The 65,826-nt window shown below is 47.1% G+C and overlaps 21 protein-coding genes across 21 annotated transcripts; 13 read left to right on the plus strand and 8 right to left on the minus strand.

The window, feature by feature from the left end:
* Positions 1-57: 57 nt before the first annotated feature.
* F5891DRAFT_1199542 (uncharacterized protein) lies at positions 58-4,109 on the plus strand (the record flags this gene model as incomplete). The annotated part of the gene is made up of 11 exons (XM_041368771.1): positions 58-163; positions 217-385; positions 424-438; positions 497-831; positions 881-1,008; positions 1,057-1,975; positions 2,029-2,165; positions 2,220-2,843; positions 2,894-3,310; positions 3,360-3,603; positions 3,655-4,109. The coding sequence occupies 11 exons, from the start codon at positions 58-60 to the stop codon at positions 4,107-4,109; spliced, it is 3,549 nt and encodes a 1,182-aa protein (XP_041216964.1).
* Positions 4,110-4,312: 203 nt separating this feature from the next.
* Positions 4,313-5,490, minus strand: F5891DRAFT_1132075 (uncharacterized protein; the record flags this gene model as incomplete). Its single annotated transcript, XM_041364723.1, has 6 exons — positions 4,313-4,354; positions 4,391-4,504; positions 4,559-4,648; positions 4,698-4,935; positions 4,980-5,106; positions 5,160-5,490. 6 exons carry the CDS (start codon positions 5,488-5,490, stop codon positions 4,313-4,315), a joined length of 942 nt encoding a protein of 313 aa, XP_041216965.1.
* Positions 5,491-7,434: 1,944 nt separating this feature from the next.
* Positions 7,435-9,031, plus strand: F5891DRAFT_1199545 (uncharacterized protein; the record flags this gene model as incomplete). Its single annotated transcript, XM_041368772.1, has 2 exons — positions 7,435-7,457; positions 7,510-9,031. The coding sequence occupies 2 exons, from the start codon at positions 7,435-7,437 to the stop codon at positions 9,029-9,031; spliced, it is 1,545 nt and encodes a 514-aa protein (XP_041216966.1).
* Positions 9,032-13,304: 4,273 nt separating this feature from the next.
* On the plus strand, positions 13,305-15,530 carry F5891DRAFT_200515 (uncharacterized protein). The gene is made up of 8 exons (XM_041370884.1): positions 13,305-13,343; positions 13,394-13,694; positions 13,746-13,797; positions 13,845-14,255; positions 14,314-14,700; positions 14,751-14,853; positions 14,903-15,054; positions 15,107-15,530. Exons 2-8 carry the CDS (start codon positions 13,525-13,527, stop codon positions 15,380-15,382), a joined length of 1,551 nt encoding a protein of 516 aa, XP_041216967.1. The 5' UTR covers positions 13,305-13,343; positions 13,394-13,524; the 3' UTR covers positions 15,383-15,530.
* Positions 15,531-15,540: 10 nt separating this feature from the next.
* F5891DRAFT_1076786 (glycosyltransferase family 39 protein) lies at positions 15,541-19,118 on the plus strand. The gene is made up of 10 exons (XM_041363393.1): positions 15,541-15,909; positions 15,956-16,108; positions 16,160-16,758; positions 16,811-16,906; positions 16,956-17,453; positions 17,508-17,665; positions 17,717-17,864; positions 17,921-18,242; positions 18,295-18,313; positions 18,361-19,118. Exons 1-10 carry the CDS (start codon positions 15,635-15,637, stop codon positions 18,904-18,906), a joined length of 2,814 nt encoding a protein of 937 aa, XP_041216968.1. The 5' UTR covers positions 15,541-15,634; the 3' UTR covers positions 18,907-19,118.
* Positions 19,119-19,349: 231 nt separating this feature from the next.
* Positions 19,350-20,525, plus strand: F5891DRAFT_1076788 (uncharacterized protein; the record flags this gene model as incomplete). Its single annotated transcript, XM_041363394.1, is given in 4 exon segments — positions 19,350-19,789; positions 19,843-20,353; positions 20,367-20,369; positions 20,411-20,525. Coding segments are annotated over 3 exon segments (930 nt in total), but the record flags the coding sequence as incomplete, so codon positions are not given.
* A 90-nt stretch (positions 20,526-20,615) lies between these two features.
* Positions 20,616-21,699, minus strand: F5891DRAFT_966648 (uncharacterized protein; the record flags this gene model as incomplete). The annotated part of the gene is made up of 6 exons (XM_041376241.1): positions 20,616-20,879; positions 20,936-20,989; positions 21,042-21,251; positions 21,309-21,321; positions 21,382-21,480; positions 21,533-21,699. The coding sequence occupies 6 exons, from the start codon at positions 21,697-21,699 to the stop codon at positions 20,616-20,618; spliced, it is 807 nt and encodes a 268-aa protein (XP_041216970.1).
* Positions 21,700-22,598: 899 nt separating this feature from the next.
* F5891DRAFT_966639 (uncharacterized protein) lies at positions 22,599-25,327 on the minus strand (the record flags this gene model as incomplete). Its single annotated transcript, XM_041376240.1, has 5 exons — positions 22,599-22,981; positions 23,034-24,258; positions 24,439-24,789; positions 24,822-25,124; positions 25,175-25,327. The coding sequence occupies 5 exons, from the start codon at positions 25,325-25,327 to the stop codon at positions 22,599-22,601; spliced, it is 2,415 nt and encodes an 804-aa protein (XP_041216971.1).
* Positions 25,328-25,732: 405 nt separating this feature from the next.
* F5891DRAFT_1219190 (uncharacterized protein) lies at positions 25,733-26,717 on the plus strand (the record flags this gene model as incomplete). Its single annotated transcript, XM_041369378.1, has 2 exons — positions 25,733-26,191; positions 26,241-26,717. 2 exons carry the CDS (start codon positions 25,733-25,735, stop codon positions 26,715-26,717), a joined length of 936 nt encoding a protein of 311 aa, XP_041216972.1.
* A 287-nt stretch (positions 26,718-27,004) lies between these two features.
* Positions 27,005-28,668, plus strand: F5891DRAFT_1199554 (uncharacterized protein; the record flags this gene model as incomplete). The annotated part of the gene is made up of 7 exons (XM_041368773.1): positions 27,005-27,200; positions 27,261-27,335; positions 27,390-27,484; positions 27,533-27,565; positions 27,618-27,957; positions 28,010-28,242; positions 28,291-28,668. 7 exons carry the CDS (start codon positions 27,005-27,007, stop codon positions 28,666-28,668), a joined length of 1,350 nt encoding a protein of 449 aa, XP_041216973.1.
* Positions 28,669-29,482: 814 nt separating this feature from the next.
* Positions 29,483-31,241, plus strand: F5891DRAFT_1283206 (uncharacterized protein; the record flags this gene model as incomplete). The annotated part of the gene is made up of 11 exons (XM_041370567.1): positions 29,483-29,506; positions 29,562-29,621; positions 29,689-29,700; positions 29,759-29,764; positions 29,811-29,857; positions 29,910-30,062; positions 30,118-30,701; positions 30,741-30,772; positions 30,828-30,905; positions 30,959-31,046; positions 31,105-31,241. The coding sequence occupies 11 exons, from the start codon at positions 29,483-29,485 to the stop codon at positions 31,113-31,115; spliced, it is 1,095 nt and encodes a 364-aa protein (XP_041216974.1). The 3' UTR covers positions 31,116-31,241.
* On the plus strand, positions 31,242-32,214 carry F5891DRAFT_1076812 (uncharacterized protein). The gene is made up of 4 exons (XM_041363395.1): positions 31,242-31,348; positions 31,423-31,563; positions 31,621-31,854; positions 31,928-32,214. Exons 2-4 carry the CDS (start codon positions 31,539-31,541, stop codon positions 31,999-32,001), a joined length of 333 nt encoding a protein of 110 aa, XP_041216975.1. The 5' UTR covers positions 31,242-31,348; positions 31,423-31,538; the 3' UTR covers positions 32,002-32,214.
* A 239-nt stretch (positions 32,215-32,453) lies between these two features.
* On the plus strand, positions 32,454-33,965 carry F5891DRAFT_1119011 (uncharacterized protein). The gene is made up of 6 exons (XM_041363833.1): positions 32,454-32,882; positions 32,935-33,033; positions 33,089-33,101; positions 33,155-33,364; positions 33,417-33,470; positions 33,527-33,965. Exons 1-6 carry the CDS (start codon positions 32,716-32,718, stop codon positions 33,788-33,790), a joined length of 807 nt encoding a protein of 268 aa, XP_041216976.1. The 5' UTR covers positions 32,454-32,715; the 3' UTR covers positions 33,791-33,965.
* Positions 33,966-34,234: 269 nt separating this feature from the next.
* On the minus strand, positions 34,235-35,318 carry F5891DRAFT_988035 (uncharacterized protein; the record flags this gene model as incomplete). Its single annotated transcript, XM_041377971.1, has 6 exons — positions 34,235-34,501; positions 34,558-34,611; positions 34,664-34,873; positions 34,929-34,941; positions 35,002-35,100; positions 35,152-35,318. The coding sequence occupies 6 exons, from the start codon at positions 35,316-35,318 to the stop codon at positions 34,235-34,237; spliced, it is 810 nt and encodes a 269-aa protein (XP_041216977.1).
* A 691-nt stretch (positions 35,319-36,009) lies between these two features.
* F5891DRAFT_200818 (uncharacterized protein) lies at positions 36,010-36,994 on the minus strand. Its single transcript, XM_041370885.1, has 5 exons — positions 36,778-36,994; positions 36,652-36,689; positions 36,372-36,583; positions 36,200-36,315; positions 36,010-36,138 (listed from the first exon to the last, which is right to left on the minus strand). Exons 1-5 carry the CDS (start codon positions 36,910-36,912, stop codon positions 36,109-36,111), a joined length of 531 nt encoding a protein of 176 aa, XP_041216978.1. The 5' UTR covers positions 36,913-36,994; the 3' UTR covers positions 36,010-36,108.
* A 3,774-nt stretch (positions 36,995-40,768) lies between these two features.
* Positions 40,769-41,206, plus strand: F5891DRAFT_1076881 (uncharacterized protein; the record flags this gene model as incomplete). The annotated part of the gene is made up of 1 exon (XM_041363396.1): positions 40,769-41,206. A coding segment is annotated over one exon (438 nt), but the record flags the coding sequence as incomplete, so codon positions are not given.
* A 4,645-nt stretch (positions 41,207-45,851) lies between these two features.
* F5891DRAFT_1076896 (uncharacterized protein) lies at positions 45,852-46,318 on the plus strand (the record flags this gene model as incomplete). Its single annotated transcript, XM_041363397.1, has 1 exon — positions 45,852-46,318. Exon 1 carries the CDS (start codon positions 45,939-45,941, stop codon positions 46,314-46,316), a length of 378 nt encoding a protein of 125 aa, XP_041216980.1. The 5' UTR covers positions 45,852-45,938.
* Positions 46,319-46,801: 483 nt separating this feature from the next.
* Positions 46,802-48,655, minus strand: F5891DRAFT_1076898 (uncharacterized protein). Its single transcript, XM_041363398.1, has 8 exons — positions 47,981-48,655; positions 47,803-47,932; positions 47,691-47,745; positions 47,560-47,637; positions 47,493-47,504; positions 47,287-47,442; positions 47,092-47,235; positions 46,802-47,038 (listed from the first exon to the last, which is right to left on the minus strand). The coding sequence occupies exons 1-8, from the start codon at positions 48,235-48,237 to the stop codon at positions 46,983-46,985; spliced, it is 888 nt and encodes a 295-aa protein (XP_041216981.1). The 5' UTR covers positions 48,238-48,655; the 3' UTR covers positions 46,802-46,982.
* Positions 48,656-48,768: 113 nt separating this feature from the next.
* On the plus strand, positions 48,769-50,548 carry F5891DRAFT_1166969 (uncharacterized protein). The gene is made up of 5 exons (XM_041365445.1): positions 48,769-48,967; positions 49,018-49,302; positions 49,360-49,397; positions 49,446-49,764; positions 49,819-50,548. Exons 1-5 carry the CDS (start codon positions 48,785-48,787, stop codon positions 50,068-50,070), a joined length of 1,077 nt encoding a protein of 358 aa, XP_041216982.1. The 5' UTR covers positions 48,769-48,784; the 3' UTR covers positions 50,071-50,548.
* A 2,741-nt stretch (positions 50,549-53,289) lies between these two features.
* Positions 53,290-54,564, minus strand: F5891DRAFT_988039 (uncharacterized protein; the record flags this gene model as incomplete). The annotated part of the gene is made up of 7 exons (XM_041377972.1): positions 53,290-53,298; positions 53,328-53,419; positions 53,468-53,824; positions 53,977-53,983; positions 54,130-54,268; positions 54,290-54,329; positions 54,534-54,564. The coding sequence occupies 7 exons, from the start codon at positions 54,562-54,564 to the stop codon at positions 53,290-53,292; spliced, it is 675 nt and encodes a 224-aa protein (XP_041216983.1).
* Positions 54,565-58,208: 3,644 nt separating this feature from the next.
* F5891DRAFT_1199564 (uncharacterized protein) lies at positions 58,209-59,011 on the minus strand (the record flags this gene model as incomplete). The annotated part of the gene is made up of 5 exons (XM_041368774.1): positions 58,209-58,332; positions 58,389-58,534; positions 58,590-58,718; positions 58,777-58,814; positions 58,870-59,011. 5 exons carry the CDS (start codon positions 59,009-59,011, stop codon positions 58,209-58,211), a joined length of 579 nt encoding a protein of 192 aa, XP_041216984.1.
* Positions 59,012-65,826: the final 6,815 nt, after the last annotated feature.

Consider the following 65,826-nt stretch of genomic DNA (forward strand, 5'->3'; position numbering starts at 1 on the left):
AACTTGTTTTCCAAGTATGCTTGCGTTACCGCTGCGATCCGACGTGAAATGTCGATCATGCACACGTGTTTCAGTCATTTTCAAGGAGTGCGTAGACACTCGGACTCTAGCACGAGTCCAGAGGTCGAAGACTTCCTGACGAAAATCGAAGGAGTACCTTTGCGTATGTACAGCCTGTATATATCACTGCGATGGCAATTGACTACGTTTTTCTAGCTGAAAGCTCAAGTGCACGCATCCACAACGCATACGAACTTGTTGACTGGTTGCGCTTCGTAAATACCACACTTCAGCCCCAGGATATCGTCCGACTTTCGGTCGTGGTCGAACGCTTCCATCCTCCTGCTCTCAAGGATCTATTCGAGAACCTTCCACCCGCGAATTCGTTGATGTGGAAGGCGGTGATCTAAAGACTGCCTCAAGGAAGCTCCTCCAAGTGTATGTCACCTGCCTTCCCTTGATTCCTGCCTCGTTGTGAATGCTAAATGCTTTACAGGCTTTCCTTTGATTGGATGTTCACGCAAAGCTCTGAAGCTGACATGGCGAACCAGCAATGCCGCGAAATCATGCTGGAGTGTCTGTTTCTCCGATCACCAGCGCGGGTTCAGATTGAACATGCCGTTTGCATCATCGCACATGATATCTGCTCGATCATGGAACGGGAATCTCTTGTGTGCGATCTGCTGCTTTTGCTATCCGCGATCATGCAGAGGGCACTCGGTGAACTCTCAAAGGAAGATGGCGCTCGGCTGAAGGAGTTTGTCCTATTGAGGGCACCATCTATCCATGGCCTGAGCATGTCTAGAGATCTGCCTGATGCCATGCAAGAAGGTAATGTTCTCAATGCGATTTTGCGCTCTTTCGTTAATTGTTTAAGCAGCTCTATGTGCGCTTCTCGATGTGTCTCTTGACCCCAGCAGTGAGGGTGATAGGACAATGGTCTCCTCGATTTGTACGTACTGGACGGAGTGTTTCAAGGCATCGATTCGGTCAGGATCACTGCAGACGGTATGATAACTCCATACATGAGTATTCACGTTGCTAATGTTTCTCCAGGGACGTTCCATCAAGTTATGGCTACGTTATACAGACCCAAACAATCTTCTTAACATCATTGATCAGGCGTGCGATGCCAATAACGTTAACCTTACGCCATCTGTGCTGGAGGTTCTGGAATTTGCCCTCGATACCCTGAGGGGTTCTTTCACATGTGCTAGTTCGAGGATCCCTATTTCGCAGCTCCTCAGGTTATATCGGGCATTGCCTGACTCCGAGGTGCTCGAAGAAATGATTGCTGTTGCAGTGACTTCGCATCTTCCGCCATGCCATGACGGGCGGCATCCACGAGCGAAGACATCGAACTTTTCCTTATCACCTCGATACCTGCCAGCTTCCGGAAGTTCACAATTGGGCGTGCTGCCCTCTGATTTCGTCTCGGGGCTGTTTCAAAAGGCGATTTGGACGGAATCTACGTCACGCATTGTGTCCGGGCTGGTTTATGCACAATCCGGTGTTGCAAAGGAGTTTGTCGCGTGGTTCAACTCGGGAGCTTGGACGACCATTCCGTTTGAGCATCTGTTACCAGCAGTGCATGCTGTTTTTGATTCCCTGGGTGGTGACGCCATCGATTTGTTTCATGATACCGTTACGATTGCCCTCTTTGATCGTATGTTGCCTCAGCGTCGTCACCCTGAGGGCCTGAGACAGTTGTGCATCCGCTGCATCTGCATCCTAATCAAGGCAGATTTAACTCGGAAGCAACAGCTCGCCAGCCTGCTACAGAAGAATATGCAACGCCTTGCTGTCGACCAATTCGCCCTCGAAAGCGTATCCATTGCCTCTCGCTTGCAATCATTTTCCCCGCTGGCCGATCTCGTGACAGATTTATCTGAGCGTGCACTGCAATGGGCTGTGCGCCATTTCTCTGGCCCTGAGGGCGAAGATGAAGAGGACCAATTGATTTTAGCCCAATTAAGTGAGTCGGATTGAATGGCCTTCTCATGTACCTTGGCTAATTCATCTTGGCAGCGAAAATTGCCAAGCAAGGATTAAAGGCAAAAACATACTTCGTAGAGCCTCTATTGACTACTATCATTCAGAATCGACTTGCCGATACTGTTGCTCTCGATATTGGCATTGCCTTACTGCAGTGCTCGCCTCTTAAGGTAATCTTACCTTGTCATCTTGCGTGGCTTCGGGCTCAATATGGATGTTTTCAGCCCGTCGTTGTGAATCGAACTCTGCAGAATATACTTCAACACCCTCAGTTCTTTAAACTATGTGGTTCTGAAGAGTCATCTCGAAGAGATCTTATCATCCGTTTTATCGCTGCCCTATTCCGACTCCACCCCACTAACACATGTCAGCCTTCACATATCATGCCACTCGTGCGCATATACGGCGGAACCATCTCCGCCTCAGATCGAAACCTATTGAACATTTTCCGTTTATTCGAGGTTGAAAGGCTGACGCCTATATCATCTATTCTCGTCAAGTGGTCACCTTCCCCTGGTATATCTATTTCAAGCCAGCTTGATGCAGTACAAAACATGGATCCTATACGCATGTTGAGAACCTGTCATGTGTTCCCGATATGGAGACGTATGTCAGACGAACAGGAGGACGAGAAGGTTGGCCTGGATGAGCAGGTTTATGATCCCTTATTCGTAACTTTGCTCGTTGCCCAAATGCTTACGCATCATCCTCCAACTTCGTCGCTTGAATGGGTGCAGACGTTCCGATCGAACGTTTTTAGTTTGCTTATCCGCTGCTTGTCTGCAAAAGATGAAAAGATTCGTGAAGCCTCGCTTGGTTTGTTGGCAAGGGTGTGGAAATCTGTAGAGGTTCGTGTGTTATCTTATTATTCGCTATTAGGTTGCTCACTCCTTGTCAGCTTTCGGAAATGCAAGAAAAGCAGCACGCGCTGTACATCTTTAACCTCCTGAAGAATCTTATCAAGCCCTCATCCGATGGTCCTCCCTTACGGTTACCTTCGTTTGCATCGTTGATCCTATCTCACGCTCTTCGTGGGGTGTTTTATCCTTCCAATTTTATCTACCCACGCACGGCGCGTTTCCTTCTTCAGCGCCCAGAACTCGACGTGACTGATGTGCCAATGCTATATGGCATGCTTTATGGCAGTTCGGATAACTGGAAGAAAGAGCGTGGATGGATCGTTAGGTTCCTTTCTGACGGCATGATGAGTACAGAAGATTGGAAGGTGCTTAAACGTCGACATACATGGGATCTTCTTTCCAGTCTTGTGCAGAGCTCAGTTCGCGATCAAGCGTTACGACGCGCAGTACTGGAGGTCCGTAGTGTCACACTCTCATCAACCCTTGATTCAAGTTATTTTGCAGGTGCTCGCCAACCTGACTTCCAATGTCCAGGCAACGACTTCTCTCGTTTTGAAGTCATCTCTTCTATCCTGGATCGAGATGCAAGTAAAAATACCACACATCAACGAAGACACTCTTGCCTGGCTAAAGATCCTTGAAAACATTCTGACCACAGCCAATACTGCGAAACTGCAGCGGGCTACGAACGGTCAGTGGCAAGATGCTCTGTGCAGATGCTTGTCGCTGGTTTTACAGAATTGCAATGGTATGGGCCTTGCTTTCGCTCTGGCTTGAAGCTCATTCTCTTGTCCTGCAGCGCCATCGCTCCCCATTCTTCAACAAGCCGCTCGCGTCACGCTACGATTAAGTCTAGCGTCTCAGACCTCAATTTTTCATCTGTCAGATGTTTTCAGGGTGGTAATTGGCATTCTCGAGCAACTGGAGCATTGCATAGATTTCAGCAAGTCTAGTTCGGTCAACGGACCTGCCATCCCTTCTAAGCCGCCGTACCACGGTCATGGGTTGCATATTCAACCACCAGTACCCGATCCCCTGCGTGCGTGGGGTGGTATTGTCGAGGACTTATGGCAGGCGAGTATGGGGCTCGACGAAAATTTTGTGAAATGGGATGCCCTGACAGGCAGGCTACTACATTGGAGAGGTATCGTCGGTGAGGATGGCAGCCCAATGGGTGAATGGGCGAGACTGGAAGCTGTCCGAGTATCTCTGTCATCGATAACCAACTGCGTCCAATCAACGCAGATGGCGTGATAAATTATAGCCTGGAAAATGGTGTGAGATAGGGTGCAGTGGACAAAATATCGAATATCTGTTCTCCCAGTTGATTAGGTGCATGCTGAGGCACCTGGTAAAAGTTAATTACTTGATGTCAGAAGTGATTGAGCTGCATACCAAGTGTCCTGCTCCGTTGATTCGTGTGACAGAGGAAAAACGCCTGCCCGAAGCCGGATCAATCAAGGCATCCTGCACTGCGCGGGGTCTACAGCACCGCATATCTGTCCGTCAAGGATCAAGCTTGTGTTTGTAGGAACTGCGTACATGTATTCATTGTTGTCTCCAAACACAATGTTGACGGGAATGCGTGGGCAAATCTTGTCCAAGTCCTGCACCGGTCTGGTTGCACCGTCTGGTTCTCTGTACATCGTCTGAAAGTGGAGCTCAGTGGGGCTGACAATTCACTGGGGATTTTGGTCGCGTACCACCTCTTCATCACGTGAACATGCTAAGCTGATACCATCGTAGGGCGCTTGCAGGTGACGCGCACCTGGGTGAGTCCGGAGTCCAAATTTCTACGAGGTCATTAGGGTGACAATTTAACAGAATGACAAGAGGATGTACGATATACAAATCCAGGACGCGCGGGTCCCAGCGTTCACATCGCCTTTTTGATTTCAGATCCTGGTACGCGTGTTCTCTGGAAGACCACACATCTCTTCGCTCGTATGCATATTTAATGAGGATACGGCGCAATGGCTCCACAGCCTCCGCAGTTGGACTGAGCATGGGTTCCACGAGGATGACAGAAGAAAAATTGAAGGCCGGTTCAAGGTTCTGCAAGATTGTTCTGGCACAAGACCTGTGAATCGAGAGCGCACAAGTTGTGAAGGATAAAAGGCTAACATAGCAACTCCACCAAGAGAATGGCCTATTCCGACAAGACGCTGGGTTCGGAAGTCAAACATGGGTCCGAACCTTGGTCCAGCAGACATAAATCTATGGACCGCATCTGCATATCTGCGGCACCCGACTTTGCCAGTTCAATTGTTCGTCTGTTATCGCGGAATCAAACTTGGGACTCACAGGTGCGGTAAAAAGGTGCCTGCTGAAGTGCGTCATCGTTGAGAGCAGCAGATACACCATGGTTAGGGCAGTCAATTGCCCATGCGCATTTGATTTTCAACGATTTGGATGAATGAGCTGAAGAACACTGGAAGATACGTTCCAGGGTAGGCTGCCAAGTCTCCTTGTGAAAGCTGGTTGAATGGAGCAAAACAAGTGTGACTGCTTCTTCATCGTTCCAGTGAGCTTCAAATTCCGGTAGCCAGTACTTCTTGGCAGTGATGTACAAGGGATAGTGTTGGTCGGGTTCAAGTAGAGCTTCACATTCCAGCAAGTTCGATGTGGGCGACATGTTGGCACTGTTGTCGCCTGTGAGGCATCTAATCTAATCTAAGAAGTAAAGTAGAACGGTTTCGGGAACTTTCGCGCGCTCGCGTGGTTTGCGCGTATTTCGCGTATTTCGCCAAAGGCCATGTGGTTTTCGCTTACCTCGCTTAACCTCGATTTGGAAACTCGCGTGGTTTTCATGTATATTTCGAGCGGCGACTCAAACAACGTCACCCATTGGGAATGTTGCGCAACAACATTGGTAACTGTATGTGTACATGGCATTAAATAATGTGTTTGAGCAGGGGGACAACAGGATTTGAGTGTTTTGCCTACTGCAATTATTAGTAGTGACTGTATATGTACATAAATGGAACAACATATGATACAATTACAGACAGGGAGATAACAAATGTGGTGACAGGAGATAAGATTCAAATAAAAAAAGGAGACAAAGACAATGTAGACTCAAAAACCAGAGAATGCGATGACAGGAAAATGGGGAAATGGGAGAACAGGAGACAGGAGATGGGAGACTGAGAGAACAGAGACGGGAGACGGGAGATGGGAGATGGGAGACGGGAGACGGGAGACAGGAGACAGGAGACAGGAGACAGGAGACAGGAGACAGGAGACAGGAGACAGGAGACAGGAGACAGGAGACAGGAGACAGGAGACAGGAGACAGGAGACAGGAGACAGGAGACAGGAGACAGGAGACAGGAGACGGGAGACGGGAGATGGGAGACAGGAGACAGGAGACGGGAGACAGGAGACAGGAGACAGGAGACGGGAGACGGGAGACAGGAGACAGGAGTAGGAAGTAGGGAGTAGGGAGTAGGGAGTAGGGATTAGCATGGGTATACCCCATGGTAACATTTTTTCCAATCACATATATTACCATTTGAAGGCACATGTACAACTTCAAAATTTTATACTGATCCATCACTCCTATGGTAATCAATTTGGAGGTATATTCCCAGGGGTACAGGGGTCTTCAGATCCAAACCCCTACCCCTACCCTCAAGGGTTTCCCATACCCCTGCTGATCCCTAGATGGGAAGCAGGGAAAAATGGGAAAACAAATACATTCAATGATACTGTTACATATTTTGTATTTTTATATTGGTCAAAATCCTGCTCAAAGAACATAGCACTGACTGATTGTATGTAGTACTATGTACTTTTATGTGGTGTGATAGATTGTACTTTGAGTTTTTTTGAAAAGCTGCTCATAAATATATTTCAAAATCATTCAAAATGCACAATTTATTAGGATGCAGCCTGAGGCCAGGAAGCCAAAGGAGGGCGTAGCCCTCCTTGGCTTCCTGTGACGAAGGAACAACACTCATTTTTCTCCCCTGAAGGAGCGCGTAGCGCTCCTTCGATTTGTGCCGAAGGCACAACGGGCGTGAGCTCGTCTAAGAAGTAAAGTACAACGGTTTTCGGAAACGTTCGCGCGCTCGCGTGGCTTTCGCGTATTTCGCGTATTTCGCTTACCTCGCTTAAACCTGTTTTTGGAAATCTCGCGTGGTTTTCTCGCGTGCGCCCGCTAAGACTAAGACTAAGACTATCTAAGAAAAAGTGTGAAAGAAAAATCTGAGAGAAATTTTTACAAGTCCGAAAATACTGCCAAATGCGATATAGTGGACAGTATTACTCACGCCTACTGCGCCGCGGGAATGCAACGGACAAACAACAGACTTTTCCTACTATATGGGAAAGGCATCGAGAATAACAAAAGCAATAATAGAAATTTGATTACACTTTTGGTTACACAAATCATTACACAACTTGGCTGCTGCTTTTGAATAGAATTCTCGAGTTAAACTGCCTTTCCCTGCAGCCAAGTGTAATAAAGTGTGATACACTTTTTGTGGGTATTATTTCTTATCAACAATGATAGAAACTTATTCATCAGTTCAGGCAAATTTTTGCACTCGCTAAACAACTGTTTGAATTTAACAACCATGGATGGATATATACCTATTCTGTGAGTTGTTTGCTATGTGCAATGTGCATGATGCTCATATTTTGCACATTAGAAATCCAGAACAAATCACGCCTGAACGTGATCGACACTCCCAACGCGAGCATGACAGGCTCAATCGACTTCAAATGACTTCTCCTACCAGGCGCAATCGTCGTCGTGCTGCCCATGATAATCAGGACAGGCCTCTGCCTCCTGCACCACAGCCAAATTTCATGCCGGCTAATGTGCCACAAGCAGGACCCGTTCCACGACCTTTTGCTTGGCAACCTCCCCCTCACTTTCCATATGAGCCACTACCAGTCGGGCAATATCCTGGCTTGCCACGAAATGCAATTGCACACGTGCAGCGTGCTCATCATGTTCCTCCAATTGATTACAATGCACGCTTGAATGAGCGAGTGAATGCTGCTCAAAATGACAGACGCCGTCAACGTGCTCATCGTCGGCGACAAGACAGAGATGAGATAAGACAGCAGGTGCAAGAAGTGCTCATGGCAGCTGGGATGCAGCCTCCACAGGCGCCTCACATTCCTGATGATGAACCTGTTCAACCTGCTCCTCCTGCTCCCCCTGTATATGGCGCTGTTCATTATGAGGGCGCAGTTGGTCCACATAACATTGACAATCCCCTCCGCTACTTTGCATGTGATCCTGCCCCACCTTTACATGCACCACTTGAACCTGATCATGATCAATTTAATGTTCAGTTTCGACATCATTTCCAAGAACAGCAAATGGAAAATGAGCGCATTAGAAATGATCTGCTGCAGAGACAAGCGGAGGAGGCTTTTCGTCAACAGCAGATCCAGCTACAATTACAGCAGTGGGAAGCTGAACAACAGCAAATTCAGTTGCAATTGCAGCAGCAGGAAGCTGAGCGGGCTGATAGACAGACTCAGGATATTCAGCGAGCAGGTCAACAGGTAGAAGAGGAACAACATCGCCAGGAGCAGAGGGATCACGAGCAACAGGAGCGTCTTGAAGAGGCATTGCGCGAATATGATAATCCTGCTTCTCAGCAGCAGCATGAAGACGACGAGGAAAGAAGAAGAACTCAGGAGCAAGAACGTCGCCGGCAGCGCGATGCAGAGGATGATGAAAATATCAACCAGGCGCCGGTCCGAAATATCCCTATCCCAGATGGAGCTCGACCATACACAGAGCCCATTGATCGTCACACTCTTGGTCCTCTTAATGTGGAGTGCCCCAACTGCCATGCCATGCATTTTGCATGTGAGAGACTCACCAAATCATCCGCACGAAACCCACGCTTTGGTACATGCTGCTTGGAGGGAAAAGTCGACCTTCCTCCCTTTCCAGCATGGCCACATGAGCTGCAACAGGCATATGGAGACAGAACATTTGTGTCCAAGATTCGCCAGTACAACAGTGCTCTTGCATTCACATCTGTAGGCGTCACCATCGAGGATAGGGCCCTTCAAGGCTCTGGCCCAAATGCTTTTCGTATACACAGTTCTCTTCACCACCTTATGGGCAGCCTGATTGCCCCTGAAGGTACTCGGCCTTCATATGCTCAAATCTACATTTATGATCCTGAAGATGCAACCAGTTGATTGCTGAGCAGCTCCAGTACAACCAAGAAGAGCTTCAGCAGGTGGTGGATAGAGGAGTTCCTTCTCTCAATGAAGAGCAGAGGGCGGTCTTTGATACGGTGGTCGATGATGCAATGCATCGGGATGAGCGCAGACCAGGACATTCATACTTTGTCCACAGTGCAGGTGGATGTGGCAAGACATATCTCTGCAAGCTCATCGCTTCAAAACTCCGTGCTGAAGGCAAGATCGTCCTATGTGTGGCTTCCTCCGGAATCGCTTCTCTCCTCCTGCCAGGTGGACGTACAGCTCATTCGCGATTCAAGATCCCTATCCCTATTCATGAAGACAGCTCTTGCAACATAAAGAAAGGAGACATTCTTCATGAGCTTCTCAAGGCCACTTCCCTAATCATCTGTGATGAAATTCCAATGTTACACCGCCACATCCTGGAATGCCTTGACCGCACATTACGTGATCTTCTGAATGTTGATGCTGATTTTGGAGGAATAACCATGCTCTTTGGAGGAGACTTCAGACAGACCCTGCCGGTGGTGCCTCATGGATCCAGGGAGCAGATAGTGGGCACTACCTTTTGCAGATCTCGCATTTGGTCAAGGCTTCATATATTCCATCTCAAGAGAAATATGCGTCTTGGTCAAGATCCCACTTCTGATGATTTTGCAAGGTGGCTTCTTGAGATTGGAGCTGGTAGGGGCACAAATGAAGATGGAACTGTGACCCTTCCTGCCCGCATGCGGTGTCCCAACAATGACCTCCAGTCTCTCATCAATGCCCTATACTCAAGAATTCTGCTCCCTGATCGTCCTCCCTTAAACGATTCATACTTCCTGGATCGCACCATTCTTTCTGCAAAGAACACTGATGTGGATGAAATCAATGCCACTATCCTCGAATCATTCCCTGGAGAAAAAGCAGTCTTCACCAGTGCAGACTCAGTCACGGAGAGAGAATACGATTACATTCCCCCAGAGTTCCTTCATACCCTCGCCCCATCAGGCTTCCCTTTGCACACATTGGAGGTCAAAGCAGGTGTTCCTCTAATGCTTTTGCGCAATTTGAACCCCTTGCAGGGACTCTATAATGGAACTCGCATGATACTCCTGTCTTGGACCACCCGTGTCCTTAGGTGCCGTGTTCTTAGGGATGGAGACGATGAAGATCAGCAGGTCGATGAGAACACAGTCCTAATCCCTCGCATCACTATGGAATCCAGCTCTGAAGAGAACCCAATCCCCCTCAAGCGTCGCCAGTTTCCTGTTCGTCTTGCATTCGCTATGACAATCAACAAGGCGCAAGGTCAAAGCGTCAAGTGGGTTGGCCTTAATTTATGGACTCCTGTATTCAGCCATGGACAACTCTATGTGGCTTTATCTCGCTGCACCCACCCAGACAGGGTGTTTGCTATCTTTCCGGAGCATGAAGAAGGCTCAAATACAACCAATGTAGTATATACAGAAGTGCTTAGAGGACTCACAGATCGTATCAACGATTGATGTACTTATATATATAGAACTGACTGATCTTATGTACTATGTACTTTTAGTTTTCTTGAAATGCTGCTCATAAATGTACCTCTTTTCGAAATCCACTATCAAGGCGTGATCTTATTCAAAATGCACGATTTATTAGGATGCAGCCTGAGGCCAGGAAGCCAAAGGAGGGCGTAGCCCTCCTTGGCTTCCTGTGACGAAGGAACAACACTCATTTTCCTCCACTGAAGGAGCGCGTAGCGCTCCTTCGATTTGTGCCGAAGGCACAACGGGCGTGAGCTCGTCTAAGAAGTAAAGTACGACGGTTTTCGGAAACGTTCGCGCGCTCGCGTGGCTTTCGCGTATTTCGCGTATTTCGCTTACCTCGCTTAAACCTGTTTTTGGAAATCTCGCGTGGTTTTCTCGCGTGGCTTTCGAGCGCCGACTCACTTGCCCATTAGAGCAGCGCACTACGCAATACAAGTATTTTCCTTATTGTAATGTAATTGTTTATGTTACATGCATACAGTAAATAATAAAATTGAAAATGGAACAACATGATATAATTTTGCAGACAGGGGGACAACAAATATATGTGGTGACAGGAAATGAATGAGAAAAGGTTGTGAAAAAATAAATAAAAAATAGAGAAAGTAGAGACTTGACAACTGGAGAACAGGAGATAGTGAGGAGACAGGAAAATTGGGAATGGGAAACAGGGAGAATGGGAGGAGATAGGAGAACAGAAGATGGGGAGGATGGGAAAATGGGAAACAGGGAAACAGGGAGATCGGGAGGATGGGAGATGGGAAACAGAGAGATCAGGAGGTTGGGAGATGGGAAACAGAGAGATTGGGAAGATGGGAGATGGGAGATGGGAGACGGGAGACAGGAGACAGGAGACGGGAGACAGGAGAAGGGAGACGGGAGATGGGAGACGGGAGACGGGAGACGGGAGACGGGAGACGGGAGACGGGAGACGGGAGACGGGAGACGGGAGACGGGAGACGGGAGACGGGAGACGGGAGACGGGAGACGGGAGACGGGAGACGGGAGACGGGAGACGGGAGACGGGAGACGGGAGACGGGAGACGGGAGACGGGAGACGGGAGATGGGAGACAGGAGACAGGAGACGGGAGACAGGAGACAGGAGACAGGAGACAGGAGACAGGAGTAGGAAGTAGGGAGTAGGGAGTAGGGAGTAGGGATTAGCATGGGTATACCCCATGGTAACATTTTTTCCAATCACATATATTACCATTTGAAGGCACATGTACAACTTCAAAATTTTATACTGATCCATCACTCCTATGGTAATCAATTTGGAGGTATATTCCCAGGGGTACAGGGGTCTTCAGATCCAAACCCCTACCCCTACCCTCAAGGGTTTCCCATACCCCTGCTGATCCCTAGATGGGAAGCAGGGAAAAATGGGAAAACAAATACATTCAATGATACTGTTACATATTTTGTATTTTTATATTGGTCAAAATCCTGCTCAAAGAACATAGCACTGACTGATTGTATGTAGTACTATGTACTTTTATGTGGTGTGATAGATTGTACTTTGAGTTTTTTTGAAAAGCTGCTCATAAATATATTTCAAAATCATTCAAAATGCACAATTTATTAGGATGCAGCCTGAGGCCAGGAAGCCAAAGGAGGGCGTAGCCCTCCTTGGCTTCCTGTGACGAAGGAACAACACTCATTTTTCTCCCCTGAAGGAGCGCGTAGCGCTCCTTCGATTTGTGCCGAAGGCACAACGGGCGTGAGCTCATTGAGGAGGTGACGAGAGTGATGGTGAACCACGTGGTGCCGTATTAATAGTAAATCTTGAAGCTTCTCAGCATGTTCACAGGGGCACATTGTCCTCGGTTTCGGTCGTCAATCAGCGTAACCAAATGCGAGGACAATTGAGGTTTTCTCCAATCCTTCCAATTACAAGTTTTCCTGGAGACTTGGGGAAGAGCAAGCTGGTGACCTCGTGGCCGCTAGTAACAGTGATGCAACGATGATATCTTCTCGCCGGGTACTAGTCGCGTCTTGAAATGAAACGAACATATCATTATATTATGATAAACCATCATATCCTTTCTTACCCGGCCCGTCAGCTTGTGCCACATTCGTGACTGAAAGCAGCTCTTGGGGGGTTTGCCCGTCGTACCGCGGCAGACGTTCACAGTACACTTGGCTTTTTTCTCAGCCTAACTCGAGGCCTAGGCTGTCAACCTCAGGAAATTAATTAGCACGTGATCGGGTCGTGGTGTCCTAATTCGATATATATAAACGCGTCTTTGCATTCGACTAACCTCGACCCTGTTCAAAAATTCCCTCTTTGTCTTGAGGATTTTTCGACGTTTGCTAGCCCGATGGTCAGTGTATCTTTTTTTGGTAGCTTTATCATAGAAGTTCTATCTTGCTCACTCAGTTTTGATTTTAGTTCGTGGTGCGTGCTGGTTGAGACTTATTTGAATGTAGCTCCGCCAACGGGTCTTACAGTTTTCTGGCGGAAATTCTGGATCGGCCCTGCCTCCGAGTGCAACAGCTACCACGAGCAAGGCAGGCAAGGTAACATCGCGGAAACCTGCTGCCCGTCAGCCTTCCAAGCAACCTCCGCTTGCATCCGGTGTGGCCTCGACCATTCGCAAGACTTCAACATCGACAAAACCAGCTCCGTTTACGTTCAGGACTAATGTAACGAACTACACTATTGTGAAAATTAATTTGTTAACTGATACTGTAAATTTCTTAGCTCTCTTCGAGGACTGATAGGTCGAGCTCCGGAACGACCCTCTCACCAAAAGCAGAGAAGTCGGCCAACACCGAGGCGCCCCTTGTGGTATGTACGGGTTGGACCTTGAGAATTTATGCAACTTAATATCTTGACAGGCAAAGGAAGATAACATTAAACCTCAAGTAGAACCCGCAGAAGCAATCAACGAGCCTATTTATGACCTTGACAAAGTGAAAGCTGCCAAAGTTTGTTCTTCCCATACCTGTCGGCTTTCTGCTTCTCATCGATGCAGGTGGAGTTGAAGCACCTCCGGAGTTTGACAGTAGACGCGTCAGACCTCAGTAAGGACCACGAACTACAGGCCGCGCCTCTCATTACAAGAGAAGCGTATATCACTGCTGGATACAAGAAACATTCCACACCATATGGAGTGATGGGTCAAGTGTTGTCAATATAGTAGGTCGTTTCTCTCTTTCTGTGTCCCTAATATTCATGTTCGGTGCCAAGTTCGAAATCGAGTGCCTACGTCCCTGTAGATCCTAGACTCTATGTCAACACAGTGAGTCTTTCTGAACATTTCGCCTGTGTATCTCACGAGCTCTCCAGAATACGCCATTCACCGCTGTAGTGTGCGGAGTGCAAGGCTCGGGAAAATCACATACAGTTTCGGTCCTCCTTGAAAACATGCTCATTCCGAAACTCCAGGAGATAGGTTCCCTGCAGCAGTCTCTAGCAGGACTAGTCCTCCACTTTGGGGAAGGTGGTGTCGGTTCTCTTCCGAGCGAGGCTGCATGGGTCGGTGTTCCGTCAACGGAGGGTGTAAGAACGCCGAAAGTGCGAGTCTTCGTGTCGAAGTCTTCTCTCAATACTATGAAGAGCGTTTACGCCCCTCTTGGAAAGAATGTTGAAGTGGTTCCCTTATTATTCAATGAAACAGAGTTAGATGCACAAGCCTTTCTATCTATGATGGCTGTCGGGTCGTCAGATTCCGCGCCACTCTACATCCAGATCGTTTTGGTGAGTCATAAATGACAGTCTATCCAGGGTGTGTTGTAGTCTGAACGCTTCTTCCCAGAGCATTCTCCGAGATTTGGGAGAGTCATTCTCGTACAAACTATTCATGGACCGACTTGATGACGAGAAAAGATCGTTCAACCCCGCGCAAGTTGCCGGTCTTGAGCAGCGTTTAGCCCTCTTGAATTCGTTCATGGTGTCCAATGGTCCACAGCCAGCCGCTTTTGGTTCAAAGACGTACGCCAATATCAGTGGACCAAGGTCAAATGTTCTTGCTCCCAAATCGACCCCGCGTCGTTTCGCTGCAGGACAATTGACCATTGTTGATCTATCGGATCCATTCATTGACACAGGCTCTGCGTGCGGTTTGTTCGAGATCGTCACGAGGCTATTCGTGAGGGCTGAGGTTGAAACTGGAAAGGTTCTTGTTGTCGATGAAGCCCACAAGGTATTCCGCTCGATATCTCTTTAAAGTTGTGCCGTTCTAACGTACTATAGTACTTGTTCACAAACAGAGGTGTTTCAGGGCTAACCAAGGCCATTTTGACCCTCACGAGAGAGCAGAGACATTTAGGGATGCGTGTCATCATTTCTACTCAAGGTAACTCCAGCTCTCGGTCGGACAAGGCGGTGCTTATACAAAAACACAGAGCCAACTGTGGTACCACCTGTCTTGTTAGACTTGTGTACTGTCGCTATTATGCATCGGTTTTCTTCTCCGGCGTGGTGGGACCATCTCGCACGGCACATCTCTGCTGACGTGTCTGTAGATGCAGCATTTGACACGGTTGTCAAGCTCCAGGTACGTCAGATGTTTAAACAGAAGGCTTTGCTAATATATTGCAAACGTCCAGACTGGTGAGGCGATTGTTCTTGCGCCATCGGGGCTTGGTGTGTTCCCCCAGGATGAAGAGATTCCCAGCCCCGAAGGTGATACCCCAGCTGTCTTGAAGATGAGCCAATTTGGAAGACGTTACATTATCATGAAGACACGTGCTCGTGTCACGAAAGACGGAGGGACTTCGGTTCTTGTTGTTCCTCGTCAAGAAGAAAGCGAGGACTCCGAGGAGTCAGAGAGCGAAGAGGAAGCATCTGAACGCGAGGAATCTGAGGATGAGGAATCTGAATAAGTTAATCACATCTTACCTACTATTATTAATAACCACAATATTTGCTGATTCTCATGATACTCACTTCATTATAGTCTAGTTCATAAGAGGATTTTCGTTGCGAGATTGTTTACATCTATTTACTAAAGCCTTGTAAATTCAACAAGAACAAACCCTGAATACTGCGTCACTCGCCACCAAAGCGAATTTTCCTATCATTCATTGTCTAGTACTCCCTTTACATTATCTCTGTTTGCCTTTGTTCTTTATGTCATGGCCGCCAATGTCAGAGTGCGGCGTCCAGCTACTCCACCACCCGGTCTTCCACATGTCGCTCCTTCGTCTCATAAATATCCACCAATACGACAAGACCACTTGAGCGCAGATGAACGACGTGAAGCAGCTTCCAAGGGATATGGACCTGGGCGAAGAAGTCATTCACCAGGTGGTCTCAACATTACATCTGGGGAATGGAAACTGCTGGCGGTTGTCCTTCTAATTGCACTTGGCGTCAGGATGTTTCGAATATCGAAACCAGATAGTGTGGTGTGAGTGTACCAGATGTTCACTCTACTCATCTGACATATCCGTCAGTTTCGACGAGGTTCACTTTGGTAAATTTGCAGCGCGCTATATCAAAACGCGGTATTTCGTCGATGTGCACCCTCCACTTGCAAAGTTGTTGATCACTGCGGCAGCCTTCATATCTGGTTTCAACGGAGATTTTGACTTCAAGGAGATTGGGAAGTGAGTATGTCTCAAACGGCATCTTTCTATCGTTGAGCATCCATTGACTAGGGTATTCGAAAATGCACCATACGTGGCCATGCGAATGGTACCCGCTACGTTTGGAGTCGCAACTATCCCAATCGCATATCTCACTTTACGAGCTCTTGATTGTCGCGCAACCACTGCACTACTAGCATCAATATTTCTGACATTCGAGAACGGATTGGTCACACAATCTCGCCATATCCTACTGGATTCTCCCCTCGTATTTTTCACGGCCCTCACCGTCTTCTTTTTTGTCGGGTTTTCGAATGAGGACAAGAAAGAGCCATTTACCAACCAGTGGTGGACATGGCTCGCTTTGACTGGTCTGTCCCTGGGCGCTGTCGTATCCTGCAAATGGGTCGGTCTCTTCACAATTGCGACGGTTGGTGTGTGCACTATGTTGCAACTGTGGCTTCTCTTGGGCGATCTTCGTGTCAGTCCAAGGATGTGGGCGAGGCATTTCTTCGCGCGGGCTGTTTGTCTTATTTTGATACCCGTCCTTTTCTACATGACCATGTTCCAGCTGCATTTCATTATTCTTGGAAGCTCAGGAGAGGGTGACGCGTTTATGAGCTCGGAATTCAGGCAGACACTGGGGCTGGGGATGGAGGACACGTATGCAGGTCCGTATATTGCGGCCATGCACATGGATGTGCTCATTTCATATTATCATAGATGTTGCCCTTGGTTCGGATATCACAATCCGACATCTGAACACACAAGGCGGTTATCTGCACTCTCATTCTCACAACTATCCTGGAGGAAGTGGACGTACGTATGACTCCCGTTTTATCTCATCTCTCATTAAATAGCTGGACAGAGCAACAAGTCACACTCTACCCGCATAGGGATGATAATAATCTCTGGCGAGTACTTAACGCAACAGTCAATAATTATGAACAGTATGACTACGAACACAAGCCTATCGTGTATATTGACCACGGCTCCCACATCAAGCTAAGGCATCTCGTGACCGACAGGGGGCTCCATTCACACGAAGTCCGCCCGCCTGTCTCGGATGTTGACTTCCAGAACGAGGTTTCAGCGTACGGCATGCCTGGCTTTATCGGCGACATCAACGATGATTGGGTTGTTGAGATTGAAAAGGGCGACAGTAGTGATAAGGAGTCGAGCAAGCGCTTGAGGACGTTAAGAACGCATTTCAAGCTCAGGCACTTGAATACAGGCTGCTACCTCTTCTCGCACAAAGTGAAACTCCCTGAGTGGGGCTTCGATCAGCAGGAGGTCACATGCAACAAGAACGCTGTCAAGGAAAACTCGCTATGGTACGTCGAGACTGCTACAAAGCATCCACAATGTAAGGTCTCTGTATCTTGTAATCGGGCGTATTCTCAGAACCACCTTTTCATAGTATCGGCTGATGCTCCAAAGGTCAATTACAAGATTCCCGGATTCTTGTCCAAATTCTGGGAGTTGCAGCAGGTCATGTGGACAACGAATGCTGGATTGACCGACCGTCACATGTATGACTCTCGACCTTTGACCTGGCCTCGTCTTCGCCGTGGTATTGTGAGTTGTACGATTGCACTTGTGATTCATATCTGATTAGTTGTATACCAGAATTTCTGGGTCAAGGATCATCGCCAGATCTACCTAATCGGTAATCCATTTGTTTGGTGGTCAAGCACGGCTTCAGTCATTACATACATGATCGTCAGAGGCTTCCTCCTACTTCGCGCGAAGAGAGGATACCGTGATTTTGACAACAGTGAGGATTAGTGCACTTCGGTCTCGTGTCATTCTGATCCGGGGAATCTGTTTTAGCCAAGGTTGTCAAGTATGATTCCCTCTGCGGTTTTCTCTTCGTCGGGTACTGCATGCATTACTTCCCCTTCTTCCTCATGGGCCGTCAGCTCTTCCTTCACCACTACTTTCCTGCACTGTACTTTGCAATCCTGCTTAATTGCGCTGTTTTCGACCTCGCCACATCGACTCTACGACCAAAGATTCGATTACAGATTGCTGCCGTCCTCATGATCATAGCGATCATTACGTACTCAAAGTTTAGTTCCTTGGCGTATGGCAATCCTTGGACAAAACAGAAGTGCTCCAACGCACAATGGGTGAAGACGTGGGACTTTGCCTGGTGAGTCTTGGATGTTGCATCAGGAGTTTGGGTTTTGATGAGCATTTGTTAGTAATGAGTTTTTCGACGATGTGAGTTTTATGTAATTCAAGGAGCACTTTAGCTAAACGCCGAACAGTACTCTCAGTATTCAGGTGTCACTGTTCCTACTCTGAACCGGTCCACACCGATGGCAACCATTGGCGGTGAGCCCGGCGGGCGCGCGGCTATTGTGGTCGAGGACAAGCTCGGGCAAGATGGGGTCGTGCCGCCTGAAGACGAGCAGAGCACCGCCGTCCCTATTGGTGTGCCGGAGCCCGGGCGGGATGTATTTGCGAAGGACGAACAGAAGGAAATCAAGAGCCAGATGAGGATATCACAAGATGTGCCGGTTAATAATGTGGATGAGAAGGAGATTAGCGCGGCGACATTTGAACCGACCGGTGCAGCACCCGAAGAGAAAAAAGAAGAGGTCAAGTTGCAAGCGGGCGGCATGAGTGCTACCGGTGGGTCAGAGGGTCAGGCGCGTCCTGAAGTCATCGGCATCCTGGAAAAAGAGATCGAGGTGGAGCTGGGTGAGAATGTTGAGGATCATCGGAAATCTCACGGGCCTCTTGACCATGAGGAGGCCATTGCAGATCAAGTGGCGCATGAGTTGTATCCTGAGGCCAGGGACGTTGAGTAAATTATTTAATTTGTTGCTATAGATGTGTTGAGTGGTGTTTCCTGAGCAGACCTGATCATATACGAACTAGTACTAGCACATGACATTATGCCTATCCCCCATTCATTGATGGTACTGTATACATGTCACAAGGCGAGCTTCAAGTGGCGGCCGGGCGTCTTCAAGGGAATCTGAGAGCGACTATTGGGAGATCGATGTATGTCTTTTTGGCGCCTACCTGGTTCATCATGATTATACGGGCAGGATCAAATCTATCGTGGCTGATTATGATCTATCATATGCTTGTGCATCCCCTCTGTGAAGGCCATGCTAATTTGCCGGTCAACCAGACGCCATACCCTCATTCGCAAAACCCTAGTTTCGGTGTGGTGCGGCAGTGATGCGGCAAAGGGTCGAGCCCCTCACGTCCATAAAAAGCACCTCAGGATTTCAAACTCAATCCTACTGTCTCCAGAGTCCACAAAGTATGGCCGCTGTTCAGGTTCCTCCTCAAAATATCTTCAGACACCATCGTCCTGACTATGAAAGCCCAAGCAAGGGTGAAGCGAATGGTCTTCTGAACGACCGTGAAGAAGATTTCCATTGCCCTTCGGCTATTGCCAATAGCACGACTCATCATACGCGTCGTACTGTCACCTCACCACCCACACGCCGTGCAAGATCACTATCATTATCTGACACTGGTCCCTATGACTCATCCCATGAAGACATAAATGCACCTGCAATTGCTCCTCCCATAGTCCGGAGTTTGTCTCGTTATGTGCATTCTGCGAAAGCACAACGCAAGCCCTACGAGAGGCGTGACCCCAGCACATTACAGCGCCGCTACGCTGCAAGCCAACTTTCCCCCGTTGATTCTAGAACTTTACCGGACATTCAGAAGGTACGTTAAGCGGTGCATGCCCGCAGCTTTTTTATAATCAAGCAGCATGCCAGGGCAAGGTTTTACTCGAAAGTCGATTGCAACACCTGTCTTCTGAAGAAATTTCGCAAGCCGTCATCACGAAACACGCCGATATTGAATGGAGGCGCATGCGTGCTCTGACAACAGCTTGGGAAATCCAAGCTATCGAAGAATACAAAAGATTTCTTTCGATGGTTCTTGAAGACGACGGTAGCACATATGCCAGTGCTGCATCAGAACCTTGGGACACCTCGCTCCAAGAGCTCGCTAAAGGGAATGTGGGTGAACTCGATGAGCGCCTCCACTTTTGCATGTCCACATACAACCCTGACATAACGTCACTCGCTGTTGGAGAAAAACAGCTTGATCTTGTCGACAGCATGGCTCATTCCCTCGTTAGCGATTGCGTCAATGGAGATCGCTTACCAGACTTCACGAGTTTGGATGACTCAGAAGATCAATGTGGCAGCGGGTGTGAATCCGAGTCCATAAACACTAGCAGAATGTCGCAAGATTCTGTCAAGTCTGGTGAAACACCTGATGTAATTATCGTATCGATCGCCGTTACTTATAATACTGATCTTGCATAACAGGCTGAGCAGTAAAGCACAGGTTGTACCATATTATGATGCCTTCTGATCGTCAATATACTTTTCATTGGACGTTTTCCTCGTAGATCTGTTTTTAAGTCGATCATTATTCACATCATGTGTTTGCCACTCTATCTCGCCTGGATGCTGACTCGGATATCTGTATGATCTATGGTATATGTCCCCCAGAAATGATAAGCCACCCTCGTTCTATTTTATGGTGATGCGAGAGTCTTCAATGCTTCCTGAATTTCCGCCTCCTCCTTCGCCCATGATGGAACAGGGATCCTGTACGTATCCCCGACCCGGGCATATGAAATATCGCCCACACGCGCGACAGGCTTGAACCTTGTGAGGTCGACGGCGCTTCTGCTTGTAAGCATGTCTTTGCGCACATGGAAGTACTTGACGTGCGCGAGGATGAGCGTGCTGTTGTGCTCGCCTGTGACTGGGTGAGTGATATCGATCGATTTGTACAGCTATTGAGAGGCGACGATGTCAGCGGGCGAACGGGCTAGGCGTGAAATGAAATTACCTCGCATTCCATGCTAAAAGCGCTTTCCTTGACGCGCGAGGCTCTTATTTGCACCTGAACGCGTCGCTGTTAGCGCATATATCGAATGATGAAGGTGCACGCGTACGCATTTCTCCTTTGTCAGACCGCTGAGAGCCCACTCGTCGAACTCGGGAGGAGCGTCTACAGCAGTTGCATTTGCATTCTCGACGAATGCCTCGCTGATGACGTTCACAGAGAATCCTTGGCCGTTCTTCAGGTTCGTGGTAGTGTCTTTGAGGCTGCCTGTAGCATTGTGGTTGATCGCGAATGAGATGACAGGCGGGTAGTTCGTGACCTATGGGAAGATGTTATTACACCATTAGAGGGATGCATTGTTTGTCGCATTGCTCACTGTGTTGAACCAACTGGTGGATGCGAGTCAGGTAAGCATGCAGAATGTGTCAGATTATGGAGGCGTGTCTTACCTGAAGGGTGCCAAGTTCTCTACCCCATCCTCGCTGATCGTGGATATGAGTGACATGGGGCGCGGTAAAACGCCTGAATTCAAGAGCTTGTTGAGATTGCTGTCGATCACGGTCACGACCGCGGCTGATAAACATGTGCAGGAGTACGTACGTCTTGTCCATTTCTGCTGTGCTGTAGACGTTCCAGCCTGCAGATTCGCCTGCAAGCCAGTCTTTTCCGGCAGGAGTGGCATCGACTCTCTGGCCATATGTCCAGGACGGATTGGGTGATTGGGTGGTGGTGGAGTAGGAGGTGGTATCGAATGGAGGGATGTACATTGTTGGTGGATTAGCTGGATGAAGACAGCAAGACTGACCCTGTTTTTATAGTTACATGGTCGCAAATATCGAGGCCAGTCTTCATGCGTATGAGGTCGAAGCGCTGATAACGGATGATGCTGACTGCTTGGCTTACAATACTATCTCATAAGGACGCAAGTTGGGGATCGGACGACTCGGCGCTCGTGGATGATAGATGAACGCATAGAACCGTGTCGAGTCCGTGATCGCATTACAGACTCAGTGCTAGATATATGTCAGAACTTACAAATGGATCAGGTGCTTCTACTAATAAGAGGTGATAGACCGGTCCACACCAGGGTTAGAAGCAGTCAAACAATGACATAAGGGCAGGCATTATTATCTATAGCGTTGAACAAGTCAGTTTCTATATAAGGAACAAGGACCATGGTACCCGACACGTTCACGTTCAAGTGAACTTCGTCGACTGTCGCTGACTTTCACACCCTTTAGGTTCACTGAACGGACACCACGGTCAGTGACTGGCAGAACACTGGGTGTGGGACTAGCCTGGGATGGTTTGGTGTGAAGTCGGTGCCCAATTATGGGACTTTGGGAGTCTGCCTAGGAAACAAGGGGGACGGTGGGGCGGCCTGGGACCAGATTGCAGAACCACGGTCTCCGGGAATCGCATACTTGTTGATCCCGAAGTGAACGTACATCTGCAAAACCACTGAAATGAACGCTTAACTTACGCGCGTTACGGACACTTACGAACGCTTACGACTTCAGTAGCGCACTCATGCGATTGGTGGAGATGCTGAACACCAATATAACGCACTAGCATCTGGCTGATAAAACTCAAGCCTGATTATCTTTCGGTGATAAGATGCGATAGCAATAGTCAATACAATTGATCATGCTAATCTAGCCACGGTCTACGCAAATTCAGTACTAAATGTATGGTAGCTCTCTTTGTCCGCAAAGTTGTTCAAAAAGAAACGCTCGTGGCGTTCCAAACAAGTGGCCGACGAAATATCACTGGCCACTTTCTCGCCGAAACATGGTATGAGTTCAATAGCGTGTGTTACGTCTGTAATTTGCACCACAGCGCCCTGCCTATAACGATTACCAGTATTATCTTGAACGTACGAACGCTCCACGGTCCACATTGAAAGTTCGGGTTGTTCGTCAGGAGAGGCGATAAAGTGGAAGTATTGGACGTAAAGAAGCGGAGTAGAAAGGTATGTTGGAAGGTCTAAGTTGGATCCTCGTCGAATTATTGGCTGGAAAACCAGTCGGACCTGTGCGACGCGACTGCCTGGAAGAAGTGATAAAATCAGTACTAAAAACCAGTACAAAAACATACATACTCGTTTGGCCATCATCTCTCATGGTTTCAATGAGAACTGTATCACAGTTGCCGAAGGGGAAATCCTCACTAGGTGGGTAAGCTTGTATCACTCTGCTTGGCATTATGATTCGTGGCTGGAATGCTGAGCGAAGCTGTAGTCGGAATTTGTTCCACGTAGAGAGGCGCCCATATTTGCCGTCCCAGAGGCTATGCTCGCCCATGGACTGGGATGAACGATGCATGAAATCGGTGAGCATGATATCAAAGTCAGGGAGCGAGTATTTTGTGCGAATCTCAACTGGGGACAGAGATTTGTAATCCGGTGTTACATTCAGTTGAAAGGCGGTGAGTGCATCTCCAGAGAGAATGCCTTTGAGGAAGTGGTTGCGGACAGGTCGAGGACCATGGACGGACTTCGCTTCGTCAGGGAGAACTCGGGAAACCCAGGAGAGCGCAGGGTTGGTGGTTATGACATCTTCATCCTCGGCGTGTATAGCATTGACTAGTGATGCGCCGCGAGAATGCAACAGCGCAAACAGGTCAAAGATCTCCATCGCTTCTTGCCGGTTCAGGATCCGCACACACTGCAATGCAAAATCTTTGCTTTGCCGACTTGTCCGACTGAACAGATCCTTACAGTGTGTGATGAGCAAGCGCTCCGTCACATCAGCCGAAAACTGCATCAGGGAGCCCAGTCTCTCCACCGTCCCGCAAAAGCTTTGCAGTAGCTCGAGTTTAGGGATGAAAAAATCTTCTTTCGCACCGTTCTTCCCCCTCCTTGCCTCAGCATCAACGATGGCATCCTTGAAGGAGTGGAAATCCGCAAGTGCCTGTGCCATGGACTTCAGTGAGTCAGGTGAATGAACTGGATTTTGTGCGAGGTAGATGAAGTCTATGAGGGCACGAATTGCACGAATGAATCTGGGTGGAGTGGCCCCTGCGATTGACGCGACAATAGTGCGTTGGATATCTCTGTGCTCACGCCCGGTCATTTGCTTAACGTGGGTGACACCTTTCGCAAAGTGGCGTGTCCCGACACGTTTATGCTGAATGGCGAAGCGGGCATCGAGCTCATGCTTGCCCACGGCCTCCTTGACCCAATTGAGCGGATGATCAAAGAAAAACTTATGGCAAGTATGGAGGATTTCAGCAGCAAGGAAGACAGACGGACAGGCGTACTTCCAATCACGCCAAAATGGCATATGAACTCCGGAAAGATAGACGGCTTTAGCCGCTTTCTGGAACTTGTCCAGGTCCCAAGGATCAATTGTTTTGGATATGTCGACAATGAGTTGTAGCGTATGCCGGCCAGTACGAGGGGGGTGGAGTGTGCCATCACCGAATTCCTTTTGTGTTGCCATGGTCAGAGGGGATGCACTTTTACTAGTTGCAGCGATCATACTGGCCTCTGGCAGGTCGCATACATGAGCAATGAGAGGTGTAAAGACATAACGAATATATCGGAAGGGATCCGACATGAAACAGCCTTCTGCTGCTGCGGCCTTGAGATTGGCTAAAATGAGATCCATACATTTGTGCCATAGTCGTGCCTGTAGGATTGTCTGATAGTCCGGATGCACTTTGAACTTGACAATGGGCATATAGCCTACACAGCGCCAAGCTCGTAACGTTGCCTTAGAGCGAACTTCGGAGTCGATATTGCCGATGGTGATGAAGACCGGATGCATCTCGAGCCCACCGGTGACTCGTGTTACAGGAGTTTTATCGGAACCTAATATGATTGGGACTTGAGTTGCGCCCATAGGAAGATGATCCTAGAAAATCCATCAAATTACGACCAGTAGACTGACAGCAAATATACCTGAATTTTCCATGCCATGTCAGCGCTCATATAATCTCCATATTCGTGCTGATCTCCAGCTTGGACGACATGTGGGTCAAATGTCATATGATTAGCAAAAGTTGGATCGCTGAAAAGTTGCTTGACCACATCTAACGCATCGCGCCAAATGAACTCTATAGGCTGAGATGTCTTGTAACCGGTGAATGCGATTTGAGAGACTTTCCACTCCGTGAAGCAGGGTAGCGTATCCATCCAGCCTATGAGTTGATCCTTCGAAGTGAAAGATGGTCTTTCACGAGTGTCAAACTGTGGGCATAGGATCAGACTTGAAGGTAGGAGCTTAAGTTCACGGTTACCCATGTCAGCTTCAAGAACTTGGCGATCTGAGTTTGAGTAAGATTTTCGACCAAGAACTTCCCCAATTGCCATTCGGCTTCGTCATGAAAAGGGTAGTAAGTGTTTTCCTTACGCCGATATGCATACTCGTCGTCTTCCAGCTTATCGAGCATGTTTTTGCCAGTTCCGAAAATGTATCCAGAGTGTGGATGACAACGACCAGTAGCGGGTATATAGCCAGTCGGATGGTTACCTTGACGAAATGCAGGAGGGAGAGGCAATTCTTGTGGACGTGCATCGGATGGCCAGCAAGTAGACTGAGAATTGAGATGGGCTGTGATTAATTCAATCGTTGGAAAGGCTCCTTGACAGTTGGGACAAAGCCTGTCAAAGTATGAAGGTATGTCTGTTCGTTGAGCAAAAATTGTACGCACATTGTAAGCTTTGCTTTGCGGTATAAAGTTGTATACACTCTGGCAGCACACTGCAAATAATCTTCAAGTCTTTGAAACTCCGCTGACCTGCGCATTTGCTCAGAATCATTAGCAAAGTACTCAGTAATACTCGACTTCTGGATGATGAATACATCCTCTCCTCCATGCTCCCCCCCTCGATCAAGCAGTCCCTCTAATTCTAGCGGAGCTTCTAGCGGTGGAACTCTTGTCGAATCATCAACATATGACCTCGCCAAATATAAAGGCTTATCATCATCCGGAATTCACGTTCTGTCCAAGCAGATAAACTCAGACAAATCCCCCGAATCGATGATCTCTGTGCTTTCTCCAACTGGGTCACACCGTTCTCTCCCCTTTATGGATGAAGTGCCGAGCCCTCCAGATGGCAAAGAGAGCCTATTCTTTAGGCATTCTGATACTCCACCTCCAGGTGCTTCCCCTCGTGCACAGTACCTGCGGGAACGAATGTCCAGGAAACATCAGCCATACCCTCTCCACCCAGCTCCACTAGAGCTTCGGTTTGCAGCTCGTGTAACAGGGAGGGTACGCCAACCAGAATTCACTCCCGAAGAAACTGAACAGGTATTTTTTCTTACAATCGTTCATTCATTCTCATGTTAATTATTGCAAGAATGAACAACTAGCGGAGAGAGGCTTGTCACAATTGAGCCTCGCAACTCTGTACAAGGCATACAAAGCGAAGCTGGCTTCCCGTGAGACTGCGCGCCAACGTCTGTTGACGACAACATGGGAGATTGAAGAGGCCGAGCGCTATACAGCATTCCTTGAAGCACTCCATGTCGAGAGTAAACGGTTCCTGGGGTTAGAGGATGCCAAGTTGGAGAAAATGAGAGAGTGGTTTTCTTCCCGTAACCTGACAGAAGTTGCAGACGATACCAACTACCTTCAAGCTGTCTACGATGACGAATGCGAGATCCTCCGATCTCTATCTACTCAGGCACGACAAGTCTCAAAGATCTTAGGAAAACGTTCCGATGATATATTCTCGGCATCCACAAGTGAATCTACCAGCAAATCGCCCTTAAACGTGCTCTCGGTCGTAGAAGATGAGGATGATTTAGATGATTTCTCGGACCTCGAGGCCTGATAAGATCTCCAAACGTGGTATGTACATGTGCATGTGACGGCTGATCTCCCGCGCTGATTTCATATCTAGTAGATAGCCCTGCTTCTTTGCCGTTTCGCTGTTTCATCAATTTTTCCCGTCACTTATGATCTTTCGTTTTGTACAGCTTGTACAGTTTGTACGTGTTATTACCTGCATACCAGAATCAAAGTGCCCGTTACATCGATAACCGATGACTTGATTGTTTCCTTCCCCTACTACAATCGTATCTGACTTGCTCGTTCCCCTCTACTAATTCTGCTCACCAAATGCAAGGTACTGGACGCGGTACCAATACCAAGCGCAAAAGCAAGGCTACCGTCCCAAAACCATCTCGGGGATCAGGGCTTAATCCGTCGGGACAGCCAGCCAACGATCAGCTCAACATTCCCTCAGAACGACTACGAATGCCCGACAATATGTTCGATCCGTATGATCGAGGTGGAGGTGGGCAAGGGAGCCATTGTGAGTGAATTATGAAACTGCGGACTCTCGATGCTGACGAAGACACGCCCGACACTTAAGCTGGTTCGATACCGCCACACTTTACCCTTGGGGACGACGGCAACTTTGACATAGACGCATTGTATGGTCAGGCTGGTAGGTCCCCGATCACACTCAATGATGCCTCAATGCTAACAGCATCAATTCCAGGTAGACAGACGCTGACAGACGCTTTGAGGTCAGATCCCTACACAGATGCAGACCTGCCCATGTCGCGATGGACTGGGCATGCGCCAGATCGCGGAGTACATCTAGTGCCGGCATACAAGCCAACTGATCTAACAACAATGCAGAGAGGTGAGATACCTTCATCCGATGTAGTGCATGTGAGTATCGATTCATTTGTTGGATGCACCCTGCTGACGCATTTGACTCTAGACTACAGGGCCTGCAAGGACCGTACGACGTGTGACCCGGCAGGTGTCAATGCCCTCAACACCATATGCGGTTCCACGAACTCTGGTGAGTTCTGATGCGCAAAGCCCTGTCGCCATCGAAGTGCGCGCTGGGCCTTCTGTGATGGAGCCGTCGTCGTCGTCACAGCCTCAAGACATTACGCCTACAAAAGAGGTCCGTCAACAAATCGTATGCAAGGCGAAACATGGGGTTGTTGGTTGGCTTTTCACGAAGTATGCGATGTCGCAAACTGCAGCAGATCGGAAACGCCTCATCAAGAAAGCCATTTTAGATGCAGTCCCAAGAATTTTCTCGTCGACCGGTGAGTTTTTTTATTAGATTCATCCATTACATGCTGCTAACAGGCTTTATAGTTTCATTCAATTCCCTAGTCACTAAAGAACAATATCGTTCTGTATCCCAAGCACTTACAAATGCACGCGGCAAAATTATCGACATTGCTCGCAGCGGTGTACCTCATGCGTACGAGCTATACCGCCCGAGTGGATATACGGAACGGACACCAACTCAATACCGGGTGCATATAGCTACGACACTTACCCGTACAGGCTCGTTGACGGTCATGCACTCGCATCATTTTGATCCGGTATGCGCATTCATTTTCGGTGCAACGAAATGTCTAATTTTCAATTAGGATGGTAACATACATGTTCACAGTCATTTCGACCATTCGTTCATCAAGCACGTCGTGATCCGGTTCATTTGGTATCTTCGACACGAAACCTTCCTTGGCGAATCCCCCCTCACGAAGATCAACTACATCATCGCGATTGCCGTAGCGGCTGTTTACTGTGTACTGCAGGAACAACGGATGCCGATGCCATCCATTGATCCCTTCACAGGTCTGGTCCATTACAACAAATTCGTTGAGGTCATCGCCGTCCTCGATGGTCTTGATGGAGAAGATAAAAAGGCGCTGGAAAGTTTTAAGCTTGATATGCTCGAAGTTGGACCATCGCAGATGCGCACTAATATTGAGGCTGATGATGATGATGATTTACTATACGAGTAGATAACATAGATCAATACAATGATTGTTTTCGATAATCTTGATAACGCATCTTTGCATAAATTGCCTGATATTACCGGCTCAGGGTGTAATATAACTAAAAGTATGCTTTACGAACGCAAACCTGAGCTAGTCCAAAAATGAAATGCTCAAAAGCACTTTAGAGCGAGCGTCGACCAACATCTAAAAAGCCGAGTTGGTCGACGCTCGCTCTAAAGTGCTTTTGAGCATTTCATTTTTGGACTAGCTCAGGTTTGCGTTCGTAAAGCATACTTTTAGTTATATTACACCCTGAGCCGGTAATATCAGGCAATTTATGCAAAGATGCGTTATCAAGATTATCACCGAAAGATAATCAGGCTTGAGTTTTATCAGCCAGATGCTAGTGCGTTATATTGGTGTTCAGCATCTCCACCAATCGCATGAGTGCGCTACTGAAGTCGTAAGCGTTCGTAAGTGTCCGTAACGCGCGTAAGTTAAGCGTTCATTTCAGTGGTTTTGCAGATGAACTCGGCTTTTTAGATGCTACTTTCCAAGGATGTCGTACGCTGGTTGTATCGAACGTTTTTCCAAGAATTATGCCCCGATTTAGTAAGTATGTACTGCACCTGGAGAGATGATGCGATATTTAAATTAGTCACGTGACAAAAATTGGGTGATATCGGACGCCGAGGGAGAGATTATAATCAATCTCAAAGTCGTTTCACTCCATCGGTAGCTTATAAGGTACCTTTTCGCTCCCATTCTAAAGGCTGTTCTGACGCTCTTTCCATCTTCTTTCAGATCTACCATTATCGCACTCTCTCGTCGATTCATCATGGGTGTCCTCGATATCGTTCCCGTTAGTACAGTCAACTTGAATCATCGGGCAAGCTGATCCACTGACGTACTCGCAGGCTGGTGTCCTAACTGGAGATAACGTTCGCAAGTTGTTCGACTATGCAAAGGAGAACAAGGTACGTCGCTCTCGACTTACTGTATCCTATTTTCTTAATGAAGCGCCTTGCGATTCTACTTCAATAGTTTGCCATTCCTGTGAGTGCCTTTCCTATCGGAAGTAAATATCCTGTTGAAACGACGATCTCTTCACCAGGCTATAGTGAGTGACGAAATCAACCACAGTCTCCTGGCCTGACTCCATCAAGAACGTCACTTCTTCATCCACCGCTAACGCCGTCTTGGAAGCCGCAAGGTCAGCAAATGAGTCTTAGCGATTCACAAAATGTTCACATCCAGCTCCGCAGAGACATCAAGGCTCCAATCATCCTCCAGGTCTCTCAGGGTGGAAGTGCCTACTTCGCCGGGAAAGGTCTATCAAATGACAACCAGCAAGCTTCCATTCTGGGAGCTATCGCTGCTGCCCACCACATTCGCACAGTTGCGAAGGCCTATGGCGTGTGAGTCTTACCTTTGCCTGGGATCTATGTTATTTTGATCCACGATGGATATCAGGCCTGTCGTTCTTCACAGCGACCACTGTGCCCATAAGCTCCTTCAATGGTTTGATGGCATGCTTGCTGCCGATGAGGCTTATTTCAAGGAGCACCAAGAGCCCCTTTTCTCTTCACACATGCTTGACCTGTCCGAAGAGCCAAAAGAAGAGAACATCGCAACTTGCGTCAAATACTTCAAGCGCATGGCACCTATTGGTATTTGGCTAGAGATGGAAATTGGTATCACCGGAGGTGAAGAGGACGGTGTTGATAACACTGGTGTCGACAACGCATCCCTCTACACGCAACCCGAGGACATCTACGATGTCCACGCTGCTTTGAGTGCGATTAGCCCCAACTTCAGCATTGCTGCTGCGTTCGGTAACGTGCACGGCGTCTACAAGCCTGGAAACGTCAAGCTCCAGCCTGAGTTGCTGGGCAAGCACCAAGCTTACAGTAGCAAAAAACTCGGTGGCAAGTTCGAGAAGCCTCTCTACCTCGTGTTCCACGGTGGTTCTGGGTCAACCAAGGAGGAGATCAGGACTGCAGTCAACCATGGTGTCGTCAAAATGAACGTTGATACCGGCGAGTCTGTTAGGTTTAGTAATGAATCCAGTCGCTGACGCGAAAACTATCACTCAGATACCCAGTTTGCTTACCTCGCTGGTATTAGGGTACGATTGACCATCAGTCCTGGAGATCGCGCAAGGGCTGACCGTTATCTCTCAGGACTTTGTTTTCAAGAAAAAAGATTACCTGCTCACTCAAGTTGGTAACCCTGAGGGCGCAGACAAACCTAACAAGAAGGTTCGTTCTAGCTTATCTTTTATGACATTTCTGTCATTCATCTCTGATTGCAGTTCTATGACCCCCGTGTCTGGGTTCGTGAGGGAGAGAAAACGCTCTCGGCACGGGTCAAGGAGGCTTGCAGTGACCTCGGCAACGTTAGTGAGTGTCAAATTGAGCTTGATCGTCGATCAGTCATTGACGTGAACATCGCCCGTAGACCGCTTGTAAAGAAAGTGCTTGTAAATGCATGTATAACTTAGAAACAGAGTTTCAAGATGTGTACTTCTGTAAATGCTTAGATAATCATGACGCGTGAAAGCAGCCTTGTTGCTATTAATTCAAATCGACATAAACATGTTCGGGATGTTCTGCAGAACTGAAAGGTGACCGTCGTAACTCGTGAACGTATAAAGAGCTCCAGGTACTATCTTGGTTGATGGAAGCATCGGAATTTGACAACTGTGGGTGGCTTCCAATTGGCCGAACTTCTGTTGATTTTTGACAAATTCTTGAACCACTGTTGTAAACCACGAAGTGTACATCAAAACTGCACCACCAACATCCCTGAGGCCCGAGGCATCTCGCCTTGTCTATAGTCTGTAATTCAAAAGATCCTGCTCGACCGGATCCAGTATTTGTTATTGTAACAACATGACTTCCGCTCTGAACGATTTTGGTACGTGATTGTTAATCTTTACTCCGCTCGACTGCGACTCACACTTACCACGCACAGTCTATGCTTCTTTCCTCATTCCGATCTTCTTCACCATCGAATGCACCAGATGCATTCTCTACGTCTCCGACAGAACGCCTGGCAGTGGTCCATTGCGCTTGGTCGTCTTACTACTCAACATCCTCGCGGTTGGCCCACTCCAAGTGATTTTTGGATGGGTGCTAATGGTCGTATGGTTCCCTGTGCGAGCTCTTCTGTGGTTCATGGGTATAGGAAGGGGTGCGCCGAAGAAAGGTGCATGTGTTTGGTCTCTCGTTTGCCCGTTGCGCAAGATGGCTGACGATCAATTCATGCGTCGTGTATGTAGGCTCGGCAGCTGCAACAGCGCGATTCTATGAACTCAAGAAGAGACGAGCTCAGAACAGGCGAGGGGAAAGTTGATCAGCAGGACTCGAGGTATTGTCATATGATTTTCTTGGGTTCTGTGTACCTCTAGAAGTGTATTGTTTCTTCAAATTCTTGCACCAGTACTGTTGTTGTTTCATGACTGCTGCCGTCGCTTTATTATATATTTATGCTCTCTGAAATCGGCTTACAATGCTATGATCTCATGAGGACGCAAATTGGGGATCGGACGATACATAGACTGGGCGCTCGTGGATGATAGATGAACGCATACTAGAAGCGTGTCGAGTCCGTGATCGCATTACAGTGCTAGATATCGATGTGTCAGAACTTCAAACAATGACATAACGCTAACGGGCACAGCGCAGCCTGACTTTACATACGGCAGATGTTGCCGAGCTGTCACGTGCTTACTGTCCTTGTACAGGTGCCGAGTCTGCCGACCGGTCTATCACCTAGGTGATGGGAATTATAGGTGCATAGTTGATCCACTTGTAAATAGCTGACACTACTGATCCGATCATGGACGCGACAAGGTCCTGTTTACCATTATGCGTTCACATGATCTACGAGTCCGATCCACAACTTGCGTCCTTATGATAGCTTCGTAAGCCAATTGCAATCAGTCTGCACCATCATCCGTTATCAGCGCTTCGACCTTATGCGTAAAGACTGGCCTCAATATTCGCGACCATGTAACTATATATACAGGGTCAGTTTTGCTGTCTTCATCCAGCTAACACACCAACCATGTACATCCCTCCATTCGATACCACCTCCTACTCCACCACCACCCAATCACCCAATCCATCCTGGACGTACGGCCAGAAAGTCGACGTCACTCCTACCGGAAAAGACTGGCTCGCAGGCGATTCTGCAGGCTGGAAAGTCTATAACACAGCAGAAATGGACAAGGCGTACGTACTCCTCCACCTGTTTATCAGCCGCGATCGTGACCGCAATCCACAGCAATATTAGGAAACTCTTGAATTCAGGCATTGCACCACGCCCCATGACAATTGTATCTACGATCAGCGAGGATGGCGTAGAGAACCTGGCATCGTTCAGGTAAGACACTTTCATCATCTATTGCGTTCTGCACGCTTACCTGGCTATCTATCAGTTGGTTCAACACAGTGAGCAATACAACAAACAACGCGTCTTTCTAATGGTTAACCTCTTCCCATAGGTCACGGACTACCCGCCTGTCATCTCATTCGGAATCAACCGAAACCCTGCGGGCCACCTAAAAGACACGACCAGGAACTTGAAGAACGGTCAAGGGTTCGCCGTGAACATCATCAGCGAGGCGTTTATCGAAAATGCAAATGCAGCTGCCGTAGACGCTCCTCCCGACGTCGACGAGTGGACTCTCAGTGGTCTGACAAAGGAGAAATGCGTACGTGTGCACCTTCATGAAATGATATATGCGCTAACAACGACACGTTCAGGTGCAAATAAGAGCCTCGCGCGTCAAAGAAAGCGCTTTTAGTATGGAATGCGAGGTAATTCCATTTCACGCCTAGCCCGCTCGCTCGCTAATAACGTCGGCTCCCAACAGCTGTACAAATCGATAGATATCACGCACCCGGTCACAGGCGAGCACACCAGCACGCTCATCCTCGCGCACGTCAAGTACTTTCATGTGCGCAAAGACATGCTCACAGGCAGGGGTGCCGTCGACCTCGCCAAGTTCAAGCCTGTCGGACGTGTGGGCGATATCTCATATGCCCGGGTTGGAGATACATATAGGATCCCTATTCCATTATGGGCGCAGGAGGAGGCAAAAATACAGGAAGCATTGAAGACTCTCGCATCAACATGACATAGAACGGAGATTGGCTCACTATTTTTCTAGGGAACATATACCATAGATCATATAGATATCATCATCCAGGCGGGATCGAGTCCGTCGTTATTTTTTATCCTTAAAATAGACCTTCATAATTGACTAGCAAGCCTTACTTTTTACATCATAATAATCATCAACTTCTCAAATATAATGTCCTTCAGAGCTATTGACAATCATTGTGAGCGTGCAGGCAGCTACATTCGCGACATATGCATGTCAAATTGCTCTTTGAATGCGATCTCGGCACGTAACAACTGCATCTGAAAGGATTGCATGAATTATGAATGGCCTGTATATAGGGCTTCGTTGCTTGTGATGCAGGGGTAGCATGTTGTAACCAATACGGTATCATACCAGTGCCCATCCTACATATAATCTATGGTATATGTTACCAAAAAACGGTTCCTTCGTTCTATTTCACAGTGAAGCGCCGTGAGTCGTCAATGCCTCCTGTATCTTCGCCTCATCCTGCGCCCATGATGGACGAGCGATCCTGTACGCATCTCCAACCCGGGCATATGAGATATCGCCCAAACGCGCGACAGGCTTGAACTTTGTGAGATCGATAACACCTTTCTCTGTGAGCACGTCTTTGCGGACGTGAATGTACTTGACGTGCGCGAGGATGAGCGTGTTGTTGTGCTCGCCTGTAACTGGGTGGATGATGTCTATCGCTTTGTAAAGCTGTTGGGAGGTGGTGTTGTTAGCAAGCGAGCGGGTTCGGCATGAAATGGGATTACCTCGCACTCCATGCTAAAAGCGCTTTCCTTGACGCGCGAGGCTCTTATTTGCACCTGAACGCGTCGTTGTTAGCGCATATATCGTGTTATGACGGTGCACACGTACGCATTTCTCCTTTGTCAGACCGCTGAGAGTCCACTCGTCGAAGTCGCGAGGAGCATCTATAGCAGTCGCATTTGCGTTCTCGACGAATGCCTCGCTGATGATGTTCACGGTGAATCCTTGGCCGTTCTTCAAGTTCGTGGCCGTGTCTTTGAGCCGACCTGGGGCGCTGTGGTTGACTGCAAAGGAGATGACAGGAGGGTAGTTCGTGACCTATGGGAAGAGGTTATTGAACGATTGAAGAGACGTTGTTTGTCGTATTACTCACTGTGTTAAACCAACTGGTAGATGCAACCCAGGTAAGTGTGCGAAGTATGTTGGATACCGGAGGTGTGTCTTACCTGAACGGTGCCAGGTTCTCTACGCCATCCTCGCTGATCGTGGACACGAATGCGATGGGGCGTGGTACGATGCCTGAAATCAAGAGCTTGTAGAGATCGCTGTCGATCGCGGTCAGATCGCGACTGAACAATAGGTGGGGGAGTACGTACATCTTGTCTGTTTCTGCTGTGTTGTAAACTTTCCACCCAGCAGATTCGCCTTCGAGCCACTCTTTGCCGGCAGGAGTAGCGTCGACTTTCTGACCGTACGTCCAGGATGGATTGGGTGGTTGGGTATAGGTGGAGTAGGAGGTGGTATCGAATGCAGGGATGGACATGGTGGACTGGATGGATGAAGAGAGCGAAACTAGCCCTGGATTTATATTTACATGGTTGCAAATCGAGCACATACGAGGCTGATAACGGACGATTCGGGATGACGCTGACTACTTGGCTTACAAACGCTATCTGATAAGCACGCAAGATGGTACCATTCCTAGCAACGAATGTTGGACGAGACTAGTACATTGCTTGCCGCGATAACGACAGGAAGCACTTTTTTTGGACAAGTGTCTTTCAAGATAGTATTAGTAGGCGGCGCTGTCAAATCCCAATCAGTCCGTCACTGATTAGCCTCGTGTGTTAGCAGACAACGCGGAACCGACGAAAATGTGTGCTTGGCAGATATTCGGCAGTGGAACGTCGAATGCTGTCCGACGATACTTGATGGAGACGACTTGGAAAACACAGGGTCCCGTCTCCCGCTAACATACGATATCTTGGGACTCTGCACGTCTGTCCTGTAATTCGCACTTGCCGTTGGACGCTTCGCTCAGCATGCGCTGGAGATGCGACAGTATCTCCGCATAGAAACATGATTAGTGTATGAGCCAGGCCGCAAGATGTGCCCTCTGCGCTCGTTAAATTCCTCAGCTCGGGATCAGTTTGCGGGAGCATCATTCGCATGGAAATTATCTCATCGTCCAAAATTTAGTCAGGACCTTGCAATTGAGATAAGAAGTTTGGAGGTACTGCAGCAAATCAACACACGAGCAAAATAAACGCGAAGAAAGGTGCCAATGACTGCGTCAGGCTTGAGACAAATGCCCGCAACGACGCAGTCGTTCACTAAAAAGAAATAAGAGCGGAGGAATCAGACTACAATGCAATATAAAAGGTCGTTTAATAACAAGATAGTTGTTTGAGAGACCTGACTTACAGACCGGGAGTACTGCGAATCTCGATGATATCGCCTGACCGTGACTCTGGGAGCGTGGATATACATATAAGGAATCGGAGCACCCTCGAGTCCATGGCTCGTTTGGAGGACAAGCACTGGGAGGTTCCAGTGATTAGCAATAAGTAAGTACTTGTAGTTAATGCGCACTCACCGTTTAGGAACACCGCAGCAGTCGCATGCGGCAGTGGCGCAGCATTTTCACGATGCCCGTGGCAATGATGGGAAAATTCCGAGGCTGTACCACGAAATTTAGTTGCATTTTGTGCACACAATCTTGGGAGTCTGTTGGATGGAGAAGTGATATTGCAGTGAGCTATATACATGCGTTCGAAGAAGTAACTTGGTGATAAGCTGGAGTAGCTGCTAGATACGAAGAACAACGGTATTCATGCAGGATAGACAGTCAGATTCGAGCGCTGGAAAGCACGGACCAGTGCTCGACTTGATGCGATAGGATACATTCTGGAAGCTGTGAAGACAAGAGTCAGACGCATGTATGTACTGCAGATGTGCATACGTCGAGGACAGCGAGTATGACAATAGGATGGGTGCATTACGGTGATGGAGGCGTGGGCACGAACAGGCGGCCTTAGATATTCCGGGCATCTATTGAGCTGGGAAGCACCATAAAACGCACCATACACCCTCTGCAGCTTAGAGAAAGACACAATCCCTCCAAAGTTTAGCCTCATCCGTATTCCATACGATCAACATCCAGTAAAATGTCGGAGCTCATTACAATCACCACTCCCCTGCGATGGTTCAAAGGCCATGAAAAAGGGATAACCGCAGTCGCAGTTTTCCCTGATAAACACCGGATGGTTACAGGCTCGGTCGACACAACGGTTCGTCTGTGGGACTTGAAGACAGGTGTTGTGTTAAAGAAGATGGAGGGGCATCGCAATTGGGTGTGGAGATTGGCGGTATCACGAGATGGGCAATATTGATAGCAAGCGGTGATACAAGCGGAGAGGTCATCATCTGGCACGGAGAAACTGGCGAATCACTCACCAAAATCAAAGCACACTCCTATTATACCTCCTCGCTGGATTTTTCTCCCGATGGAACAGTGCTGGCCACTGGTTCATTGTTCGATGAAATGACGAAACTGGAATACCAAAACCTGGCAGCTGCAAGGAAATCCAATCGAGTGTCAATTTGTCAACTGTGTACGGCATTCACCGTCAGGAGAACTTCTTGTCATCACAACAAATGAGGATATTCAAATTTACAATTCAGGCACAAGGAAGCTCGTCACATTATTCAAGGGTCACAAATCATTCAACTCGTCACTCGCGTGGACGCCCGATGGCACACGCCTTCTCACAGGTGGCAATAGTGAAGATCCTACTGTACGCGAATGGGATACGACAACCTGGAAGCAGGTCGGTGATCCCTGGACGGGCCACACCAATGAAATCAATTCCATTGCCGTTCATCCTGCTGGCACACTCGTTGCATCTACATCTAGTGACAGCCACACCCGTCTCTGGCAGCTCTCCGACCGACAAACCATTGCTGTCTTCAAGCACTCACTCGCCAATTTATGCGTCACTTTCTCCGTGGACGGCAATCACGTCTTCAGTGGAGGTTACGATGAGATGATCTCAGAGTGAGCAGTACCTCAGGGTATACATCCAAAGGCATGTTTCCGTCTCTGGCTCATATGCCACAAATCGAGCATGCTTCTTGCAGACTATTGCCACCACAACAGTCCGCGATGCATGCATAGATGGTGACTTATCTACTGACGAAGAACTACTCGTGCAAGATATCAATACCGATGCGAACGACCACACTCCCTACGTCCATCGCTCAAAGGCATGTTTCCGTTCTTGACTCATATATACCACAATTAGAGCATGTCGTGCAGATCCTAGCCATCACGACCTCCCGTATTGCATGTCTAGATGGAGACTTATCTACCGCCGAAGAACTACTCACTCAAGATATCAACATCAATCCAAACGACCATACTTCCTACGCCCATCGGTCATTCGTCATGGCACGAAAATACGACTGGGACCGCGCCCTTCTGGACGCAATCAGGGTGAGAATCATCACCGCCTTATACAGGGCTAACTCGACAGTGACATAGTCCATCAGGATTCAGCCCTCATTGACGGGCTATATCTCCAAGGGCATTGCCCTCTGTGGAAAAGGCCGCGTCCTGGATGCGAGGGCAGCATTTGATGTTGCATCCATGTACACGGACCAGGATTCAGAAATCACACATTTTCTGCTATTGATCAAAGTATGACACATTTACCTCGCATACTCTTTCCCTCATCGCGTATTTCAGGCCATCGCGCTTTTCAATGCAGATCAACATGACGAGGCAATCCTGCTCCTCAAAGAGCTCGCTGCTGGTTGTCCAAATGCCGACACTCTCGCATGTGATATTGTGCAAGTAAGTATCATGCATGCTTGGTCATCAACACTCATCTTTACAACTCGCACATTAGGCATATCTACACGTTCAACCCAGAATCAAAGCCTTGGATGGCGCACGCTACGACGAAGCTACTGACTATATCACTGCCGCTCTCGACTCTCGCAATTCATCATCGAAATCGAACATTCATGAAATCTATGAGGATTTGGTGGTGGTACGTCAAGATGACGCATGTATAACGCTTTTCACAACTGGATATCTTGTCTAGCTCTTTGGCTGGGACCTGAAGTTGTTGTGGCGAAAGGCACCCCATAAACGGTGTGATGCACTCCTTCGGGCGGGTAAACTTCAAGATGCCGTGAAATTATACCAACACATGATGACTTCGAGTGACGAAATCACCAAAGGCGACTGGCTTGATTGGTCCAATGGCGAGTCTAGAACCCCTAATATTGCGCAAGAGACAATCCTCACCTGTATTCCTCTCAGATTTCAAACAGCAATGCAGCGCACTCTGCGCTGCCAATGGAGAGGCTGCCTTCGCTGCAAGCGATTACGACAAGGCTATTGACATATATTCAATGGCGATCGACCTGGATTCTGCATCCGATATCTTCTTTGCAAGTCGCAGCCAGGCAAAGTTAAGTAAAATGCTGTGGGAGGATGCGCTCCTCGACGCGCGAAAGGTGCGATGGCATCCACATTCTAGTAGCCCATGTTGACTTTGGCGATGCATAGGTCACCGAACTCAATCCTTCGTCTCATGTCGGGTACCAGTTGTCACACTCAGCGCTGCGTGGCGCGCAACGATACGAAGAAGCCATCGAGGCCTTCACAATCATGTGGTCCAAGTTGGACGACGCTCCAGAAGTGCAGATACGAGGTAAGCCATGGAACATTACTACCTCGTCTCGAAATGCCTATCTTGTTCTGCAGATCTGCGTCGGCAGTACGTCCGTCCATCGGAAGCAGAAGACGCTATTCGAGGAGCGGTTTGGATTGAACTCAGCAACGCCCCCCTTCGTCTGCTCAACACCTCTACGGGTCTTTTGTGTGACCGAGCAGCACAGCTGAACTTCTTCAAAACAAGTCCAGAATACAAGGAGCTTTTGTCATCCATAGCGAAGCGTTCGGATCTCGAAATGGAACGCATCAAGGGGGTGGTGGCGACGCACTTCCGTTGTGTTTTGCTATCACATAGGTGGGAAGAGACGGAGGCGCTGCTGCACCACATCCAGGACAAAGTGGTGTACGAGCTGGATGGACTCGGTGGCACCGCGAAACTGCAGTCGTTTTGCAAAGTCGCTCGTGATGCGGGGTATTTTTGGGCATGGATGGATACATGCTGCATTGATAAGAGCAATAACGTCGAGCTTCAAGAATCGGTCAATTCCATGTTCGTCTGGTACCGCCACTCAGCGCTCACCATAGTCTACCTATCCGATGTTCCTCCTTCATCCAAGCCCGGTGCACTGGCGAGTAGTGTTTGGAACGAACGAGGATGGACATTTCAAGAATTCGTCGCTCCGAAAGTCGTTATATTTTATCAGAAGGATTGGTCGTTGTATCTGGACGATCGCTCTCCCAACCACAAAGAGTCCCCAGGAATCATGAAGGAGTTGGAGGATGCGACGGGAATAGATGCACAGGCCCTGACCTCCTTTCGTCCAGGGATGAGAGACGCTCGAGACAAGCTGCGATGGGCATCAAAACGTGTCACCACGATGCAGGAAGACATCGCGTACTCGTTGTTTGGTATCTTTGGCGTCCACCTGCCTGTAATCTATGGCGAGAAGAAGCAAAATGCCCTCGGACGGCTCCTGCAGGAGATCGTGGCTAGATCGGGCGACATCACTTCCCTGGACTGGGTCGGACGATCGTCCGAGTTCAATAGCTGCCTTCCAGCCGACATCATCTCATATGCGGCGCCGCCATGCTCCCTACCATCATTGTCTGAAGATGAGATTCAGACAGCAGTCTCCTCGTTGCGAAGCATTGTGGCTGTGGATTCAGCTTCAAAGTTGTATAACATACTCGAGAACATGAATGTTCCCGTCTTCGCCAACTGCAGACTCCGTCTGCCTTGCATCGCATTCCGGGTCATGGAAGTCAAACGCAAGCGGGGTCATACTGCCCATTCCACGTATGGAGTGAAAGCAGATGGGCTTCAAGACTTGCTGATCACCACGGACGAGACCCTAATTCAATTCTCGCGCACAAGGCCCACTCAGCAGGCGTTCTTTCTTGTCCGTCCATGGGACCGCCGTCTCCTCGGGCTGCCTGATTTTTCAGAGCAGTTCACCTTTGCAGACAAAGGGGAGAGCGTAGGGTATTGGTCCGAGTCCCAGTCTGGATTAGACGTCAGGTCCAGCGATTCACCTGGAGGAGGGGAATTGTCGGTTGACTTGGAAGCTCACTCACGATCATTGCGTTTGATGGTTCACCTTGGGCAGGCTTTCGGCGCACTTTTGGTAGCGCAGCAACGCGTTGGAGAATACAAGAGGGTCGCGTCGGACCAATATATCATTGCGCAGGTGAAAGACCCGGCTTCGATTGACATTATGAACATCAGGACCCTGGACATATTGTAGCTGAATGGTTTTTTACATCACGTCGACGATCACATTATCATAGCCTCATATATCATACATACCCTGCAAATGACCTTCGCAAATACAAGATTTCAAAATTTGACATGCGGAGGCACCATCTGCTCTGGAGGTGGTTGCAGAGGACGATATCGTGTGTCCGCATCAGAGTCAACATGTGCACTTGGACTGTGTTAAGCAACACATCCGGGTTGTTTGGATTCGTAGCTATTGCGAAACCACATCCTGAAAGACATAGTTCATTTGCAATGGAACATACACGATTATTCGTATGCAGTGGCAGGCTGTAATCTAGTGTAGTAACCTGGCGCATTCTCTGGTGCATAGATCAGGCTTGTGTTATCAATTAGATATTGCTGTCTGGACTCTGCTGCAATCGCAGGACGCTCACCAGATAGCGAACGTTCGGAACATCGAACGCACTTCAACGCAGCGGGCATCACTATTGGATTTCCTTGCCACGGAAATTCGTTCGAGCGTAGTAGTGGCGTAGCCATGTCTCCTTTACTCCACAGCTTCGTACTTCGATCCAGTGAACAAGCAACCATAGAAATGATACTTACTAGGGATGCCTGCACTTTGCAGCGGTCCGAGTGCCTGGTGCCCTGGGCGTCTAATATGCAGATTGAGGCTGTGAAGAAGCAACAAGGCCCGGCACCTCTTGGATCAAGACACTCACGAGCTCTCCAGCAAATCGTGTTCCACATCGTCCACCTCGAGCAGAATAATGCAAGAAGAACATCCTGCCATCCGAATCACCACGACTAGTCAAATATTTAAAGGCCATAGACATAGTGTATTTGCAGTTGCAGAATTCCCCGATGGACGCCGTATGGTGACGGCCTCGTACGACAAGACCCTTCGTCTATGGGACTTAGAAAACGGCGTCGTATTAAAGATAATGGAGGGACATCACTGGGGCATACGAGTAGCTGCAGTATCAAGAGACGGGCAATTCATAGCAAGCGGTGATTTTGGCGGGGAGCTCATAGCCTGGAACAGGGACGGCGAACCTCTCACCCAGCCCATCCGAGTCAAAGTCCACTCCAACAAGATTTTCTCGCTCGATTTTTCTCCAGACAGCACATTTCTGGCAAGTGGCTCGATGGACAACACAGTGGAGCTCTGGAACACAAAAACATGGCGGGTGGAAGGGAATCCAATCAATTGTGGGACTGAAGTCCGCTGTGTTCGGTATTCGCCGTCCGGGGAATATCTTGCCATCGGAACCAAAAAGGACATCCAAATATGGAATGCACGCAAGAGAGAACGAGTCGCAAAGTTCCAGGGTCATTCTGCGTTTAATGGAGCATGGAATTACTCAGTCGCATGGACGTCTGATGGCATGCGGCTGTTCTCATCGGGCTCTATTCTAGATCCCACCATAAGGGAGTGGGATACATCGACCTGGAAGCAAGTTGGTCAACCCTGCACGGGCCATACTGACACTGTTTACACGATTGCCTTCAACCCTACTGGCACCCTTATCGCGTCTGCATCTGAAGACCAACAGGTTCGCCTTTGGCGGCTTTCAGACCGATCGCTCATCGCCATATTCAAGCACCCCGATCAATTGTATTGTGCCACGTTCTCCGCGGATGGCAAGCACATTCTCAGCGGAGGCAGAGACACTGTGATTTCAAAGTGGAAAGTACCTTTCCTGGAGGACATTTCCAAGGACAAGCCATTAGATGTAAGTTTTGTTCATTCTCTGTCCCTTCTTCATCTCATTTTCTTCAAGGATATATTACGGGAGGATGTCCCGCCGAGGGAACAAGGGGCAGATAATGTGAGTTCTCGTTCTTTGCTCGTCTCCTTACTTATTGATTCTCAATCTTGATGCCAATGCTCAACAGCCTGAATGCGAGGTATATTTCTAGCTTTTTCGCCTATCACTTAATCTGAACATGCATGATGCAGATCCTCACTATCAGCGCGACAGCCCGCGATGCATGTATAGCCGGGGACTTGCCTACTGCCGACAGGCTGTTAACACAAGATATTGCCGCCCATGGCAACGACTACAAATCTCATGCGAATCGTTCGTTTGTCAAGGCGAGAAATTCAGACTGGGACAACGCACTTGATGACGCACTCAAAGTGAGAAGCACCATTTCATTTGACCTTTTTTTAACACAGACTAACTTATATGGTTATACAGAGCATCAGTATTAAGCCATCCTTGATGGGCTGCATATGCAAGGGTATCGCCCACTGTGGAAAAAACCAGTTTCAAGACGCGATGAAAGCATTTGACATCGCGTTCATGTACGTGGACGCAGACTTGAATAAAACTCGTCTTCTACTCTTGATCAAGGTATGTCAATCGTGTCTCGTGTATTCGCTACTCACACGATAACCGTCAGGCCATCGCTCTTTTCAATGCAAATCAACACGACGAGGCGATTCTGCGCGTTCAAGAGCTAGCTAAGACTCGTCCCAAACCAAATTCTCTTGCCTGCGGTATCGTAGAAGTGAGTGCTACTGACAAAGTCGACTCCAGATTCATGCATCGGTGCTGATTTCGCAAACCTCGCACTTCAGGCTTATCTACACGTCCTACTGGGAATGAATGCATTAGACGACACACGTCACAACGAATCAGCTGACCACTTCACTGCTGCCGTCGACGCTATTGGTTTCTCGTCTATGTCGGCCATCCACTCTAGATATGATATCTTCCCGGTGGTGGGTTGATTACAATTCAACTGGAAATTTTTAACGCCCCATTGCTTTTTCTAGTTATTCGGATGGGACCTCCAATCTTTGTGGCGAACTGCACACCAGAATTGGTGTGATGCGCTCCTTCGGACAGGTAGACTTCCAGAAGCCATCAAAGCATACCGGTACATAATGGATAGGGCTGATGAGGCTATGAAAGCAAGCTACCTTGATTGGTCCACTGGCGAGTCTTCTTGATGTAAACCAGGAATAATTCTGATCCTTATTTCACTTAGCTTTCAAGCAGGATTGCAGCGTGCTCTATGCTGCCGCCGGAGTGCCTGATATCATTGAGAGCGGGGATGTTGCCCTCGCTGTGGGTAATTACGATAGGGCCATCGAGCTTTACTCTGCAGCGATCGACCTCGGTCTGGCAACAGATACAACCTTTGCGAACCGCGGTAAGGCAAGGTCGGGAAAAATGTTGTGGGAGGACGCACTTCTCGATGCGAACAAGGTGCGATAATAGTTACTGTTTTCGTATTCGATACTCATTTTAGTGGTATGCAGGTCATCGAACTCAACCCCTCATCTTACTCCGGATATCAGTTGAAGCATTCGGTACTTCATGGCGCACACAGATATGATGAAGCCATCGAGGCGTTCAAAATCATGATATCCAAGTTGGAAAATGCTTCCGACACGCAAACCCAAGGTACGCCTCAAATAGCACATCCTCTAAAAATTGTTGACTCCTTGTCCAGACTTGCGACATCAGTATGGTATTCCATCCGAAGCAGAACGTGCTATTGAAGAGAGCATTAACGCTCAGCTCGACGATACCCCGCATCGTCTAATCGACACCTCCACAGGGCGCTTATGCAATAGAGAGACACAGATCGATGCCTTCAAAGCCAGCACGGAGTACAAGGAGCTTTTGTCATCCACCATGAAGTATGTAGATCTTCCAATACAGCGCATCCAAGACGTGGTGGCGGTATACTTTCGTTATGTCATGCTCTCGCACAGGTGGGAAGGGAAGGAGCCGTCGCTGCATGACATCCAGGACAAGGTGGTGTACGACTTAGATCCAGTTGGCGGCATCGCGAAGTTGCAGTCGTTCTGCAAAACTGCTCGTGATAAAGGGTATCGCTGGGCCTGGATCGATACCTGTTGCATTGACCAGACTAACAACGTCGAGGTCCAACAATCGGTCAACTCCATGTTTGTCTGGTATCGCCACTCAGCACTCACCATCGTCTACCTGTCGGATGTTGCACCTTCATCGCAGCCTGGAGTACTCGCAAGTAGCGTTTGGAACACGCGAGGATGGACTGTTCAAGAATTCTTGTCCCCAATATTTATCTTATTCTATCAGAAGGATTGGTCCTTATATCTCGGTGATCGTTCTCCCAACCACAAGGATTCCCTTGCAATCATGCAAGAGATGGGAAATGCGACGGGCATCAATGCACAAGCCCTTGTCGCCTTCCGTCCGGGGATGAGAGACGCCCGGGAGAAACTCCAATGGGTGTCAACGCGTGTCACCACGTGGCCAGAAGATATCGCATACTCATTGTTTGGTATCTTTGGCGTCAACCTGGCTGTCATTTATGGGGAGAAGAAACAAAAGGCGCTAGGGAGGCTCTTGCAGGAGGTCGTAGCTCAGTCGGGCGACATCAGTGCCCTGGACTGGGTGGGGCAATCATCCGAATTCAATAGCTGTCTGCCGGCCGACATAACTTCATACAAAGCACCACCGTACACCCTGCCATGTCTGTCTGAAGACGAGATTCAGAGATCAATCTCCTCTCTCCGACAAGTCATGGCTGTAGATTTGGCTCTAAACATTTACACCCTGCTTGACGACCTGAACGCGCCTCGTTTCGGGAACTGCAGACTGCATCTGCCTTGCATCGCATTTCGGGTCACAGCAGTCAAACGGAGTCACACCGAAGGCCAAGAGATATATGAAGTCAAGGCCGACGGGCTTGATGACCTACTGATCATCACGAAGGACAAGTTGAATCAATTCTCATCACCACGACCCACTATGCAGACATTCTTGCTTGTTCGTCCATGGAATCGTTATCTGCTCGAGCTTCCTGAGTCCGCAGAGCCATCGGGCTTGGCAGGGCTTCCTGACGTTGCTGGCGACACGGACAGTGAAGAAGAGTATTCGTCTGCGCCCGGCTCTCCATTACAGAGTTCGTCCAGCGAGTTCCCTGAAGCAGAGGAGTCGGTCGATTCGGAACTTAGCGATCGAGCCTTGCGATTGATTGTTCATCTCAAACAGCCTTTTAGCGCGTTTTTGCTAGCGCATCAGCGCGGCGGAGAATACAAGAGGATCGCGTCAGATCATGATATTATTGCACAAGTCAAAGATCTTTCTTCTATTCCGGACATGGTTAGGACGGTAGAGATATTGTAGCGTTGTGTATTTGTGGTAGCAGAGATCTCTCATCTGTACCGTGACAGTTGCCGGTGCCAACTTTGTCTTCGGAATATGACCCTAGTGCCAATGTCTAGTGATGTTCCGTACGATCCACACTCATTGGGTATGAATGAATATTCATGTACTACACAGCTCGAGTGCTCAACGGTGCCGCTCGGCCATTAATTACTCGATGCGCGAAAGACAAATCCCCTTGCTCGAACTTTCTCTTGTGCCGAGATTAATTGGAGAACAATAACACCCAGAAGCAGCCATGTTGAAACAACGAGCAGATGTTGATGCCATCATGCGGCAGATCAGTGACACGTTGTCCTCCTGTCAGCATACATTGACACTACTAATACAATGTATCATCTCAAATCCCACAGCCTCGCGGAGTACAACCTGGGATTATGAATTGACACTTATTTGCCTCATCATTGCCGGAGTTTGAACTGAAGCTGTAACTCTACCTGGTCCGACAGTAATGCAGATTGATTGGAGGTACAGACGTAATTACGGTGCTTGCGCTCATCACCATTGTCATGACTTTCTAGCTCTACGAGCAGATCCACAGACCGACGAATACCCGATCGATGTTATATCAATACAGCACTGCCGACTAGATCTAATGAACATGCTTCCGCCTGCAAATCAATCTCATCATGCGTACGGTGGCTGGTTGGTATCAGTAAGCCAACCAGATGAGGGACCGACCCCTGTTATTGTCGTTAGAGATCGCATGATGATACTGGTAGCGAACGCGACAAACCTCCATCTACCCCGATGTTCAAAGTTGTTCCGGTCAATTCTGAATCGAAGGACGCCACGCTTTTGTTAATGTAATAATTATTCCAGATGATCGTGCAGCTGGGGCTAGGAGATGGTGGTCTACTTTGTGAGGGCGCGGGTTTGACTGAAGGGAACCTGTTCAATTATATCATGGGTGATGATTTTGAAAACATACTGGTTTGACCATCATCCTCATCCTCATCCTCGTCTTCGTCTGCTTTTCTGGAGTTCGTTATTCGCTTCAGGTTCGCAAAGACCTCTTGCTCTTCTTGTTCGTTATGTACCTCCACAGTTATACCTCTGATGGTTTCGTTGGGAGGAAGATCGGCGACTGATCCACCCATGTAATAAGTGGAGAAGAGAAAGAACGATCGAACCAACCTGGAAGACTGCCTTTGTCAAGATATATGCTTAGCATCCTATTATAGAATGTGGAGATGATACATACCTTCGACTACTTCCCGTGGATCCTCCTCACAAACAGAAACATGGTCTTGCGAGGGCTTCTCCCCGTGACTCCCTGATACTATTCGGTAGATTGGAGTCAGCAGGGGAACTTGCTCCTTCGTTCTGACATACCGAGGATAACACTCTTATCTGGCAGCAATCGTCTAACTAGGTCTTCTGAAGTTCGCTGTGATTTTATTCAATTGCTATTCTGAGACGCTTATTGTACAGCTAGTTGACTTACTCTAATGCTCGAATAAGTTTCATATGAGACTTTATAGAACCGGCGGGCATCCGTGCGGACGAAAAGGTTAACAAAGAACTTGCGGAAGGTTTTCTTCTGCTCCAAAAGTTGGTCTCTGATTCGTTTCGCTCTGCATAGGTCAATGAGTGAGGCCTTTTGGCTAGATGAAAAGGCATACTCATCGTATTGACGTTGGCCAGTGGTATAAGCTCGATCGTAGATAGCTTTCTCAGTTGGTGAGAGGCGATCGTTTTCCAACAGGTCAGCTAGCTCTCGCAGGGCTGACAGCGATAATTGTAGATAGTGTTCTCCCTTTTCGTGATTTGTTCGGCCCTTAAGCTCGGTAACGGTCATGGACGAGTTCGCAAATTGGCCTGCGGGACCCAGGGAAGTAGTAATACGAAATGTCGTTGTTGAAGATTTGGGGGGATCCATTAGTGAGAACAAAAATGATGGGAAGTGGAATAATGCGCCGCGCCTTGAGCTGCCTTGGTTAAATACAAAGATAGTAAAGTCCAGATATGCGGGGGGGGAAATAACAAGGCAGAAAGGTTATGGGAACATGGCAATGGCAGCTGCCGATGATAGACGAAAATGTCTATTTGGCGCTTGAGCTGCCTATAGTACTACTAGTAGTAGCTGAGCCTACAATGTCGACCCCCAAAAATCATGTACATCATACTGATCCTTAGACTCGAAGTAATGAGTGCAATAGAGGGAACGATGGCGAAGCTAGTGGAATATCTTCATCGTTGGGATGAAAATTTCCTATCAGGGTAGATGCGAATTTTTGACTCGGAGTGCTGCCAGATCAAGCGATACTAAATTGTTGCTTTGTACGACCCAGGTCACGATGGGACGTAAGTTCGCTATTGTGAAGTCCGCGATGTGCCGGGGTCCGAATTACCGGGTTGCTTGTGGATACATATTTGTTCTTTTGCTTTGACTTTACTTACATCACAGCTCAAACCGTTTCCTGAGGATGGCCTCCACCTCTGCTGCCCATTCACATCTTGCCGAATTCGAGATTTGGTGGAGGGACCACTATAACTTCCTCGAAGGAAAAGGTTACAAGCTACGAAGTCGCTACAGTCCGGATTGGGTGCCGTCTTGGACGAACACGAACAAAATTGATATAAATTGCGAGGATGGAATTTCGTCACCAGTAGGTGCTTCGTTAATAGCAGTATTACTCAACTACCATGCATCCTCCAGCACTATCTTCTACTGGATGCAAGGCGCACTCGAGATGGCGCTCGCGTATTACTTAAATGTATTGACGTGTCGCGACACCCATACGAGATAGAGATCGGCCGCTATTTTTGCAGCTCACCTCTCGGTGAAGACCCAGCCAACCATTGTGTACCAATTTACGACGTTCTGGAGGTCCCTGATACCGAAAATCTTATGATCCTGGTTATGCCGTTACTTCGAAATGCTACGGATCCTTATTTTGACACAGTCGGCGAAGTTGTAGACTGCATCCACCAGCTTTTCGAGGTAAGGTCTTCATTTACCGACTTGCACTTTTTATAACTATTTCTCTTTCACTTGAAGGGACTGCGCTTCATGCACAGGCACCACGTTGCTCACAGGTATGTATTCCAGCTGATCGAATGCCTTGTCTCATGACCTAAATAAAGGGACTGTATGCAGCTGAATATACTGATGGACGGCAGTATGTTCATCGATGCTTGGCATCCAAGCGAACAATACATGTCGGAGGACCTCAAACGTGCAGCCAGGCACCGTACGCGCACGCAGTCTCCGCCACGATACTACTACATAGACTTTGGCATTTCCCGCAAGTACGAAGAGTCCAACACCAACCCATTAGAAGTCCCTATCTTCGGTGGAGATAAAGACGTGCCTGAGTTCAAGGAAGACAATTTCAAGCCTCGAAACCCTTTTCCAACTGATGTTTGGTATCTCGGACATGCTATTCAAGAGACATTTCTCGATGTAAAGTGGAATAGTGACTTCTCATTTTACACGTTCTGATTTGGAGCAAAACAGCGCTACTCGGGTGTGGAGTTCCTGAGCGGTCTAGTATCGGACATGATGCACTCCGATCCAGCACAACGTCCAGACATGGACGAAGTTTTTTCTCGATTCCAGATTCTACGCCAGGGCTTCAGTAATTGGAAATTGCGTTCCCGGGTGGCTCATGAGGATGATAGCTCTCTTTTTGATTTTCTAGCCCACTGGGCCCGTCGCATTCAATACATTGTACGCAGGATATCTCCGACGCATACCTCTCTGTCATAGAGTGGATTCATTTGTAACCACTCTCCTACAATGCACGAGTTTACTGCCCTTAATTCCTCGCATCGATAGAGTAGGGTGTCGCGCCGACTTCACACCGCACCCTTAACTGTACAGCGCCAGATGCAAACGTCCCTTACCGACGTTGTCTGGAACTTTAGGATTAAAGTCATCTTACCATCGACGACGTCAGGTGACTCGCAAAAATCAGGAAATGCAACAGCCTCCCGAAAAGAAGCAACTACTAAGTCTGACGACGGGACCGCCTCAGCTCCGACAATCATATAATCATAATGTCCCTTCACTCATTATTTTGCTGAGGGGTGCTGACAACATTGAAATCCAAGATATCCGACTCAAGCCCACGTGTGCAATAATATATGCGCACATCTCGTGCATAGTATAGATGTGGATTCGTTATCTGCTCGGGCTTCCTACTAACCAACGAAGTCCTTGCCCAATTATCTTCACAGCTAGTCTTCCTTCAATGCTACTTCGAGTGTACTGTTATGTACCGTATTTTGATCATACCGTCACGGTGTATCTTTGATGACGATAATATTATATTCACAACTACTGCATCTGTTGCTCGAGTTGAGGCCCAGTGAAAACTGACTATGACGAGAGGAGTCGTGGTGTGACGATAAGTGATTTTGTCAGCAGCTCAATAGAAAAACATATGAGAACATGATAAGACACGTACACTGGGGGAAAAAAGAGATTATACGAAATGAGAATGTGGCGCAAACCTCGAGATTCGCACCAAATGTTTGTGACATTCTAATCAGGTTACGAAGAAATGAAAATGCGAAGAGAATGATCACATTATTACTATATTTTTATCGTATTCTGATCATGTTCTGGAGGACATTCTCATTTGTTATAATCTCAAAGGTCCGTTTGACCACAGCGGGTGCATGCACATATACTAGTACTAGCTTTATTGCAGACCATATTATAGCGCTAGCTGCGCACACTAACTCGCAAAGTGAATGTCATTGATAGATCTACTTATGTACACATGCCCGACGCGCCGTAAAAGTCCCAAGGTCATGGTTACTATTACTTATGCGGCAACTACTTAGTACTACTACGTAGCTAACACCCATAATCGACAATGTCGATGTTAACATTGTGGTATGAAGACAAGGAGGGACACATAGTAGGGTAGAGTTTTTAACAATTTGAATTCTGCATTCAAGTCCAGCATATAAGAATATGGTGAGAATGGCACGAGGATATGAGAATATGTACCATATTGTCATTTCGCGGTTATGTAGTTAAAATACAGTGATAATCTAAGTAGAATCTAAAGTTCGTATGACATTTCCACCGGTCCATAATCTCTTTTTTTCCCCAGTGGTAGTGAGCGATGTTGAGAGCCAATGTGTCTGAGGGAAGTAAGGCCGAGAGAGAGAGAGCCGAGAGGGAAAAGGACGATACGGCCGAAGAATAGAGCACATCAAGTGCGAGCGTCTCCAAACGGAGAACGTCGACGACGTGTCAACGTCGGCTATCTTTTCAATCTTTAAGTATATTATCTTCATCAAAGCTCCTGCTGGCAGACTCACTGTATAAGAGGAGGCAGCAGTTGTCAAAACGTCTCAGATTCGAAACGAATACTGAGACGTAAGTACAAGTCCCACTGTAACGTTTGAGCGCAAGCGCTGACGTACATGTAGTCATACCTTTGTTCTAGGTACAAACAATTGTTAATGGAGATTCAAAACGAATACTGAGACTTGTACCTTTGTTCTAGCGTGTCGTAAAACCTCCCATGTGTATCATTCCTCCACAAGCGAATCCACATATTTCAATATATGTGGGGGCAGGTTTCCTCATGCACATAGGTGCTTTTTTCAATGTAAAACATATTTGCGCATTTGAACGCATATACTCATTCCCCTTGCCAGATGGTTGAAAATGTGCGCAAATATGCTCGAATAATATTAGGCACTGTAGCAATGGTGGTACAAAAGTGATACCAAAAAGCTCAAAAACACATAGCAGCTTGAAAACATGACACACGCGGACAACAGCTCGAAAGCACTTGAAAATATTGTAGGAAATGTGTATGTTGGATCATGCTGAATCTAATAGAGACATCCTTCGGAGACAGATTTAGTCCATGTATCAGAAGCAACCTAGTAGATAGTGTTGTTCCGGCCCGGCTTGGCTCGAAAGCCGTGGCTTTGGCCTGGCCTTGCAAGGCTCTGGCCCGTAGAATATTCAGGCCAGGCCAAAGCCATGATTGACGGCTGGCTTCAGCCTGGCTTCGGCTCGAGCCATGGCCTGAGTACATGAAATGTGAAATATTGGTGCAAGAAATATACTACAAACATATGTACTAGGTTTCGATGTCAGTACTATTGGATTCCAAATCTGAGTCACCATCATCATCAAGCAATAGACCATCCCAGCCCTCATCTTCAGCCTTCTCCACGTCTTCACTCTTCTCCCCCAATCCACCCTCAATTTCGAACTCGTCAACTTGAAGTTCCTCCTCCACAACAGATGATGGCCCTGGTTCGCGGAACAGAAGATCATGGCGGATAGCACATTTGACACATTGAAGGGCCTCGACGACATCCCCTTTGAGCTGGTTGCATCGTTTGCTGATAGTTATTCCACCTTGAGAAAATGCACGCTCGCTGGAAACAGATGATGCCATAATAGATAGATAGTCACGCGCAATTGAGGACCACACTGGCCCGTATCTTTGACCGTTAATCTTGTTCGAAGGTGAGGAATATGAAACAAATAGTAAAAAAATGAACGTACACCCCACCATTGGATCGTGCTCATGCCAGGCAAAGGTGGTGCCTCGAATGTGTCGATATAGTTCATGAAATCGGCCTGCCATGGTTTAGCCCAAGTTGACGGCGCTATTGTTGGAACGTCTTCGTCTTCATCCGAGCTTTGCGTTTCGCGAATGAGTTTCTTGAGACAACTTGCTTTTCCTTGTTTGACGCGAGATTCTTGCGCTGATGCAGTTGTACCCATTTCGAGGTAGCGAGCTTCAAACTTTTAAATCTGTCAGATATGAAAAGATATATGAAGCATCATTTGACCTACCACTCGTTCCGCACAGGCAAGGACATCTTCCTGAAGATCTTCGGGCCAGTTTTTCTTGAAGTAAGCCATTTTCTGCATTTCCGATGCTTCTTGACCTTCCCGTTTGCTCCTGTCTGCTCGAATGCTGGTCCGAAAAACTGTTCAATATCAGCTGTTCTACCTTCACATGTCGATGATGCATCAACAATCAATTGGACGTCAACATCGATGGGGATACCATCTTTGTCAACATCTTTGTCAATGTCCGCTTCCTCGATGTGTTTCTTTTTTGCTGATGCTTTAAATTAATAAGAATGTTCAGTTAGAAGTAGGTTGTAGCACTCACACTTCGGATTAATATATGCACTTTCCCGCATCTCCACGTCATAGTCGTCCTCATTGTCCTCAAAAATCTCCTCTAAGTCAACACGAACTCTTTTCGTCTGGTTGGGGACATGTGAAGTTGGTGGTGTAGCGGCAGTCTTAGATGTGGTGGAAGTTGGTTGCTGTGAAGGGCCTGCCACAGATGACAGTTCGGTACCTTCTGCTTGTTTGGTGCATCGCGCAGCTTCAGCAATACAAAAGTCGTTGACAGCCTTTTTCTGGAAGGAAAGAGTTGCCGGTTCTGCTGAATGAAGGAGTGCTGCAGTAGGTTTGGTTTTGCGGACTGGACATACAGCAACACGAGTTTCGCCCTCGTCATCTGAGATAATAGTGGGTGGCATAGGGTCAGTTCAACAAGGGGAAGACGACTCGGAGTATCTCACCTCATATTATATTGCTGGTCTTTTTGTGGCTAGTTCAGTCATTTTGGATGATCAGATGCCTGATATTGCAGAGAGCACAGAGACATACCATGTTCCTGGAAGTATATTCGAAACATTGATGAGTTTGAGGCACCTAAGCGCACATGTTGGGAGCAAGATCGAAGCCGGGAGAACATTGTGCCGGATGCTGGAACCAATTTTGGCTTGAATACGCATTCTATTTTTTTGGTAAACATCTTACCAAAAAGTGTGCAAAGCCGTGGCCCAAGCCGGTGGCCCCTGGCTTTTCAGAACCATAGGCCAGGCCAAAGTCGTGGCCTGACCAAAGCTTTGGCCTGGCTTCGGCTGGCCCACGGCCTGAGGCCAGGCCGTGCACGTCACTACTAGTAGATGAGACTTACCTTACACACCACATTATGGCAGAATGATATATCCAAGTGGCTAATGATCCATAAATTATGATACATAATCTACTATAGTTATCCACAAATCTAAGATACATCCTGTCTGGTTATTCATTGCCATGCACCTGATATGCACTGCCGCAATTTTTGGCATTTTTGAAACTCAGCTGTTTGTCATTCCAGACATTTGGTCATCTCCTCATATCAGGGCCTTCCCCACACCGCATTTTTGGCCACCTACCGTGGGAATTACCCCACAACACCAAAAACATCGCCCATTTTTGGAAATCTCCACAATATCAATTGTTCTCACACCCTCCCCACCTCACTGCAGCTTCACCACTACACCACAATAGGTCTTCCCTTGTATCTAAGTAGTAGTTTGGCACATATATGTATAATATAATATAATAGACCACTTTTTTGTTTGTTTGTGTGACTGCTCCTCCTCCAGGGGCAATTAAACATAGGGTAAGATACAAAACACTTTCGCATTTTTGCCCCTTTGATGGGGAAGTGTTATATAATATTCAGAACATGTTTATGAGTATATATGGAGACATTCCCATCTTTATTTGACCCCCTGAGGCGTCCTACATCAATAGATATAGCATATATATAGGAAAACACAAAATATGTTCCCATTTGATTATTTTTAGATGGATGGACTTGGAAAAATTATCTCCAGCATCTATTCAACAGTAGGAACAATGTATCAGGAGCCCAGGACCATAGGATAATTCCCTGTTGCATGGTGTCCCCCCCTCTCCTGGTGGTTTACCCCCTGTGAAATTTTTTCCTGTAGGATCGGACCTCAATTGAGGTAGGGGGTCTATTCTTATGTATATTTGGAGTATATTTATCATATAGCTGGCCCAGGACACACATAGGATCTTGCTACAGAAACAAAAACATAGAAAAACATATTTTTGACATTTTTGATGTTTTTCAGTAGCTTGCTCTTGCATATATAATCCAGCCTATTCATGTATCATTATAATAGCATATATACTTGCTTTTTGTGACAAGGATCAGCCCTATATAGGGCGCAAATTTGAGATCTGGTGTACAAATGATATTGCTACTGATAAGGAGGCCATATTGTCAAAACATCGAAATTTAATAATCAGACACTTGGAGTAGATTTAAAATATATTCAGTATCATATGGCTAAATTTACAAACCAATCCAACCAAAATTGAGTGCTGAGGAAGTGAAATAGATAAGAAATTGATTGTGGGAAAGTTCAAAGACCCAAAACATCGAAAATGGTCAGTTGGGTAGTGGTAGGACTTTAATGCTAGGTCAACTCAGATATACACCACACCCCTTCCACCACCCTCCAACCTCAGGGCAGTATGTAGTATAGGTTTCTTTAGTAGTCTACCATGTATCCTATATATTTCAATGAAATATTTGACTTGTACTATATATAAATATGACTTTGTGTCAAAAGATGTCAATTGTCACTTTTCACACATATGTCATTTTCCTTGTCATTCAGTCAGTCCTTCATGGATCTTTCTAAAACTTCATATTCATCATTAGGGACATATACAAGAGGTATTCCAGGTCTCAGATCACTTATCATAGGTTTGATTACTATATGGGCTTCTTATCAGTAGAAATACCTTCTATACATCAGATCTCAAATTTGCGCCCTATATAGGGCTGATCCTTGTCACAAAAAGCAAGTATATATGCTATTATAATGATACATGAATAGGCTGGATTATATATGCAAGAGCAAGCTACTGAAAAACATCAAAAATGTCAAAAATATGTTTTTCTATGTTTTTGTTTCTGTAGCAAGATCCTATGTGTGTCCTGGGCCAGCTATATGATAAATATACTCCAAATATACATAAGAATAGACCCCCTACCTCAATTGAGGTCCGATCCTACAGGAAAAAATTTCACAGGGGGTAAACCACCAGGAGAGGGGGGGACACCATGCAACAGGGAATTATCCTATGGTCCTGGGCTCCTGATACATTGTTCCTACTGTTGAATAGATGCTGGAGATAATTTTTCCAAGTCCATCCATCTAAAAATAATCAAATGGGAACATATTTTGTGTTTTCCTATATATATGCTATATCTATTGATGTAGGACGCCTCAGGGGGTCAAATAAAGATGGGAATGTCTCCATATATACTCATAAACATGTTCTGAATATTATATAACACTTCCCCATCAAAGGGGCAAAAATGCGAAAGTGTTTTGTATCTTACCCTATGTTTAATTGCCCCTGGAGGAGGAGCAGTCACACAAACAAACAAAAAAGTGGTCTATTATATTATATTATACATATATGTGCCAAACTACTACTTAGATACAAGGGAAGACCTATTGTGGTGTAGTGGTGAAGCTGCAGTGAGGTGGGGAGGGTGTGAGAACAATTGATATTGTGGAGATTTCCAAAAATGGGCGATGTTTTTGGTGTTGTGGGGTAATTCCCACGGTAGGTGGCCAAAAATGCGGTGTGGGGAAGGCCCTGATATGAGGAGGTAACCAAAATAGAATGTATTTCTGGGTGCTAGTGATTTGTAAGCTGGCAAGCTTCCATGAATGATTCTCCTTAGTGATACATCCAACTGGACAGTGGATAATTACACAGGATTATGTATATGACTTTATGGATAGTAGTCCAGTTTTAATGTATGAAATCAACAGTATGGGCTGCCTTACGGGTCTAGACTCTACAGTGAGATTCACTAGTAGAGTTGGCTGTCGCAAACTGCTTGCACCTCCATCAGGGAACTGACATGAAAAAGATAAAAATTGACAAAGCATTATCTAAAGTAAAATGTGTATAAAATATGTCATCATTGTACTCCAAATGAGAAAACTTTAGATACCTGGACTAAGTTGGATAGAACCTACCAAATGCATATTGGTGGCAGTCTTGCTGCAACCACTTGCCAGCTTATCATCATAATGGGACAGGTTGCAATACCTACCAGCTGTGACAAGGGAATATTGAGCCATTAAAAGCCACCATCAGTCATCAAGTTGTGTATTAGTTGTAATGCACTACAATGTTGCCTGCCCTAGGTAACCTTTGATGGTTTTTTCTTCCTCCACAATTTCCAGATGAATGTCTAAGTTAGATCAAGCTTTATATGGCTGGACTGTGTTGGATCAAAGCTGCCAATATCCCAAGGATATCATGTGATTATTATGCAGTGTCTTGTTATCTCGATGTGATTGTGATGCCAGACCGTACCATGTGCACCATGTGGGTAACAAATGACAGTCTACTGTGATCCTTCCCAAAGTTTGAAAGTTACGATCATAAGATGTAAGGCAAGCAAGATATTCTATTCCTGGCAAACTATGAATAAATGCCAGCACTGGACACAGTCTTTGAAGACTAGGCTGTTTTTGATTGAGCTACCTTTGGTCCAAGGATGTAGAGCCATGACAACATGGTGCCATTCTCCAGCTGTTTGCCAAGGCTTGGTCATTAGATATAAGGTGAGTGAGATATTTTATTCCTCATAAAATCTGAATAAATGCTGGCACTAGATACAGTCTTTGAAGACTAGGCTGTTTTTGATCAAGCTGCCTTTGATTCAAGGATGCGGAGTGATGATAACATCATGTCATCCTCCAGCTAGTAGCCGAGGCTTGGTCACCACCTTCCATCTCAGCTACTCGATGATCCCAGCTCAAGCAGAGTTCAGTCATCTTGCAGGGAATGCTCACATGGATCAGTATTACATAGGAGATCATTATGCTATATCCTGAGAACATATTATTATTTGACTACAGGGTTTCAAGTATTTTGTCATTCTAGATTTTCTGGAGGCCAGTGTTGTAATCACTTCAACATACTAGTAACTTGGTTCCAATAGTCACAAGATGCTAGTATTAGATGATATTTGTATTTACTACATGAGGACATATGGACTACGAAGAGACTGTGTTCGAAACTGCCGCCTGTTTGGTCGCAAGGCGCTTAAGTCGTATTTTCGATAAGGCGCTGTTGGCACTAACTGATCGTTTGGCAGCAGAGGAAGTAGGGAAGACCTGACTGTATACATAGCAATATATGAGTTTCAGCGAAATGATAAAGAATGACAACAATACCGATTCCACCATGTCAGCAGCTCCTCGACCTCCTTCGATTCATCGGGGTCCTCAAAAAGGTCAAGGAGGCTATGGTAAAAGGTCTCTGAGTCAGTAGTAGTGTCGGTCCACGAGAACACTGAGGAGGAGCTTATGGCGAATCGAACCTTCAGTTGTACGTATATCAAAATGCTTAGCTATGAATATATGGAATCGACAAACCTGAGTTGCAACATATGCAATAGAAGCGATGGTGACAGAATTCATCCCATGGAGACGAGCATTTCCGGACCGTGTGGCTTTTGGTTCTTTGTCGACTGAACTCAGGGACATAAAGACGTGCTTGTAAGCCTGATGTCAATAAATATAGCGAAGAACTATGGAGAAATGTATTCCCACTTACACATACCACCAAGCGGCTCCTAAGAAGCCCACACCACGGGTCTTCTGTATCATATGTATAGTGGGCAAACAAAAAAATAGGCCATTGATCTCTGCACACCGACAATTCGCCGCTCTGAAGGTTCTCTCTCGTTCTGTTTAGAGTTTTCAGGACTGCAGACACCGGAAAACAAGAACGAGAACATACTCTGTATTGTTCCAGTCCAACCCAGCAGGACAAAGCAGTGATCTGGTAAGCTCATGGTTGAATCCACTGTAGAGACTTGTGCGTCTCAATGCCGAGTATCCGGCCTTTATCCATACATTCCTATATGATCCAGCTCTAATCCAAAGGACCAGTCTCGTGCGCACTAGTGTGTGCCCTATTTACGCTTGCGCGCACTTAAGCATGCCTTACCTGCGCTCACGCTATGCGCACTTTGCGCGTGCATTCGTGCACCTCCTCCTAGGTCTTCGCACTATCGTCTGTCCATTCGTCCCATGTCCTTACTGATTTGCTGGTGCGTTATTCCTATCTCCTTCATTGAACTAACAAATCTTCGGTCCGAAATCCGCGCTACATATAGAAAGTCTATTTAAACTTAGTTATAATTAGAGTTGATATGGTTACTCAGTTCGGGAGCGTGCTCGGAAGCATGCCGCATAGTGTAATCTCCATTCTTAAATAGAGAAGGGAATCTTTGGGGTTCTGGTACTTACTTTCCCCTTATCTTTGTGTACTGGAAAGTGTATAGATCACCTCCTCACTTGATATCAGATCTGATTCTCCTGTCAACCATCCATCTGTGCTTCCACTCTTCAAATAGGGCCTTTCCCTTAACGTTCTAGGCACGCCTTTGCTTCGTGCGCGCGCATTCTCGAACCTCCCGCTCATGCGTGCATCTTGCGCGCCTTCGCCTCGCGTACGCGCGCATTACCTTCTCGCGCTTGCTAGCGCCCGCCTAGCTCATACAGTCTCCCTCCATTTTTATTTCAAGGAACTTCTCTCAGTGGTTGTCCTTTGGGTCGAGTCGTTGTCTCGTATCCTGGTCTTGCTGTAGAGCACCCATTTGTTTTAAGTGTTTTCGCCTATAGTCAAGATTCCTCTTCTCACATCGGGGTTATCAATATTTAGGATAGGTTTACATGTTGTATGAAACGTGAAGAAAATATTTGGAGTTTGAACTGACATAAAGATGGGCATATAACTTCAAATTTAGTCAGTGTTATATGCGAAATCCAAAATATAAAATATCCGCCGCCATTTTTTCACCAACTGTACATCAACACAAATAAGAAATATAGTCAGCTTCTTAGCGTCTGCTTGAATTTTAAATTTAATTATCACAAAAAACTTTGGATGAAACTTGAAGTTTAATCTGCAGCTATATGTTTGACAATATTTCAAGTTTCATCCAACAATTAGATGCTACCAAAAATCTGAAGTTTATGCCAGTGACAAAATCTGATGACAAAACTTCAAGTTTCGCACTTGGACAAAATAAATCGCCCGATCATTGCCCGCTCATCACCCGCCCATCGCCCGTAAAAATGAATGTCACAGTGTTACTCGAAAATAAGAGATCCATTCCCTAATAGAGGCACTTTAAGGCACTTTTCCTTGAACTAAAGCAGATAAGGATATCAAAAAATACTATTATTTCCAGACATAGACTAAGTATACATGAGGTCAAGTCATTCTACCGAAAATCTCCAAAAAATGATTCAAAAAACGTGTCTGAAAACAAGCGACGATAGCGGGAGCTAGAACAACTTGAATGAGGACCGGCACACTCACATCCTGCGAACGGTGGATGACGACTTGGATCAGCATGGCTGTTGCTTGAACGAGGACTGACACACTCACCAACTGCGAATGGTGGTCGATGGCTTGGATCAGCATGGCTCTTGCTCAAATGAGGACCGACACCCTCACCAACTGCGAACGGTGGGCGACGACTTGGATCAGCATGGCTCTTGCTCGAAGGAGGACCGCATCCTGCGAACGGTGGGCGACGACTTGGATCAGCATGGCTCTTGCTTGAATGAGGACTGACACACTCACCAACTACGAACGGTGGGCGACGATTTGGATCAGCGTGACTGCTTCGTCTGTGGGACTTGAAGCTTGAAGACAGGTGTTGTGTTGAAGAAGATGGAACTAGTTTAATTTAAATAGAAGATTGGAAAAGTGCGCACTTCAATATGACAATTTAAATAAGGAAACATTAGGTAGTCTCAGGCAGAGAGATTTCGAGCGCACCGTGAACAAACATATACAAATATTGGACTTTGAGGTTCTGCCTTGACTGCCTTGAAATATTTTCCTTAGCCGCTTAAGTAATCTAAAGAAAGCCTTACTTAAGAATTCTGGGCGGGCGATAAATGGGCGATGAGCGGGCGATTCATTTTGTCTGCAGACGAAACTTCAAGTTTAGTCATCACATTTTGTCGTCGCCTTAAACTTCAAATTTGGAAGGGTGTCTAATTGTGGGACAAAATTTAAAACATTGACAAACATGTAGTGACGGACTAAACTTGAAGTTTAGTCCAATGTTTCATGTGATGATTAAACTTCAAATTCATGCAGACGCTGAAAATCTGATTATATTTCATATTTTAATTAACATATAATTAGTGGGAAAATGGTTGCGGATGCTTTATATTTTGGATTTCACACAAAACACTGACAAAATTTGAAGTTATGTGCCCATCTTTATGTCAGTTCAAACTCCAAATATTTTCTTCACATTTCGTACAACATGTAAACCTATCCTAAATATTGATAACCCCGATGTGTCTACACCGCTGTCTTGTTACTTAAGGGTCTTATATGAAAGTTGTGTATAATGACAACACAATTATATACGGTGAAGACTTCTTGCCAGTCCTTAAGTCCACGGTCTCCGACTTTTCTACTTCGTGGGAGGTAACGTGGTGAGTTCTTGGGAGGATTTAGTTTGTTGTCCTCTTCTTGTGTAGTCTTATACAAAGTTGTTGTGGAATGTTCTGTGTTCTGGATAAATTCGTTAGGTTTGTTTCAGCCTAGTAGGTCGTGTTTCAACCTATGAAAGTCTGTTTCAACTTTGTCGTCCTTAGATGTGTCTCACTTTCCGTTGAAAGAGAGAGTCTTATGAATACACGTAAAGCTTAGAATGAGAGCTGTTCAATGGTTATATAGTCAACCCCTGTAAGGTAGTATATAACCTAGAGTAGAATAATGATAACGAAAGTTATCTAGTTAACCCCTGTAAGGTAGTATATAACTTTAGAGTAGATAATGATATCTTAGATTACCTCAAGGCACTTATGTTGGCCTGCACTTTAAGTCTTAGTGGTCTCACATGGTTTGAGATAAGAGTCAAGTGGGAGGATTGTATTTCATGGGTGAAAATGGGGTCCTTTTATACCTTTTTGGGAACCCCCTTACTAAGCATGATTAATCAGATGGATTGGTAAGAATGTGGCTTACAAACCAGGTGATGAATCAGCTTATTACTAAGTACATTACAAATACAGTGTAATCTTACAAAGAAATTACAAACCATGACAAACCATGAGTGAACATGTTGAGTCATGTTAAATGTTGTTACAAAGCATGACCAATCATGGCTAAACATGTTGAGTCAGCTTAAATAATGTTACAAACCAGATTATTTCCCAGTCACATGATGTGATGACAAATAAAATCTGGTGGCTGAAAGAAGCCAAATAAAAATAAACAGCCAGAAATAAATAGAGATACAAAACTTGGTGGCTGAAAGAAGCCAAATAACAATAAACAATGAGAAATAAACAGAAGGTCACATGCTTGATACAAATACAAGTTAAAAATAAGTCTGAAAAGTGAGAAATAAAATACAAGACAATGAATCAAAGGACAAATGGAGAAGTACATAACTCAGTGACAGAAGGCTAGACAGTCTCTCATATCTTCCTTATCACTCTCTATATATCAGATATCTGACATGGTATGAATCACATACCATGCATGACACCACGATCAATCTTTGAGTTCCTGTGCAAAGGGGGCTGGATTGCTGCCCCTTGTGGGGAAATCCAATCAAGAATGGCAGACTTCAGGGTTTTTGTGTCATCACCTCTCGTGCCTGCGGCTCCTTTACCAATCTGTGACTCATCAGTGTGAACTCTGGCCAAGCAAAAAACAATGCACTAGCTCTCCAACGTGGAGAATTTCTTCTTCAGACCTGTTTTGCAGGCGCTCTAAAAGGCCAGGATAAGAATCTAAAAGCTGTTCAAAGACGCAATGTTCGCGTTGTTCTCTGCCAAACACATTAGTTAACAGACTAGTAAATAAGGATGATTTTTTCACTCAGCAGAGAAGTTCTCCAGAGTATCTTCCATTTGTTCTAATCTAAGGATAGTGTTGGTGAGTAGAGAGTGTTACAAGTAACATCGGCTACATGGCCCCCCTATCATTTTTCCCCTTCGTCCTCGCCCTCATATGCCTCCGGCTCGTACTTCTCTACCGACTATCCGTTGACCGGATCCTCGGGACCGTTCCCGTCCCTCATCCCCCTCCTATCGCACCAACGTGCGCACGTGCCTTCGGGCTATGACTCGTTCTGACTCGTGCCACCAATGTGGCTTTCCTTATCTTGTCTTATCTTTCCTTTGACTCGTGCATGATGCACATTGTATCATTTACCGTTGGTTCGTTCCAACGTTTCTCGGTCTCATTCCGCATTCGACCTTACATCACTAATCAGGCTCTGCTACCAGCGTACCTATACCCTTTCCGTTTCCCCTTTGCCCTTACCTACAGTACGGTAGCCTTGCCCTTAACCCTTTCCACTTAGTATAAGTAGTCGGTCACTCTGTACTAGATTCCCTAACTTGAATCTACTCAATCTTCCCTCGAACATACTTCCCTCTGAAGCCCCCTCAGCTTCAGTCTCTAGTATCTTTTCTTAGGTGCTCATCGCGCCTAAGTCTACCTCGATCGACCACCTCATCGTTCGGACAAGACTGTCCTTACTTTGAGAACGTCAGTGACTTTGAAGACATCCATCTTAGAAGTCACGTGACACGCGCGTCTCTGATATCTGCCGACTCGACGTCGCCAGTCTCAGTCGCTACACCGGACCCTTCCGGTTACATCACGAACATTAGCAGACGACGCCCCTCTTAGGGCTCCGCATAACAGATCTATTTGAGTGCGTAACAAAAGATTCAAGTTACCCTTTTTTGCGCCCTGCCATCCGCACGGCCATTAACCGACAGACACCACGACTACCTGGATCCCGAAGTACCCTTGGGAACGTGATCCCAACACTCCGGACTCCGAAGAAGAAGAATCGGAAGAAGACCACACGTCCTCCGACGAGTTTCCCGACGAACAACCGTACGGCAACCTCAACTCGAACCCTGGAACAAGAATGTCCGGAGGCCCCACCCAACAACCGACAGTGGTCGTATCCAGGCCTGAACTAAAGGCTGGAGTACCACAGAACTATGATGGAAGCATCGATGATGCCAAGCGCTGGATGTACTCGGTGGAGACATACTTCCTCATCAACTCGACGATCTACAGCTCCGACCAAACCAAGGTCGCTGTTGCACTCCAGTACATGAACGATGGAGACACCCGCGTCTGGGCTGACACCTTCTACCGAGCAGCCTTCGACAAACCTGCGGTCGACTTCGATAGCTGGAAGGACTTCAAGAAGGCTTTCATCGAATCCTTCCACCCGATCGACCGGATGACTGAGGCTCTAACCAAGCTTCATGGTTTGAGCCAAACTGGCGACATGATGCCCTACATCACGACGTTCAAGACCCTGTCATCCACTGCTAGTCTCAAGCAGGACGTCGCCCTCATCCACTTCTTCGAACGAGGGTTGAAACCAGGACTTCGAACCGCCATCTACACGAAGGAGATCGTTCCCAACACCATCGATAAATGGTACACTGCCGCGACACAGTTGGAAGCCAACTACAAGCGATCAAGAGCAGTTGTGTCCAACAACAGATCGGTACGCCCTTCCGGCCACCGGCACGTCCCCAAGCCTCAGGTCCGCCAACGCGATCCTGATGCTATGGACGTCGATCGTTCCCTCACGCCTGAGGAACGACAGAAGTGCTTCGATAAAGGCCTTTGCTTCAAATGCAAGAAGAAGGGCCATCGAGCGAATGACTCCCGGTTCCACCCGAAGGTGCGCCGAGGAGACAAGAACGACGAAGAAGACAAAGGCAAGAAGCCAAGCAAGTCTGGCGTCCGCCAGCTTGACGAGTCTTCTGACGAGGAAGACATGGAAGTCAACCTTGTCAAAAGAAAGGATTTTTAAAGAGAGGGCTTGTCGAACGGTCAATTCCCTCTATCTGCGCATTGTATACTAAAGCTGTTGGTAAATCCAACGAGTTTCGTGTCCCGGTGACACTTTTCTCTTCTTGCAGTGCCAAAACCGTTCAGTCGACCGCCATCATCGACTCAGGGGCAGGTGGGACCTTCATTAGCTATGACTTCGTCAAGCGAAATGGGATCCGGACCCACCTACTCAAGAAACCCTTCCGGATCACCACAGTAGACGGAAGCCCGTCCTCGGCAGGACAGGTAACCCAATACTGCATGCTATTCATTCGTCTCGATCGGAGACTTATGTATGGAAAGTTCAACGTAACGAAACTTTCCAAGCATGATGATCTACTTTTTGGAAAACCTTGGCTTAGTGCCATGATGCCCAATATCGACTGGAAGGCCAACACGATCTCCCTGCCTGCGACCAATAGGTCAAAGGAGGTGGAGAGGGAACTCAACGCCTCCCGGCGAGAAAGCAAGGCCAAGCCATATCTCTTTCGTGGAGAAAAGGCTGTCCTAGAAGAACTCGACGACGAGGACTTTTCGCCCCTCAAGCGACTCCCCAAGGGCACTCAACATTGCCTCGAGGAAATCAAGAAACGCAAGAAGCGTAACAAGAAGAAGACGGTGCCAATCATCGTGCCCTTCGAAGATACCGACTTCAACACCATGGACGATGTCTGGGTCAGACAGACCCATCTCGCGGATAAAGTTGAGGAGATCTCCACTTATCCCCTCACTGACGATGAAGTTCTAGTG

This window comes from Suillus fuscotomentosus, assembly GCF_016647785.1.
Source record: "Suillus fuscotomentosus strain FC203 chromosome Unknown F5891scaffold_193, whole genome shotgun sequence".
In the NCBI taxonomy this organism is placed as follows: Eukaryota; Fungi; Basidiomycota; class Agaricomycetes; order Boletales; family Suillaceae; genus Suillus; species Suillus fuscotomentosus.

Bases quoted from the DNA above. Each gene is read 5' to 3' on its own strand.
- F5891DRAFT_200515 (XM_041370884.1), top strand. From the start codon at position 13,525: ATGCAGGTGGAGTTGAAGCACCTCCGGAGTTTGACAGTAGACGCGTCA. The intron at 13,798-13,844 runs GTGAGTCTTTCT...CGAGCTCTCCAG, and splicing joins CTAGACTCTATGTCAACACA to AATACGCCATTCACCGCTGT. The intron at 15,055-15,106 runs GTACGTCAGATG...GCAAACGTCCAG, and splicing joins ACACGGTTGTCAAGCTCCAG to ACTGGTGAGGCGATTGTTCT.
- F5891DRAFT_1076786 (XM_041363393.1), top strand. From the start codon at position 15,635: ATGGCCGCCAATGTCAGAGTGCGGCGTCCAGCTACTCCACCACCCGGT. The intron at 16,109-16,159 runs GTGAGTATGTCT...TCCATTGACTAG, and splicing joins GACTTCAAGGAGATTGGGAA to GGTATTCGAAAATGCACCAT. The intron at 16,907-16,955 runs GTACGTATGACT...ATAGCTGGACAG, and splicing joins CTATCCTGGAGGAAGTGGAC to AGCAACAAGTCACACTCTAC.
- F5891DRAFT_1076812 (XM_041363395.1), top strand. From the start codon at position 31,539: ATGACTTCCGCTCTGAACGATTTTG. The intron at 31,564-31,620 runs GTACGTGATTGT...TACCACGCACAG, and splicing joins TTCCGCTCTGAACGATTTTG to TCTATGCTTCTTTCCTCATT. The intron at 31,855-31,927 runs GTGCATGTGTTT...TCGTGTATGTAG, and splicing joins AAGGGGTGCGCCGAAGAAAG to GCTCGGCAGCTGCAACAGCG.
- F5891DRAFT_1119011 (XM_041363833.1), top strand. From the start codon at position 32,716: ATGTACATCCCTCCATTCGATACCACCTCCTACTCCACCACCACCCAA. The intron at 32,883-32,934 runs GTACGTACTCCT...CGCAATCCACAG, and splicing joins ACAGCAGAAATGGACAAGGC to CAATATTAGGAAACTCTTGA. The intron at 33,471-33,526 runs GTAATTCCATTT...GGCTCCCAACAG, and splicing joins CTTTTAGTATGGAATGCGAG to CTGTACAAATCGATAGATAT.
- F5891DRAFT_200818 (XM_041370885.1), bottom strand. From the start codon at position 36,912: ATGAGGCTAAACTTTGGAGGGATTGTGTCTTTCTCTAAGCTGCAGAGG. The intron at 36,584-36,651 runs GTCCGTGCTTTC...CTTCGTATCTAG, and splicing joins TCGCATCAAGTCGAGCACTG to CAGCTACTCCAGCTTATCAC. The intron at 36,139-36,199 runs GTAAGTCAGGTC...ATTGCATTGTAG, and splicing joins ATTCGCAGTACTCCCGGTCT to TCTGATTCCTCCGCTCTTAT.
- F5891DRAFT_1076898 (XM_041363398.1), bottom strand. From the start codon at position 48,237: ATGGATCCCCCCAAATCTTCAACAACGACATTTCGTATTACTACTTCC. The intron at 47,638-47,690 runs GTATGTCAGAAC...TCTACCGAATAG, and splicing joins AGATAAGAGTGTTATCCTCG to TATCAGGGAGTCACGGGGAG. The intron at 47,236-47,286 runs GTATGTTTTCAA...GGTTCCCTTCAG, and splicing joins TGAGGATGATGGTCAAACCA to TCAAACCCGCGCCCTCACAA.
- F5891DRAFT_1166969 (XM_041365445.1), top strand. From the start codon at position 48,785: ATGGCCTCCACCTCTGCTGCCCATTCACATCTTGCCGAATTCGAGATT. The intron at 49,303-49,359 runs GTAAGGTCTTCA...TTTCACTTGAAG, and splicing joins GCATCCACCAGCTTTTCGAG to GGACTGCGCTTCATGCACAG. The intron at 49,398-49,445 runs GTATGTATTCCA...ACCTAAATAAAG, and splicing joins AGGCACCACGTTGCTCACAG to GGACTGTATGCAGCTGAATA.